The sequence below is a fragment of the Neoarius graeffei genome, chromosome 2 (assembly GCF_027579695.1).
Source record: "Neoarius graeffei isolate fNeoGra1 chromosome 2, fNeoGra1.pri, whole genome shotgun sequence".
In the NCBI taxonomy this organism is placed as follows: domain Eukaryota; kingdom Metazoa; phylum Chordata; class Actinopteri; order Siluriformes; family Ariidae; genus Neoarius; species Neoarius graeffei.
Genome location: NC_083570.1, coordinates 8783782 through 8854298, shown reverse-complemented (window position 1 = coordinate 8854298; position 70517 = coordinate 8783782). Strand labels below are relative to the sequence as shown.

At 44.2% G+C, this 70517-nt stretch overlaps 5 protein-coding genes across 5 annotated transcripts in view; 3 read left to right on the top strand and 2 right to left on the bottom strand.

Annotated features, from left to right (window-relative positions):
* The window catches only part of LOC132868716 (E3 ubiquitin/ISG15 ligase TRIM25-like), a 5982-nt gene extending 1342 nt beyond the window's left edge, over positions 1-4640 (top strand). Inside the window, exons 2-4 of the mRNA XM_060901828.1 lie at positions 1482-1653; positions 1852-1911; positions 4043-4640. Of these exons, the coding sequence (XP_060757811.1) occupies positions 1482-1653; positions 1852-1911; positions 4043-4596 (786 nt within the window). The 3' untranslated portion in view covers positions 4597-4640. The remainder of the gene's footprint in view (positions 1-1481; positions 1654-1851; positions 1912-4042) is intronic.
* An 11945-nt stretch (positions 4641-16585) lies between these two features.
* Positions 16586-29551, bottom strand: LOC132871814 (cilia- and flagella-associated protein 206-like). The gene is made up of 12 exons (XM_060906340.1): positions 29444-29551; positions 27671-27754; positions 27064-27154; positions 25995-26183; positions 21732-21890; positions 20105-20310; positions 19814-19933; positions 19537-19735; positions 19182-19322; positions 17370-17563; positions 16914-17057; positions 16586-16807 (listed from the first exon to the last, which is right to left on the bottom strand). Exons 1-12 carry the CDS (start codon positions 29549-29551, stop codon positions 16586-16588), a joined length of 1857 nt encoding a protein of 618 aa, XP_060762323.1.
* A 1805-nt stretch (positions 29552-31356) lies between these two features.
* LOC132868710 (uncharacterized) lies at positions 31357-46112 on the bottom strand. Its single transcript, XM_060901814.1, has 4 exons — positions 46098-46112; positions 45587-45731; positions 44766-44905; positions 31357-33467 (listed from the first exon to the last, which is right to left on the bottom strand). Exons 1-4 carry the CDS (start codon positions 46110-46112, stop codon positions 32811-32813), a joined length of 957 nt encoding a protein of 318 aa, XP_060757797.1. The 3' UTR covers positions 31357-32810.
* A 3905-nt stretch (positions 46113-50017) lies between these two features.
* LOC132871806 (protein NYNRIN-like) lies at positions 50018-53463 on the top strand. Its single transcript, XM_060906328.1, has 2 exons — positions 50018-51311; positions 52755-53463. Exons 1-2 carry the CDS (start codon positions 50354-50356, stop codon positions 52841-52843), a joined length of 1047 nt encoding a protein of 348 aa, XP_060762311.1. The 5' UTR covers positions 50018-50353; the 3' UTR covers positions 52844-53463.
* Positions 53464-56778: 3315 nt separating this feature from the next.
* LOC132868702 (E3 ubiquitin-protein ligase TRIM16-like) lies at positions 56779-61772 on the top strand. The gene is made up of 3 exons (XM_060901802.1): positions 56779-57408; positions 59988-60081; positions 60699-61772. The coding sequence occupies exons 1-3, from the start codon at positions 56815-56817 to the stop codon at positions 61250-61252; spliced, it is 1242 nt and encodes a 413-aa protein (XP_060757785.1). The 5' UTR covers positions 56779-56814; the 3' UTR covers positions 61253-61772.
* The last annotated feature ends 8745 nt before the right edge of the window (positions 61773-70517 follow it).

The following is a 70517-nucleotide window of genomic DNA, read 5'->3' as shown; positions in this document are numbered from 1 at the left end:
ATCATGGGTTCTAGCTATAGAACCGTGGGTGTGTGCATTCCCCAGAAGAACCGCCTCCTTCCATTCTGCCATCAACTGATCGTGTTAAATAATGCTGCGGAGAAATCATTGATCTTGATTTTATCCAGTCTATGGACGTGACGTGACCCTAGTGATTACTGATAGACTGTCTCAGTGTCACCTGCGGAAAAACCAATCACGTTTTAGAAAAGAAAAGAAAAAAACATCCACTTTCAAAGCTGCTTCATAGTAACGAGTAACGAGGACCTTGATAGAAATGTAGTGGAGTAAAAAGGACGATATTTGTCTTTCAAATGAAGTGAAGTTAAAGTCATAAGTTTGCAAAAAAAAATACTCAAGTAAAGTACAGATACTCAAAAAGTGTACTTCAGTACAGAACTCAAGTAAATGTACTTCGTTACTGTCCACCTCTGATAATTAACTCGATGTATTTGCAATGTAGAAGAAAACTAATTGAACACCACCAGCAGATTCAACCCCAGTTTCCCCCGCTGACTGTGAGAGTCCCTCAGAGCCGCATGCGCATTCTGTGGATTCGGCAGCGAGCGAGTCGCTCTTTGTTTTGAACGAGTGCTCCGGGTCTCTCGTAAATTCCGAGCAAACTAAAGGACGACTTGTGCTACGATGTTGTTCGGGAAAACCACATAAGCTTGATGATGGATCTTAAGAGGTCATTTAAAACTTTCTTGGCCTTAAGAGGCTTTCGGGAAACCCAGCCCAGATCAGTTAGTGAACATTTCTCTCTCACACACACACACACAGAGTACATAACCTTCAGAGCCAAACATGAATGTACTTTGAACTGACATTAATTTGGAACCAGTTCGCTCGTACTGTATAAAAAGCTGAATGTATTTTATTTGTCCTCAGAGTGAGTTAAAGGAGGAGCAGATGAAATCCCAGCAGAGAATCCAGGAGAAGCAGAAGAAGGTGCAGGAGCTGAAACAGGCTGTGAACACTATAAAGGTGAGCAGTGAGCAGAGACAGAGCTGCTCCTAGAAAAACACACAACATGGACAACGAGTCATTTACAGTCCCAGTAAGAGAGGGAATGATAGATGAGCTTTAAATCTCGTGTGTGTGTCCCCTAACAGCTCAGTGCACAGACAGCAGTGGAGGACAGTGAGAGGATCTTTACTGAGCTGATCAGCTCCATGGAGAAAAAGCGCTGGGAGGTGACGGAGCTGATCAGAGATCAGGAGAAGGCTGAACTGAGTCGAGCTGAACGACTCCTGGAGCAACTGGAGCAGGAGATTGCTGATCTTCAGAGGAGAGTCACTGAGCTGGAGCAGCTTTCACACACACACGATCACATCCATTTCCTCCAGGTAACACTCACTGTCTGATCTACAGAGCCAGCTGTTCCTCACACACTCTCTAAAATACCTCTCATTAAGGGAACAATAAATGTCCCTATCTGACATCACAAGTGGGTTTTACATTTCATTTGCTTTCTGTAGGTTTTAGCTTCTGGACGTCGCTCTCCTCTCTTCCCAAGACCAGATTTTTGCACATCCAGCGTCACTGTCCATCAACATCTCTCATTTGATGGAGTGAGGAATTCTCTCTCAGATCTGAAAAAGAGACTCGAGGAATTCTGTGAGGAGGAATTCAACAAAATCCCTCCACATGGTAAGAGGAGCTGTTCCTGCTGGAGAAACACAGTGATGTGTTATTTCTTAGCGACGCTCCTGCTTTCTTTTCTGCAGACACTTTATTCACCCGACACTTTGAACTAAAACACTGATTTAAAATGAATAAACTGACTGGATCACTTTAAACTCTTTCCATCTTTTACACAAACTCATGTTTCCATTTTTCTCTCCACAGCTGCAGCAGTTCAGATCATTTCAGGACCAGAACCACAGAGCAGAGGAGAGTTTCTGAAATGTAAATCTAAAACACACACACACACACACACTGCTAGGCTTGTCATGATACATTTTGTTGGATGATATATTGTCTCAGAAATTATTGTGATAAACGATATTATTCTTGACGTCTTTTCAAGACAATTTTATGCCACTAGTAAAATAATAATGATCATGCAAATACACCCTTTCATAGAACAGTCAACTTTTTAATTAAGTCAACTTGTTCAGTTCCATGAGGCTGGCAGGGGGAGTCGCTCTCTTCTGTGGGATCTTTAACTAGGTTTAGAATGCTAGTTTAAGCTGATATGTGATTGATCTAACGCAGTGGTTCTCAACCGGGGGGGCGCGCCCCCCTGGTGGGGCGCGGAGGTACTCCAGGGGGGTCGTGAGTAGGCTTCATGTATGGAGGGAAAAAAAAATCTGGGGCTAACAGGCTATAGTAGCTAAGCAGATGCAACACATTTACCCATGTCAAAATGCAGGACATTGGACTATTACATACAAATCAATACTATTATAAAATCTATCAACAATCTATCATAAAATCTTGTGTGTGTGGCCGCATCAGTCGGGGGAACTGTGATATGTTCCCAAGCCTTGCAGACTTTATCAGTAATGCAGGCACTTCCCACGATTTCTCATCTGTCTTTCAAGCAGCGTCAGAGCACCTGTCGGTAATGAGAAAACAGTTTGCGGCATACTTCACAGAGGATTATCGCTCTTTTGCGTGGGTTCGAGATCCATTTGTGTGTACTGCTGACGAACTTCCAGTTGACATGCAGGAACAGCTTATTGAGCTGAAGAGTGACAGTAGACTTAAGGCAGTCTTCACCTCATGCCCTCTTTCGACATTCTGGGCAGCATTGATGCAGGAGTACCCGCAACTGTGTGACGTAGCCTTGAAACTGCTCATCCCATTCGCATCGACCTACTTGTGTGAGGCAGGATTTTCAAAAACGACTGCGCTCAAAACGAAATATCGCAATCGTGCGCAAATTGAGGATGACTTGAGACTGTGCTTGTCAAACATTTCGCCAAGAATCGAGGATCTTTGTAAGGCAAAGCAGGCTCAGGTCTCACATTAACGCAAATGCAGATCACAAAGGCACAGTAAAAAGTAAAACCTAAATTCACGCCTGGTCCCAATTCCCAATGATATCAATAGCCAGCTAATGATAAGCCTAAAAAAATACCTAATAAAAACACTCATAATAATAATAATAATAATAATAATAATGATGCCTATTAATAATAATAGCATAATAATAATAATAATAATAATATCAACAACCAACAACAGCAATAATAATAATAATAATAAATAATAATAATAATAATAATAATAATAGGCCTAATAATAATAATAATGCCTGAAAGAACATAAGTCTTGTACTACTGCCAACAGCTTAGTAATGATAATAGGCAATAATAATAATAATAATAATAATAATAATAATAATAATGCCCGAAAGCAGATTAGAAATGTGGTGCTACTGCCAATTATAACAATAGCCTAATAATGATAATAGGCCTATGTATTTCTATGGAATGGATAATGCTACTACTGCTGCTACTACTACTACTAATAATAATAATAATAATAAAAAAATAATAATAATAATAATAATCTAGCCCAGGGCTATCTATCTATCTATCTATCTATCTATCTATCTATCTATCTATCTATCTATCTATCTATCTGTCAATATAAGGTGCTGTAGGTCGGGTGGCGTCACTGCGGGTGAGTGTGTTGGGGGGGGATGGGGGCGGGGCGAGAAGAGGGGCCCCCAACTGCAATGAACCAGCTTTGGTGGGGCCCAGGTTGCAAAAGGTTGAGAACCCCTGATCTAACGGTAAAACAGCACGAGGGCTCGAGAACTTTGACAGGTTACAATTTTACTTGGCAACTGAATGTATCTGAATTCTGATTGGTTGTTGTATCTGAATTCTGATTGGTTGTCGTATCTGGATTCTGATTGGCTGTTATATTATTGCCCTTTTGTTGTGTTCTTGAGCCCAGAGGGGGGAGTGACAGGGTTCTACAGAGAAAAGTTTTCACTGCAACCGAACTGCTGTTTTCGTGACCACGCCCCCAGCGCGGATATTCATGTTCACATTGTTCAGTTTGTTTTTCTCTTTTATTTTAGATTTCTGTTATCTGACTCTGGATCCCAACACGGCACATCGTCACCTCATTCTGTCTGAGAAGAACAGAGCGGTGAGATGGAGTGAGAGAGAGCAGCGTTACTCTGATCATCCAGAGAGATTTGATTACTGGGGGCAGGTGTTGTGTAAGGAGAGTGTGTGTGGACGCTGTTACTGGGAGGTGGAGCGGAGCGGTGATGATAGTGTGTTCATATCAGTCTCATATAAAGACATCAGCAGGAAAGGACGGGGTAATGAGTGTGGGTTTGGATTCAACAATCAGTCCTGGAGTCTGTGGTGTTCTTCTTCTTCTCTCTCTTTCTGGTACAACAACATTGAGACTGATCTCAGAGTTCCATCAGCCTCCAGAATAGGAGTGTATGTGGATCACAGTGCAGGAACTCTGTCCTTCTACAGCGTCTCTGACACGATGAAGCTCCTCCACAGAGTCCACACCACATTCACTCAGACTCTATACGCTGGGTTTGGGTTCGGGCTCAGGTTCGCGCTCCTTTGGTTTCCTGGTTCTACAGTGAGATTGTGTGATCCAGAATAAAAGTGTGTAGTGTTTTCTGTAAAATTCCTGCACGTTGCCACGTTGTTGCTCAGTCGTCTGTTTCACTAGAACACAATCCAGCTGCACAAAAACACTCATTTTAATATTTAAATTATAAAATATGCCGATGTCGTGTTCATCCCATATTCAGCCTGGATGATGATTGGCCCGCAGATAGAAGCTTATAAATCCAGGTTTATCTGTGAGTTTGGGATTTTTATTCAAATATTACAATCAGAGCTTTGCAGACTAAAAGATAAGAGCACAGGAGAATAAAGTTTCCCCCAGTGATGGAGTTTCTGTGCTGAACTCATTTTCAGACAGAAGCTTTTAATACTGAGGTCAGGATGTCAGCAAGCCGCTGTATTGATACGCAACGGGGTTTTTCTCCACTTTGGATGGATATTTTTAGATAATTTAATCTGTGGGAAATAACTACAGTGTCTTAAATATGTGTTTGTGAAAATCACTGTAAACCTACAACTGACTTTCCTCCAAAAAACATCTCTTTTAATGTTGTCATATATTGTGTGTGTGAATAATGATGATAAATCTGTCTCTGTGAACTGGATCTGTCTGTGGTCTGACTCCTGATTTAGATTCTGAACGATTGTTGGAAAAAAAATTTTAATCCTTTTCATTTTCAATCAAATAAAGCAAAAAAAAAAAAATCTGTTCCAGTTGTCTATTCTGATTGGTCAGAAGGTCTTGACTAATTTTCTATAAAAGCAGCTCTGACAGTAGTGCAGGTTTATATTAATGGGCTTGCACGAATACGTTCTTGTTTCTATAGTAACAGCTCATTGACGTGAAATTATTTTCGACCTGTGTGTTCACAAATAAAAATAAAAGAAACGTGGATGAACACTAATATTTAACCTGGACATTTCTCCTCCAGACCACCAGAGGGCGCCTTTACACATTTTGAATAACTTCACTTCCTCCACTCATTTCCTGTCTGTTGTTATAAAATGCACAATGATCCTACAGTAACTGTGAACCCTTCCAGTGTGTTAGTAAATCTCCTCAGTTGTGAGCCATGTTTATTCTGGATAGATCTCCTGTTGATGATTTCGCCTCGTCTCTGCCTTTCCCTTTGATTTTAATGATATTTCTAGTGGATGGGGTTTGAACCCTGCACTGACTGGGATTAGATAAAGTCTTGTGTAAACACTACTCGCAGATTTCTTTCTTCTGCCTTTCAGGAGATTCATTTCAGTCTGTTAACAATGTTAAAATGACCCAAAGGTAAAATGACCCGTGTCAGTGTGGGTTTCCTCCTGGTTCTCCAGTGTTCTCCTACTTCTCAAAGACACATCTAATGACTGACTGAGGCGACTCAGGATCTCTGATCTCAAACATATTCATCTACCAACTTCATTTCCATCTCAACAATCTGTACATGAGAAAGTGGGACTTCTATTAGCAATAAACAATGCAAAATAAATCAAATCAGGTTTTGACTCCCCTTGTGGGAATAAAGAGTCATTTATTTCGATTCATTTTCACTCCTCACTAAATTCCAAACTGACAGAATGAGGAAAATATTTCAGCAGAACAAATGACACTGAAGTGCAGATGACAGTGAAATATTTCTGCTTTATTTCCATCCTTAATGAACACAATGTGGTAGTTTTTAGTGCTTGTAGTAAGACACGGTCCTGCTGTAAATCCTCTTGTGTGTCTTTTAGTGAAGATACAGAATTGATGTTGAAAGGCTGCTGGGTTTTTTTTGTTTTGTTGTTTTTCAGTGATGTGGTGCTACTCTGTAAAACTGAGCCTCCAAATAACAACTCGATTGTATTCGCATATTATAGAATTCTATCTGGAGTTCTGATTTTAAAATGTGATTTCACCATGGACAGAAAGAAAGGACAAAATGGGAAAAGAACAAATTACATACATGATACTTTCTATTGAAGTACAGAAATCGATCTCTGGCCACATTTACCATTTAACATTCATGTGTAGGCGACAATAAAATCAAATTCACTTTAAAGAATTCCTTTATCTCACTTTAGCCATTTATTTCTTTATAAATTTTCAGAAAATGAAAAATTGAGTGATTTATTCATTAAATTTAAATGACTGCAATTTAAACTTGTCTTATCATTTCTGACCACTAGAGGATGCTCATGGACACGTGACCCTGCAACAAAATGAACCATTTTCAATATTTTTGCTGAACTCACATCAGAACAGACTGAAAACTTGTCTTATCATAAATATAATCAACAATATTGATTCATGATGAGATGAATGGCTTATTCGGTCCCTGCTGTGTGTCATACTGTAACTGGGTTTAATGGAACAGCAGCTTTTTAGTCTCGTTAAAAAAAAAGACAATAAGTCCAATAAATTTCTCAGCTTCATGATGCTGGAGTTCTACGTTATTCAGTATTTCTTAGTATCTCTTGCTCTCAGTGAATAGAGAGGTTCTTTGGAGAATTCCTTGTGCCCAGATAAACTGATCACAATGATTCGTCTTCTCCATGATGGGATGACTGTTTCTGTTCTCTGTGAAGATGAAGAACTGGAACCTTTTCCTGTGAAAGTTAGTGTAATACAAAGCTGTGTAGCCACTGCATTGTTTGCTCTCTTCACAGGTGCTATCCTGCATGTAGCCAAGCCGAATCTGCATTATCTGGGCAGCACGGTGGTGTAGTGGTTAGCACTGTTACTGGACTTGTACCTGGAAGACGCTCTGGACTCTTACAGTAATGCTTTTATGGCTGAGGACTAAAGTTGACTTGCTAACTTTAGGACTGCAGTTATCATGAACAGTTTTGCACTCAAGTTTCCATCAATGAAGAATTATAACATCAACGAAACTGTCCTCATGTTAAAACTATTAATATTATAGTCATGCTGTCTGTTGTTGCCCAAATGAGGATGGGTTCCCTTTTGAGTCTGGTTCCTCTCGAGGTTTCTTCCTCATGTAGTCTGAGGGAGTTTTTCCTTGCCACCGTCGCCACAGGCGTGCTCATTGGGGATAGATTAGGGATACAATTAGCTCATGTTTTAAGTCGTTCAAATTCTGTAAAGCTGCTTTGCGACAATGTTTGTTAAAAGCGCTATACAAATAAACTTGGCTTGACTGTCGCCTCACAGCAAGAAGGTTCTGGGTTTGAGCCCAGCGGCTGACGGGGGCCTTTCTGTGTGGAGTCTGTGTGGGTTTCCTCCAGGTGCTCTGGTTTCCACCAGAGCCCAAAGGCATGTCGTTAGGTTAACATGGGGTGCCCTTAGGCTGAGGTGCTCTTGAGCGAGGCACCTAACCCCTAACTGCTCCCTGGCTGCTGTAGCACGGCTGCCCACTGCTCTGAGTACGTGTTTGTGCTCATTGCTCACGTGTGCGTAAATGCAGAGAGGATTTTCACGAGTGTACATGTGATGAATAAAGTTGTTGTTCTTCTTCTTCTTATCATGGAATACAGATAGTTTATCAATACAATGGTACAACCTACATCATTTGCAAGCTAAAAGTAAGGTGTCTACAGCCTCAGTTGTGGAACTTCAGTATGCTGATGATGCTGCGCTCTGTTCATACTCAGAAGCTGGCTTGCAGAGAATCACAGATGCCTTTGCAGAAGCCTACAAAAGACTCAGGCTATCACTGAACTGCACTAAAACAGAGGTTGTGTGTCGACCTGCCTCTGACACCTCCATCCCAATCACCACCCAACCTGAAATTTCTGTGGATGGAACTGTTCTTAAGGTAGTCCCACACTTTAAATATCTCATCAGCTATGTGTCAGGTGATATTTCCCTTGACCATGAAATTAATAACAACATCAGTGCTGGAGCAACAGCTTTTGGCAAGCTACGTAAGCATGATTTTGATCATCACGAACTTGAATTGAAAACTAAAATAAGAGTCTATAATGCCACTATAATACCAGCGCTCCTGTATGGGTCAAAAACATGGACTACGTACCAATATCAAGTAAAACAACTTGAGAAATTTCACTGAAGATGCCTACGGTACGATCCATCATGAACGCCCAATGGTATGATCGTGTTACCAATGCTGCAATTCTTGATAGAGCCTCCTTAACAAGCATCGAGGCTATGCTTCAGCAAAATAGGCTGAGGTGGTATGGACATGTTGTTAAAATGGATGCAAAACAACTTCCAAAACAGCTTTTCTACAGTCAGCGACCCACAGGAATAAGAAGCATTGGTGCTCCTAAGAAGAGATACAAGGATGCCCTAAAAAGAACTTTTAAAGAGTGTGGGATTATTGATTGGGCTACAGCATCAACTGATAGACTGCTCTGGAGGCGTGTGGTCTGCAATGGAGTTGAGACCTTTGAATCCAATCGACGGAAATCAAAGGATGAGAGACACAAGAGACGAAAAACTGCTCAAGCCTTAAAACTGGCACAACCTCCTGGGCAGATGCCTGTATAGTCTTTCAGAGACCACCATGTTCATGTCGAGTGGCAGTAAGAGAGAGTATTTTAGGTGAAATGCTTGTGAGAAACACACACGAGCTGTTACTATAGAAACACTAATGATTTGCAGCTGCACTACTGTCAGAGCTGCTGTTATAGGGAATTAATCAACACCTTCAGATCAGAACTCCGCAGCACTCAGTACAGGATACTATACATTAATGATCCATTATTGTGGATCAGAAAACCTGACAACTGATTCAGGAGCCCACAGAGTAAACCCAGCGTATAGAGGCTGAGTGAATGTGGTGTGGACTCTGTGGAGGAGCTTCATCCTGTCAGACACGCTGTAGAAGGACAGAGTTCCTGCACTGTGATCCACATACACTCCTATTCTGGAAGGTGACGGAACTCCGAACTCGGTCTTAATGTTGTTGTGATAGAAATGAAGAGGAGTCCGAGAACACACCAGACTCCATGACTGATCGTTGTACCCAAATATGGTCTGTCTGGGCTGCTCTTTTTTATTGGTCCCTTTATATGAGACTGAGATGTACACACATCCCTCACTGCTCCTTTCCACCTCCCAGTAACTGCGTCCACACACACTCTCCTTACACAACACCTGAGCGATGGAGGTAAACCTCTCAGGGTGATAAGGGAACAGCTTCTCTTTATAACTGCGTCTCACCGCTCTGTCCTTCTCACACAGACGGAGGGAACCATGTGCCGTGTTGGGATCCAGAGTCAGATAACAGAAATCTGAAAGAAAAGAGATGTTGCGCAATAAAGTTTATCGTGTATTAAACACTGGGGTACAATGAGTCATAATTAAACCAGTAATTCATTAGTGCCTCATATTGACACTCTCTCACACCCTCAGTTTCTTACAAATTATATCAGAGAGAGAGAGAGCAGGAGATTACACAATTAGATGATATTCCTTGTAGAATTGGTCGTATTCAAATTAGCATGGAAGGAGAGCTTCCTGAAGTATAGAAAAGCTCTGAGTGCTGCAAGATCAATGTATCTCTCCACCCTAATCAAAGATAACAAAAATAATCCTAGATTCCTTTTGAATACTGTCGCAAAATTAACTAAGAAAAAGACCACTACAGACACACCTGCACCTGCAATATGCAGCAGCAACAACTTCATAATTTTTTTCAATCACAAAATTGAAAATATCCAACAAAAAAATTCAAACTACTCATTTAAGCCCAGACAACTTAAATAACACAGTCATTAACAATATAACTGTATAAGCTCAGCAATTAGAATGTTTTACTCCTCTTCGAGAAATCAAATTAATTTCATTAATTTCCACATCAAAATTTTCTTCTTGTGTACTAATCCCTTACCTACATGTCTCTTCAAACAGATAATACCAGAAGCAATTTAAGCTCTTCTAGAAATAATCATTTCTTCCCTTAGAATTGGCTACATACGCAAATCCTTTAAACTTGCAGTTATCAAACCCCTGATTAAAAAACCTGACCTCGACCCCTGTCAGCCCAATGAAAGGCCATTATCAAACCTCCGCTTTATCTCCAAGATCCTAGAAAAAGCTGTGGCACAGCAGTTATGCTCATATTTACATTGGAATAACAACCATGAAATGTATCAGTCAGGATTTAGACCTCATCATAGCACAGAGACAGCACTGGTTAAAGTAGTAAATGACCTGTTGTTGGCATCTGATCTGGACTGTGTCTCGCTGCTTGTGTTGCTTGACCTTAGTGCAGACTCTGACACGATTGATCATTCCATTTTCCTGGATAGACTAGAAAATGTTGTGGGAGTTAAGAGAACGGCCCTCTCCTGACTCAGCTCTTATTTAACTGGTCACTATCAGTTTCTTGATGTATATGGTGATTTTTCTATGCATGCTGAGGTAAAGTTTGGTGTTCCACAAGGTTCTGTCTTAGGTCCACTGCTTTTTTCTTCATGTGCAGCAGTAAAAGACCTCAGTGTGATCATCGACTCCAGTCTTTCATTTGAAACTCATAATGATAACATTACCCAGATAGCTTTCTTTCATCTCAGAAATATTGCCAAGATAAGAAATTTAATGTCACTAAGATGCAGAAAAACTAGTTCATGCTTTTCTTACCTCCAGGTTGGATGACTGTAATGCCTTACTGTCTGGATGTTCCAATAAGTGCATAAACAAGCTCCAGTTAGTTCAAAATGCAACAACAACGGTCCTTACTAGAACTAGAAGATATGACCACATAACCCCTGTCTTATCCACACTGCGCTGGCTCCCAATCAAATTTCGTATTGATTATACAATCCTACTATTGACCTTTAAAGCACTGAATGGTCTTGCGCCACAGTACCTGAACGAACTTCTGGTCCTTTATGACCCGCCATGCCTACTTACATCAAAAGGTGCAGGTTATTTGTTGGTACCTCATATAGTGAAGGCAACATCAGGGGGCAGAGCCTTTTCTTACAAAGCCCCACAGTTATAGAACAACCTTCCAAGTAGTGTTCAGGACTCAGACACAGTCTCAGTGTTTAAGTCCAGGCTGAAAATATATCTTTTCAGTCAAGATAGTTTTTTATTCGGTAAAGGAGTAACTCTGGTGAGTCCTCAGGCATAGAGTGTTTTGGTAAACTGGGATATATGGATGTTGTCAGTCCCCTACTCTCACTCACTCACTCACTCACTCACTCAGGTTTGTTGATGGTGGAGTAGCTGCTGCTTTATGTCCCGGGGCTCCCTCATGCCTGTGTTACCTTCTGGCTCTCCCTTTTAAATATGCTGTCATAGTTAGTGTTGCCAGAGTCCCTGCTTGCACTCAGCGCAAAATATATACAGTACTGTTCTTATTCATAAGGTGACACTGGGCATACCTCACAACCTTTGTTCTCTCTCTCTCTCTCTCTCATATCTTCCTTCTGTCTGTCTCTGTTGAGTTACATGTCAATCCTGAGAAACCAGTGATGCTGACCTCTTCTGCTCCTCGGACCTGCCTGATCCATCCTGATGCCCTACTTCTGGCTGGAGTCTCATCACATCACTCCTGTGGAGGATGGTCCCATATGGACAGTCGAAAGTCATACTTAGAAGACGCTCTGGACACTTACAGTAATATATTTATGTCTGAGAACTACAGTTGACTTGCTAACTTTAGGACTGCAGTTGTCTTGAACAGTTTTGCACTCAAGTTTCCATCAATGAACAGTTTATCACTTCAACAAAACAGACCGTGTTAAAACTATAATGAAGTTCCTGGTTACACAGTTATAATTTGTGGCTCTGTAGGACACAGTTATGGAAGAGAGTTATTTATAATCATGCTATCAGTTATCACCCAAATAAGGATGGGTTCCCTTTTGAGTCTGGTTCCTCAAAAGGTTTCTTCCTCGTGTCGCCTGAGGGAGTTTTTCCTTGCAAACGTCGCCATAGGCTTGCTCATTGGGGATAAATTAGGGATAAAATTAGCTCATGTGGTGGCACAGTGGTACAGCACTGTCGCCTCACAGTAAGAAGGTTCTGGGTTCAAGCCCAGTGGCTGATGGGGGCCTTTATGTGTGGAGCTTGCATGTTCTCTTGGTGTTCCTGCAGGTTAGGCTAATTGGTGGCTCTAAATTGACCATAGGTGTGAGTGTGAATGGTTGTTTGTCTCTATGTGTTAGCCCTGCAATAATCTGGCGAATTGTCCAGGGTGTACCCAACCTTTCACCCAGCCAGGCCCCAGCTTGCCCACGACCCTGCACAGGATAAGCGGCTACAGATAATGGATGGATGGATTAGCTCATGGTCAAAGTCTTTAATTTTCTGTAAAGCTGCTTTGTGGCAATGTCTGTTGTTAAAAGTGCGATACAAATAAACTTGACTTGCTTCTTGTATAAACTTCAGGAAAGAAAATGACTAGAATGTTATTAACCTTCATATACATTCATGGATCAAACATGTCGAACTTCACCAGCGCTGTGCTGTCAGCGACACTCAACATGACACCTCCATTCTTCATTTCTCTTTATTGTGGAAGGAAACGTCTCCAAAAACAACATACGTTTTTAATGATCTGGCAGCACTGTGTGTGTGTGTGTGTGTGTGTGTGTGTGTGTGTGTGTGTGTGTGTGTGTGTGTGAGAGAGAGAGAGAGAGAGAGAGAGAGATGCATACATACATTGTAGAAAATCTTCTCGAGTCTTCAGCTCTGAAGGTAAATTCATCCAAATTGCTGTGATGGAGAGAAAATGGAGGTGGAATAATATACAATGATCAGAGTGTGATTTTAGGAGACACGATGTTTGAATTTATGAATATTGGCAAAATAAATGATCTTAATATGACTGATGAACTGTATAAGTACAATATCTTTCAGATGGTAGCTGCGACAATGTTAAGTTCAGATAAGTACAATAAATCTTTTTTTATGTATATGCGTGGATTTATAACATTTTACTTCCTCTCACCATATGAAGGGATTTTGTTGAATTGCTTTTTCATCTCTGAGAGATAATTCCTCACTCCATCAAATGAAACATGTTGATGGACAGTAATGATGGATGAGTCACCACGTCCAGAAGAGACACTGAGAGACTGGAAACGGAGCGGTGTACGAGATGGACGAATATTCTCAGACCACAGTGCAAGTGATATCAGACAATGAGTGTTACCTGGAGGAAATGGATGTGATCGTGTGTGTGTGAAAGCTGCTCCAGCTCAGTGACTCTCCTCTGAAGATCAGCAATCTCCTGCTCCAGTTGCTCCAGGAGTCGTTCAGCTCGACTCAGTTCAGCCTTCTCCTGATCTCTGATCAGCTCCGTCACTTCCCAGCGCTTTTTCTCCATGGAGCTGATCAGCTCAGTAAAGATCCTCTCACTGTCCTCCACTGCTGTCTGTGCACTGAGCTGTTAGGGCACACACACACACACACACACACACACACACACACACACACACACACACACACACACACACAAGATTTAAAGCTCATCTATCACTCCCTCTCTTACTGGGACTGTAAATGACTCGTTGTCCATGTTGTGTGTGTTTCTCGGAGCAGCTCTGTCTCTGCTCACTGCTCACCTTTATAGTGTTCACAGCCTGTTTCAGCTCCTGCACCTTCTTCTGCTTCTCCTGGATTCTCTGCTGGGATTTCATCTGCTCCTCCTTCAACTTTAACTCACTCTGACAAGAATGAATGAAATGATGTTACATCCTGAGTTAATTACTAACTTTACTAACTGTAAAGTGTTCACTCAAAGACAGGTCGAAGGTGGGAGATTATTAACTGCAATTCAAGTTAAAGATCATCCATATCCTGGCTCTCTCTGAGTGAGGTCAAAGGTACTCAGTATGTGCTTGTAAAACTGTTCACATCTACAGGATACATGGAACATATTTATTGTTTATAATCAATAGAAGTCATGACATTTTTACACCATATAGCCTGAGTAAAGCAGGATTAGAAACAAAATGTCGAAGGATTCAGTCTGAAACCATTTCTCCTTCTCACCTGTTCTTTGTCTGATGCACCTGACTCGGTGTTGTGTTCACAAAAACAGGATGAGACTTCAGTCTTCTTCAGTTTCTCCACCACTTCATCCAGCATGTTGTTTCTGCGTAGAACAGGCCTTGTAGTGAAAGTGTCTCTGCACTGAGGACAGCTGTAGGTGCCCTTCTGATCCTCCTGATCCCAGCAGCCATTAATACACGCCTTACAGAAACTGTGACCACAGGAGATAGTCACCGGATCCTTCAGGAGATCCAGACACACTGGACACATGAACTGGTCCTGAGCTACTGAAATACTGGCCTCAGCCATTTTTCCAGAGAGCGACACATACAGTAGAGATCGGAATTGTGTGCTTTGAAATGAGCGTCCTGCTGCACTGTGAGATACGATATCACAGAGCCAGAGTGGGTGGAGCTTTAAAAAGAGTAGGAGTGCAGACTGTCAAAGGGGTGTGGCTGTGTGACAGTGTGTGTGTGTGTGTGTGTGTGCAGAAGCTTCTCATCTCATCTCATTATCTCTAGCCGCTTTATCCTTCTACAGGGTCGCAGGCAAGCTGGAGCCTATCCCAGCTGACTACGGGCGAAAGGCGGGGTACACCCTGGACAAGTCGCCAGGTCATCACAGGGCTGACACATAGACACAGACAACCGTTCACACTCACATTCACACCTACGGTCAATTTAGAGTCACCAGTTAACCTAACCTGCATGTCTTTGGACTGTGGGGGAAACCGGAGCACCCGGAGGAAACCCACGCGGACACGGGGAGAACATGCAAACTCCGCACAGAAAGGCCCTCGCCGGCCCCGGGGCTCGAACCCAGGACCTTCTTGCTGTGAGGCGACAGCGCTAACCACTACACCACCGTGCCGCCTGCAGAAGCTTCAATCTCATTTTATACACCTGCTACTTTTTAATAAATCAAAGATGGTAAAGTGGTAAATCCATGCTGGTGTGGATTATTTTTGTGTAACCTCACAGTCTGCTGTGTTATTCCTCAGGATAATTAAATAATATTGTCTGGCGTTGAGTGGTATATCAGATATATTCCATTCAGCTAGCATGATAATGAATGAGTCAAAGACGAGTAGCTGAATGGAATATATCTGATAGACCACAAAAAAAGCCAGTCAATATTGTTATTATTGTTATTATTATTATTATTATACATTCCTTCCGGGTGTTCAACGCGTCTTTCTCTTTCAAAATTCTCTCAAAATCTTCTGTATTTAACAAAGCAATCGTAGAAGCTATGTTTGTTCACAAATTGTCACAGTTGCTCGCTCGCTCACGTGGAAGTTTTACGTCTCCGACGTGTGACATCATGTTGCCTTGACAACCATGCAATATCGTAAATCATATTCAACGCTCATTCTCCAGTGGGTAGAGTGATGTAATACACGTAGGATAAGCGATACGCTAACAATATTGCATGCTACCAAACCGAATGAATGAAACCCACTAGAAGGGAATAGAACACATATTTTTATTCCATTGAAAAAGTCTCCTGTATGTATAATAATACTTAATATTATTAGAGCCAATAAGATCATTTTCATAATTGTGTGCGCGCTGCTTTGACTGACATTTGGTACCAAAGTATCATCTCCCACAATTCCTCTTTTACCACAGCAATTTGCCAACAATTACAAATTTCACATCATAGTTTTTTTTATCCATTTATAGTTACATTAACAGTCGTTCCCTCACCAGCCTGCCTATTATCCTTCTCTTAAAGTTAATAAGACAAAAAAAAATCATGTTGTAACCAAGAAACTGCGAAGCATAAACTCCTCTGTCCTGAAGGTGTCACAAAACTTTACCTCTGACTGTTACACTGGAGACTCCTTCCAGAAATGCTAAATGAACATCTCCCTTCAGTTACGAAAACATCACCATTTAAATGATTTTTAAAATCGGTTTATGTCTAGCGTCCATCGTAGAAATCCCTGGGAACGACCTGGTACGATGAAAACCATAAATTCGAATGAGTGCATTAATATACGCCTGCAAAACTTTCAGAGAAAATTAATCAGTATTTTCTGGCCAATCAGAAACCAGAATGCAACAATTCAATACAAACATTCAATACTAGGTCTAACTAACAAACAAATTAACTATTCATGCACATCTGGAGTTAAATCGAGTTTGGTCATGGGAGTGGTTGGTCCTCCTCTCAGCCCAGCCAGGTAGACTTGAGGTCTCGGTACGTTACTCTGTCCGTCTCTCTTCGTCAGGCAGGCGGCTTCTTTTGGAAGGAACGTCTGCGTGGTGTTGTGTCTCCTCATGTGGCTCAGGTCAGTCTGCGTCGAGTGGGTTACCTTATGGCGCAGGTTCGCCTTGGAGTGCATTCAACAAAATAACGTGTTAAACTTATTTCAGGGCTTTTCGGACAGCTTGAGCGTAATCTAATCATGCCAGTGTATTTCAGGTGGAGCTGCTTACCAGTTTGATGGCTTTCCGTCTCAGCTCCCACTCGTTCCACTCGTAAGATCTGACGATGCTGCTCTCCAGCAGGTGTGTGTCCGTCTGTGTGCTGCTTTCACTTTTGCTGATGGGTTTCACCAACAATTTCTCACCTGACTGCATCTGTGAAGACAAACTTTCTAAGAAACGCTGCTTTGCACTGGCTCACCGCATTGTTGTTGATTATGTTCCTGTCACTCAGGCTCACAGATGAGATGGACAAGGATGGGATTGCAGTTGAGCAGTTTTAATGTGCAGAGTGTGTGTGGAGTCTTCATACGCCGCAACTGATTGTGTTGGATCAGTATGTAGGTGCTGGATCAGCCATATTTGTAGGCTAAGAGTGTTCATGGGGAATGGAGTTTGTGGTGGAGATCAGCGAGTAGGTCAAGTATGTGAAGGAGAAGATGCAAGTAAGTCACACGTCCATGATACCTGAGAGTACGGAGTGACGCTGGCAAACTGCTGATGAAGCTCGAGCAGCTGGATCAGTTCCGGAGATCTCTTCGCTCTTTCCGCGATCAGTTCGATGTACTTGTCTGCGTTTGGGGCGAACTGATACGCAGCCTGCTTGGAGCTGAAGCTGTAATATTTCTCCCTGTGCTTCAGGATGCCGATGTTCGGATTGCCTTTGGAAAGGAACAGCAGCAGACTGAGCTTCAGAAATATGGACGTCTTGCCTTAAAGGAACAGTCCACCGTATTTCCATAATGAAATATGCTCTTATCTGAATTGAGACGAGCTGCTCCGTACCTATCCGAGCTTTGCGCGACCTCCCAGTCAGTCAGATGCAGTCAGACGCGCTGTCACTCCTGTTAGCAATGTAGCTAGGCTCAGCATGGCCAATGGTATTTTTTGGGGCTGTAGTTAGATGCGACCAAACTCTTCCGCGTTTTTCCTGTTTACATAGGTTTATATGACCAGTGATATGAAACAAGTTCAGTTACACAAATTGAAACGTAGCGATTTTCTATGCTATGGAAAGTCCGCACTATAATGACAGGCGTACTAACACCTTCTGCGCGCTTCGGCAGCGCATTGATACGGAGCTCAGATATCAATGCGCTGCCAAAGCGCGCAGAAGGTGTTAGTACGCCTGTCATTATAGTGCGGACTTTCCATAGCATAGAAAATCGCTACGTTTCAATTTGTGTAACTGAACTTGTTTCATATCACTGGTCATATAAACCTATGTAAACAGGAAAAACGCGGAAGAGTTTGGTCGCATCTAACTACAGCCCCAAAAAATACCGTTGGCCATACTGAGCCTAGCTACATTGCTAACAGGAGTGACAGCGTGTCTGACTGCCTGGGAGGTCGCGCAAAGCTCGGATAGGTACGGAGCAACTCGTCTCAATTCAGATAAGAGCATATTTCATTATGGAAATACGGTGGACTGTTCCTTTAAAGCGTGTCCTTTATTAATTATATTTAAAAGTCAGTTTAATTACAACCCTAATTCCAAAAAAGTTGGGACACTGTGTAAAACATAAATAAAAACAAAATATGACGATTTGGAAATCATGGAAACCGTGTATTTCATTGAAAATAGTACAAAGACAACATATCAAATGCTGAAACTGAGAAATTTTATTGTTTTTTGAAAAATCTATGCTCATTTCGAATTTGATGTCAGCAACACATTTAAAAAAAAGTTGGGGCAAGGGCGTGTTTACCACTGTGTATCACCTCTACTTTTAACGAAACTCTATCAACGTTTGGGAACTGAGGAGACCAACTGCTGTAGTTTTGAAAGAGAAACGTTGTCCCATTCTTGCCTGATGTACAATTTCAGTTGCTCAAGAGTTCGGGGTCTCCTTTGTCGTATTTTGCGCTTCATAATGCGCCAACTGTTTTACATGGGAGACAGATCTGGACTGCAGCAGGCCAGTTTAGCACCTGGACTCTTTTCCTACACAGCCATGCAGTTTTAATATGTGCAGAAAGCGGTCTTGCTGAAATAAGGAAGGCCTTCCCTGAAAAAGATTTCGTCGAACACCAAAAGCAAATATGGAAACAAACAAAGTAGGTCGAATTAATGACTGAAGAACGAGGAGCTTCAGCCAGAGATGTTTCACTTTCAATGTTTTAATGCTGTAGTGTCACTTTACATCACAAATTTGTTTCTTTTGGGGAGCTGAATACGTCTTGGTCTAAACACTGTCTAGTCGTACGAACGCTCTTTAATATTCGGACTCTAAAAAAAGCAGAGTGTAAAACTGGAGAAAGAAAAGCTTCACTATGAACCTGGGAGCAAGAGGCCGTTCTTCTCGACAAGAGTGTATCCACACACACCCCTGTACTGCAGGAAGAGCTGCTCAAAGTTCGCCGTGGTCTCGGGCAGAATCCACTCGGACGATTTCATCTCCTCTGGATCAAGCCGCTCCTCTGAAAAAGAGAAAATGAGTGCTACACTACACATGATGAGTGATAATGTAGAAATGAAATGCGCTCACTCAAAGACGTAAAGCTGTAATGCTCAAGTTTTTTCCGATGTCTTCAGGCCAGAGGAGTTTATGCTACACTTCTTGGACATAACAAGCTGCCCACTAACAAGATGCTGTTCTGTAATGAATAAAAAGCTCGTGATGTCAGAACGTACCTGAGCTCTCAGCAGCTCTCTCTGCGTCAGATTTGACGGTTTCACTGCGGAGCATCTGATCCAACTGAACGTTCTCGAGAAGTTGCGACTGAGCCGAGAGGAACGGCCTCAGGCTGAGCGCCATGCTCCGGAGCATGTTCAACAAGACCATCTCATCCTGAAGCCCCGCCCACAGCCTGGCCAACGCTGTGAAATGAGGCTAATGGGAGGGATTTAAAATGATCAGACTGAAAATGATGCTAGCAAAGAGCTTTTGACAGAGCAAAGGAACACTTACGAACACTTGGGAGGTTGGTACTGCAGTTTTGGCATGAACTGTGGCCTTCAGCACCTTCATCCTCGACATGAGGTCAGTGTGAAGAGCCTCCACTTGCTTTGCACATGTGATCACATCTGCCTGGCGGAGACAAACGAACTACGTTTTATTATGTTACGTGACTTTTACTCTTAATGATTATTAGCGAAAGTTAGCCATAATAAGAATAAAATAGTAACAGAAATTTAAATGTTTTCCAATAACTTTTATTCTAATCATTGGCTTGAACATTTAGATGTCTCTGTAACGCACCAGTATGATTTTGAGGAAGGCTTCATGTTGGCGTACGTTGTACAGGGCCTGTGTGAGCAGGTCCCTGTTTAGCTCGGCGTCAGTGTCGGATTCAGAGCATCTCTCCAGCAGAGTGGTGTAGCGCCAAGCCAAACGTTGCGTCCCTTCCAGTTCACGCTCTATATCTGTGCTGGCAGCAGGAAGAGCCTCGTTCAGGACGGCCAGCACTTCACGAGAGAGCCACGATGACCAGGATTGCACATCAACAATGTAACACAGAAGATATTACCACGATTACTTCAAAAAAACCTTGCTCTATAAACATGTACAGTTTCTTACAAGCCTGTATTCTGTCAATATGTGTGGTTTTCTGAACATTTGTTACAATAATTAAGTTAAATCCTAATTATAAATGTACAGTGTGTCACAAAAATGCATAAACCTGACCGGGTTCCTCTTAGACCAGCAGCGAACTATTACTATTAGACATGGGACTTGAGCTCAGCCAAAACTTAACCAAAACACACCAAAAAAGCAACAGGGCAAAGGATTTGTAAGGGATTAGCGGCAGGCTGCCAGGTCGCTCCGTTGTGTGTAGCTGTCGATGTTGATTTTAAAAGTAACAAAGTAAATTACACTTAAGTCTGAGTGAAAAATACTGTAGCAAGCGTGCAGCGTGGAAGAAGAGTCTGGAGACAGAAATCTTAGTTTCTCGGTTGTTAGCCTGTAGCTCTCGATAGATAGCACCGACTTGACTGCTTTATTAGCATTCGCTAACACTACTGATGAACGCTACACTGGCTGGAAGGTGACTTCACTGCTGCGCCGACTCACAGTTAAGCTTGCGTTGGCCTTTGAGAAGGCTGAGGGTGATACATTTTTAGTCCCTCCAGCTATAAATCAAAATCTGATTGGTTAATTAATTCATCTGTCACTTCCTACATAAACATACACTGCCATGGCCTTCTGTCCCGGCAATGAAGTCCTAACCAATGAGTGAGCAGCTCTGAACTGTTCTCAGCCTAGACACAACAAGCAAAACAATCTCATTGGAGAACTCGATTTTAATGTTTTCAGGACAGTAACCCTTTCACTTCTGAAGCAAATGTGATAGAAAATGAGGCCAAATTAGAATTAAGAGAGAATAATATAATGAAATTATGAAAGAAATTAAACATAACATTTGAAATGCTGATACGTTTGGGCTTCTCTGAACGCAGAGAAGGCCCTGACGGTTCCCTTCTGTCTTACACCACAGCAATTTATTGACGATTACATCAATAAATGTCTTACAGAGCAATTCGCCATACTTTCTATCCATTTCTATTTACATTTTTGAACTTATGGGAAACAAGTGAGTTCCTGTTCTCACTCACATTCCTGCCTTTGCGGTTAATGAACGTCAAAAAACATCATCGTAAACTCTTCTGTCCTGAAGATGAGTGAAAGCTGAATAAACGTCTCCTTACCTTCGAGAACCGTTCAGTGATTTTCAATTCGGTTTACGTAGAGCATCCCGTCATTTAACAGAATGTTAACGTACCAAAACGAGCATGTTAATGTAAATCTGCATGACTGTCAGAGCTGCTGTTATAAAATGAATCACGATGGCGAGCGTTAATTAGAACGCGAGGTGAGATGCACTCACGGTCCTCGATGCTCTCTCCTCCTTTCCCGCTGTCCTTGTTGAAGAGGCGAATCCCGGTGACGATCATGGTGAGCTCGTTCAGCTGTTGTTCTTTATCACGCCTGAGCAGAGACATGAAGGCGGCCAGCTCTGATGGAGGGAACACACTCTGCAGTGCGGCTAGAACACACACACAGACGTACCGTAAGAAGAAGAAGGTCTTGTGCTATGGTGAATGGTGGTCCGAGAAACCAATTTGGCTGCCGTTCTGCAAAAAAGATAGTAAAACTGTCTCCGACTATTTTCACAGTTTAGAGGCCAACGCATGGTCAAGACACCTTCAGAGAGTTGATCTTTGCGATGGGATTAGATCCTTTAATGCTAGCAAAGAAGGATTTTCCGTATGAGTTGGAAAATTATCCATCTGTTGAGTTCCCTGACATCTCAAACTACCTGGTGCTACAGACATCATTCAAGACAGACAAATAAATGAAAACCTGGAAGATCATGGAGGCGTACAACTTTTTATATGCGGCTGGGTTAAAGATCTGGGTTCAGTTGTTCAAAACAGTTATTTCCGTTAAAATTTTAACTTACCGTTAGTTAAAAAATCGTTTCTTGAAGCTAATTGAACCATACCATGAGCAAACCAATTGGTTTAGCCCTAACCAACATCACACCGTGTCAAAATCAATCCCACAATGCCATGCCCACCAAGTCTCCTGGCTTGGAAAAAAAACTGCTGCTTGCATAAAATCTAAGGGCAATGAGCACCTCAACAGACAATGCACGGCTTCTTCACGTTGGGCGTTCCAAATCTTCTTGAAACAAATCAAATATATAACGGAGAGATTCTCTATCAAATCGGTACCGATGTCGAAGTTCTGCCTCACTGTATAAAAGTAGCTCGTTTGGTCCTTGTCTGAATCGTTTTGGACGGCGCGCATTAACAATCGGGAACATGCGTGTTTGCCTTTTGAGCTGTACGTAACCACCTGGTTAAAAGATAACGGAGGCTGGGAGGTGTGTTAACTTGAATGGAGTTTTGAACAACAGTTTAACAGCAGGTTATATTTAACATCATGTTAAATAGTGATTGAACCATTGGTTAAAAGATAACCATGTTTTGAACAACCGGACCCAGGGGATCAGGACACTACAAGATAAATCCTGTATCATTTTTTCCTGGGTAAGGAGGCAGTTTCAGGCTTTTTGTACGCGTCTTTGCAATGATCGCTAGGACGCTACACGGTTTAGTATCGGCCGAAAGCAAACCACAGCCACTCGATTCGCAATCTTCCCTGCTCTTCTCTTCCAGATAAATCAATCACAAAGATCCACAGAAACCCCTTTAAAGGAGAACTGAAATCATTTTTAAACTTGCTTTATTTCTTAATTAACGTGTTATTCAATGACGTTTTCGGTTTTAGTAACTTTATATCGTGACTCGTATTGACAGCTAATCGCAATTAAATATGATACTTATCAGCCTATTCGGTTTTTAGCCATGTTGAATGTAATTCGTTTTGTTCCACGGCAGGCGTCGCTTATCCGCGCGATCTTCACGAGACTTGTGCGAGACTTGAAGCTTCAACCAGGTGTCAGTGCCGCCATTTTGAAAACTGTTTTCCAAACGAGTTGAAATGACGATTACTGCCTACTTTTTTCAAACTTTCCTGATTGCTATCAAAACAAACAAAACTTCCGGCTTGATTACATCAGCATTCGAAAGAGGGCGCGCGCGTCTTTTGACAACCCCTGTGTCTGAAATCGCTCCCTACTCACTATACAGGGCACTATATAGTGAGGACGCCATTTTGTAGTGCTGTCCGAAACCTTAGTGAGGATTATTCACACCCTATACAGTGCACTCAAAGTATCCCACAATGCATCACGAAAAGTAGCGTACAACGATGGGGACTAACCAAAGCAATATATCCCATCATGCATTGCAGTCGCGCTGAAAGAAATCAAATTAAAAGTCTCAAATTTGATTTAATAAAAGGCAGTGGCGAAGAAGAAACAAAAGTATTCAGCCTTGATTTAAAAGAACTGAAAGCTGCAGGGACTTTGTATTGATTAATGTGTGAAATGCGCTCAGTATAATATGGATTTATCACAAAAACACAAGCGTGTGTTTATTATTTTGAAACCCAGCAGCCGACTGATCTGGCACGTTTTAATTGTGCAACAGTAATGACGTAAATACCAGCGTGACGGAGTAGTGTCCGAAAGTGTTTTTTCATTTTACGCATGAGCTCACGATATAGTCCTCTATACAGCAATTCCCTACAGTAGGAGAATGTCAGGACATCTGTCCATGAACTGAATCTCAAGAGAAGGTGGGTCAGCAAGACAACGACCCTAAGCACACCAGTCGTTCTACCAAAGAATGGTTAAAGAAGAATAATGTTAATGTTTTGGAATGGCCAAGTCAAAGTCCTGACCTTAATCCAATTGAAATGTTGTGGAAGGACCTGAAGCGAGCAGTTCATGTGAGGAAACCCACCAACATCCTAGAGTTGAAGCTGTTCTGTACGTTGGAATGGGCTAAAATTCCTCCAAGCCGGTGTGCAGGACTGATCAACAATTACCAGAAACGTTTAGTTGCAGTTATTGCTGCACAAGGGGGTCACACCAGATACTGAAAGCAAAGGTTCACATACTTTTGCCACCCATAGATAAGTAATATTGGATCATTTTCCTCAATGAATAAATGACCAAATATAATATTTTTGTTTCATTTGTTTAACTGGGTTCTCTTTATCTACTTTTAGGGCTTGTGTGAAAATCTGATGATGTTTTAGGTCATATTTTTGCAGAAATATAGAAAATTCTGAAGGGTTCACAAACTTTCAAGTACCACTGTATGTAGAGAGTAGTGACCGAGTCAGCGATTTCGGACACAGGGAACATTGGCAGATGTTGGTCACTTTGATTTCCACTGTACGTTTTACTTCCATCCTACGATGTCTCACACAGGTCTCAACGAATCTCATTGCTTTGACATATGGACTGATATATTACATAGCATATTTCAAACACTCATAACTTGCTATAGCAGTGACAAAATAGCAATCAAAAATGCATTCCTATATTTAATAAAATGAGAAATAGAATTTTGATAATAAAAAATTTGCCTTCAGTTCTTCTTTAAAGTCCTGGGTAGTGGCGAAACAGGACGGAGAAGTTATCACGACTCGCTGTAATTGCCACGCTCACTCTTAACTCGTGAGCTCTGCTTTTGTGTTTCCGTGGATCGTTTCAATTATCTTATCTCTCTAGTTCAGTGTAGGAGCCCAATCCACATCATCCTTTACGTCCTTGTAAAGATTGCTGGGACATCGTGATAAATAAAGTGAAAATATACGCGTTAGTTTACAATATGGTGACCACGATCAACCAGTAAACAAAAACACATCTGAAGACTGAAGCGTCTCCTGAACTTCAAAACGTCACGAAATAACGCGAGAAAAGTTGGTGAGTTGCGAATCCAAACCAAACAAATCAGAGGAATTTACAAAGATTTCACAAAGTGATGACTGCAAACTCGCACGTTCTTCAACTCAGCTCCCTTCCGCACCTTTCTTGTCATCTTTTGGTAAAATCCTTTGCCGTTTCACACTTTATCACTTCGCAAGGAACCCGGAAGAAACTTTTATGAGTTTCACGCTTTGTTTGATTCAAGCAGCCCAAAAGAACACAAGCGTAGGGCATTTTAACGACTAGCAAAGCGCCCCAGCGATAGTAACGCTTTGTGGACAGTGAGCTCAGCTGACCACCACTTCATGTCTTACAGTACATACACTATCTAATGAGGCGGCTGTGACGTCGGATGCAACCCACCTACAGGAATCCTATGGGTGCTAATAATTTTGCTATAATATCTAAATACTATCCCACAACATCACCTTCAGCGAATTCTCAAAATGAAACTTTTTTACGCCAAGTAATTAGCAAGGAGTATGACTTGGGACGTTCTGTATTATCTATCGTGGGCTTGAGCTAAAACGTCGCACGTTATGAGTTGAGGTCGAAGGCCTTAGAAAGGGTTTGGTTAAAATCACAGAGTGAGCACTGCTACGACGCTCGTCTCAAATCCACCAGTAGGAGGACAGCAAACTTGCATCGCAGATACAAATACGGTATAAATAAACGCTACGTTGATGACCTGAAGCGATAAACATGAACAAGTGTGAACAAGCAGCACACAGGCTCCTCTAGTTAGCAGACAATGGTGACAACAGATGTTTCAGGTGTTTTCCGTCTCTCTTGCTTTCTCACCTGTGGCTTCTTGTACGTTGGTGACGTCGGAGTCTGAGCCGAGGCCGGAGCGTAAAATCACATAGGTGACCATCCTGTAGTAAAGAGCGTCCAGCTCATCTCGGCTCTTGGCCCTGCTGTCCGTGATTTCCCGGCACGTGGGCAGGAGACGCATCTGCGCCACCTTCTGGTGCTCCTCCACAAACTCACCTGCTCGAAGGTGAACACGATTTACACTGTACACAATCATAGGACGTCCACCAAAACACAGTCCTGATTTCCTAAAATCTCAGATAAAGACGTGAAATCAAGTAAACGTAGACTTAAGCTAGTATCTCACTGGGCTGCGACAGCTTGCGACAAATTGCGTACGTCATTCGCGAGAGAGTTTCAAAAGTGTCTTGAAACATTCGCGGGGCTTCTCAATTTCCTCGCATGAGTCGCAAAGTGTCGCTCCTTCGTCACTGAAATTTTGAACATGTTCAAAAAATTCGTGCGACAAAATTTCTCTCAAAATAGCCGCGAATGCGTCGCTGGTGTCGCAAAGCCGTCGCGAACCCTTCTCAAGTCAGTTTCCATGAGGCTTCCTCTACTTCCCTGCCTGCCGAGGGAAAGCTGGGCTGCGACAGCCTGTGACTAGTTGGAGACACAACAATTGCGGTAAAACATGTGAATATCAATTCAGTGTGATTCCAAGTGAAAATTGTCGCTAATTTGCATATTTTATCGCAATTGTTGTGTCCCCAACTAGTCGCGGGCTGTCGCAGCCCAGTGAGATACTACCCTTAGTGGGACATGTTTCAAGTGATTTGCGAGGAATAACTTCATTTGGAGATTTAGTTCTTGAGATACTGAGACATCATTTGAAAAACTTAAAGAAAATAATAGGACAGAGCTCAGATAGAGCTCAGATTTACGCATGGACAAAAAAACAAAACAAAACACAGAACAGGTGAACACAGTAGGATAACAAATCAGTGACCGAATCAGAAACTCAGAAGAGTGTGAGAATTCATGCTCATACACATCACACACTTGAACACACACACGTTACTACACTACTGATAGCAGGAATAGAAATGGCACTTACGTCGAGACGTGTAATTCATATCGAAGTGAAGCTGCATTTTAATGGTGTCCAAAGCAGGACTCTTCTGCTCCATCAATCTGTTTACACACAGCTGAACAGCAAAACACACACCATACACCATTTTACACTCAACGCTCACGTGTAACATCATGCACCGTGTCTAAGTAAAGAATAACACACTCCATGACATGCTGTTCAGGGAAACTAATCTACAACATGCTGGTGTAAGGAAGCAGCGTTTCTGCGACCATCTTGTTTTCCTCACAGCACTTTCTTGACCTGTGATGGTTCCATTTGTTACAGAGAAACTGCAAAGCGTAAGATATCAGAAACCTCACAGCTTTACTTCTGACTGTTAAAAAAGCACTGACGCCGGAGACTCCGTCCGTAAACGTGACACGGTGATTACGTACGTTTTTTATTCCGTCTGTTGTTATCGACTCGTCTGCCGGAGGAGTCCCTGTGAATGATCTGTTACTATAGAAACCGTGACATATTACAACAAGTGCATTGATATAAACCTGTGATTTAAGAAAATGAATCAGTGCCTTCTGACCAATCAGAATCCAGAAAATTGAAAGTGCTGATTACATTATAGAATAAATACCTCGATTAGTTTTTCCACATCCTGCTTAGTCAGTGTCCGGTCAACGTTAAAGAGGTTCCTGGGGTCTAAAACGACAGCTTTTACCTGAGAGAGAGAGACAGACAGACAGACAGACAGACAGACAGACAGACAGACAGACGCACAGAGAAAAAGAGCAAGACAAAGAGACAGATTGATAAGGAGAGACAGACAGATGGAGAGACAGACAGATGGAGAGACAGACAGAGAGAGAGAGACAGAGAGAAGGAGACAAACAGAGAGAGAGACAGAGAGAAGGAGACAAAAACAGAGAGAAACAGAGACACACAGACAGAGAGAAAGACAGAAAGAGAGAGACAGAGAGAGGCAGACACAGAGAGACAGACAGGAAGAGAGACAAACAGAGGGACAGAGACACAGATAGAGAGAGAGAGAGAGAGAGAGAGAGAGAGAGAAATGAGTATTAAACTATTTCCTGATTTATTATTAACTCAGCATTGCTGTATAAGATCTGTCCTGTGATTAAAGCTTTCGAAAGGTAAAATGGGATGAAAGTGGAGGGATGAAGATGGAGGGATGAAAGTGAAGGAAAGAAGATGGAGGGATGAAAGTGGAGGGCTGAAGATGGAGGGATGAAAGTGGAGAGGTGAAAGTGGAGGGATGAAGGTGGAGGGATGAAAGTGGAGGAATGAAGATGGAGGGATGAAAGTGGAGGGATGAAGGTGGAGAGATGAAAGTGGAGGGATGAAAGTGGAGGGATGAAAGTGGAGGGATGAAGGTGGAGGGATGAAAGTGGAGGGATGAAGATGGAGGGATAAAAGTGGAGGGATGAAGATGGAGGGATGAAAGTGGAGGGATGAAAGTGGAGGGATGAAGATGGAGGGATGAAAGTGGAGGGCTGAAGATGGAGGGATGAAAGTGGAGAGATGAAAGTGGAGGGATGAAGATGGAGGGATAAAAGTGGAGGGATGAAGGTGGAGGGATGAAGATGGAGGGATGAAACTGGAGGGCTGAAGATGGAGGGATGAAAGTGGAGAGATGAAAGTGGAGGGATGAAAGTGGAGGGATGAAGATGGAGGGATAAAAGTGGAGGGATGAAAGTGGAGGGATGAAGATGGAGGGATGAAAGTGGAGGAATGAAGATGGAGGGATGAAAGTGGAGGGATGAAGGTGGAGAGATGAAAGTGGAGGGATGAAGATGGAGGGATAAAAGTGGAGGGATGAAGGTGGAGGGATGAAAGTGGAGGAATGAAGATGGAGGGATGAAAGTGGAGGGATGAAGGTGGAGAGATGAAAGTGGAGGGATAAAAATGGAGGGATGAAGGTGGAGGGATGAAAGTGGAGGGATGAAGGTGGAGGGATAAAAGTGGAGGGATGAAAGTGGAGGGATGAAGATGGAGGGATGAAGATGCAGGGATGAAGGTGGAGGGATGAAAGTGGAGGGATGAAGATGGAGGGATGAAATTGGAGGGATGAAGGTGGAGGGATGAAGATGGAGGGATGAAGGTGGAGGGATGAAGCAGGTGGAGGGATGAAGCAGGTGGAGAGATGAAGATGGAGGGATGAAGCAGGTGGAGGGATGAAGCAGGTGGAGAGATGAAGGTGGAGGGATGAAGCAGGTGGAGGGATGAAAGTGGAGGGATGAAGGTGGAGGGATGAAGGTGAAGGGATGAAAGTGGAGGGATGAAGATGGAGGGATGAAAGTGGAGGGATGAAGGTGGAGGCATGAAGATGGAGGGATGAAGGTGGAGGGATGAAAGTGGAGGGATGAAGGTGGAGGGATGTGCGACTCACCATGAAGGCAGTGAGGGTCTCAGACACAGCTGGGCCCCGCCTGCAGCACCGCTCTGTTATTTCCCGGATTATATTCTTAATCACACTCTCAGCCTGAGCTCGGGACATGCTGCAGATTATTACACCTCACATACTCACTTATACTAAAACTTATTAAATATTATTTTTGCTCTAATAAACGATAAATTATCAAACGCCTGCACTGTGGACTGTTTACTCTCAGACAGTAGCAACGCCACGCTGGTTTCCATGGAGACGGAAATACAAGCGTGCTGTAGTTCCATAAACCACCACAGGGGGCGACAAATCCCGTTCTGTGCATCAGTTTACTGTAGAACAGCTATATTTTTGTAATGTCTGTTTACACGTCTGTAAGTTTCTATATGTATGTGTAATTGTAGTTTATAGTTGTACTTTCATTTTTTTATTCTGTGTTGCGTACAGCCCATCCACAAAATTGTAAACTAACGTATAAGCACTGAATAATGTTATAGAAAGTATTTGAATATCAATTTCATATATTTTATCTAAAATAGCTAAACTCTTTTTAAGCAGCTAACTTTTACTAGCAAGTCCATGTTAGCATAACTTAACTCGTGAGAACATGACCAAAATAGTTATGCTTATGAACCTTGCTATTTGTTTTAAACATATACACATTTTGTTTTATTTGTTTGACTGCTTGCAGGCTTCTACTTTCCCCTTAAAAGCTTTTATTTTTCCCCGGGCATTCCAGAAACTTCACATTTGACCTAATTTACATAAAATCTGCATTCTGTAAACAAAGAAAGAACAGGAAAAACAAAAGAAAGAAGGAAGGAAGGCAAATAAAGGAACATAAAGAAGCTACAGCTTTTCCCTTTTACTGTAATACACTTCCGTAAAGTAAAATAAATCTAGAATCTAAAGAAAATCTTTTAAAATTCTATTCAGAATTATACAAATAGAATGTAAAGGGGGCGGCACGGTGGTGTAGTGGTTAGCGCTGTTAGTGAATGGTTGTCTGTGTCTATGTGTCAGCCCTGTGATGACCTGGCGACTTGTCCAGGGTGTACCCCGCCTTTCGCCCGTAGTCAGCTGGGATAGGCTCCAGCTTGCCTGCGACCCTGTAGAACAGGATAAAGCAGAAGAGATAAGGAGATGAGATGAGAATGTAAAGGTTGAAGCACAACTCTGTTAGGCAGCTGGGCCATAGAAGGTTCACGCTGCATGTTCACGTGAAGAACCGGACCCTGGGCCATTAAACTTCATGCTTGGATGTTCACGTGTTGCGTCTGTTCTACTTTGACCGAGTAACCAACAATATGGACTCTTCGGATGACGACGATTGCCTCATTCTGCTTTTACTGAGACAGAGGAAGAGAAAAAGGAACAGGATTTGGAGCCGAGAACACTTCCTTCTGAGAGAAACCCGTGGTGAATTTCACCGAACATTCTATAATCTGCTTGACAATCCCGATGAAGAACTATTTTTCAATTATACCATTCAATTATATTTTTTCTGAAGTTTTCCCCTGAAAGCATAGAGTTATCTCCCTAGACCCGTTCTGATTGGCTGGCGCGGCGGTGACCGCATGTATTGACTGGAATTTCCATCTTCACGCCTAGAAAAAAGTGTGCATGTTCATTTCACGCTTCACGCGTGAAGTGTGCAGCGTGCAACGTGAACGCCGTTCTATGGCCCAGAGCAAGTCATGCTACGTTTGTCCACTTTTCTTTACACGCGTGTAGTATGCAGCGTGCAGCGTGAACCTTCTATGGCCCAGCAGCCTTAGGAAGCACAGAGCCATGAACTTATCTTTTCCATAGCCACTAGGTGGCGACAAAGAAAGTTTAAAAAGTCACCATTTTAAATCATCAGACCCCGTGAGACATGAACACCTTTCACACACCACACACTTTTCCATCCAGTCTTTATTTCCATCATGTATTGTGTTTATTTTGTGATCATTATGATTAAAATACACATTACTTACAGTGAGGTAAAAGTTAGCAATCTGTCAGCTTATTTCAAAGTGAAAAACACCAAAACATTTAACTTTATATTTAAAAATCCTTCACGTGGTGAAAATCTCTTTTTCACTAAAGCGGTTTCCTTCATACAAACATTTCACATTCAGGGAGAAGTTGAGAATAAAGTAATGATAAATATACTGAAAATGCCTTTCACACAATAACACAGAACTGGGGGAGGGGAGGAAAAAAAGAAAAAACAAAAACACAAATGTAACATTTCATGGATTGTTTTTTTTAACCTGACAGCAACAAAGGATAACAATAACATCATTTGTTCATATAATAATGTGATCTAGTGCTTTTTACTGTTTGTTTCGCAAAGATGGTTATAATGAACCTGAACAGTAATAAACGGTTATAATTCTGACACTGTTGTTTATTTAGTTTAGACTTTAGAGGAATGTTCTGAAAGTCGAGATTGGCAGGTCGATCTCACGTCAATGAAGCTCTAAAGATACTCTGATCCCTGAGGGTGTAACATACTGGACATTTATTGTTGTGAGTTTGTCATCCATCCTGCAATTCATACTATTCAGTGATCATACTGTAACACTCCAGCTGTATACAGCAAGGACAATAAAATCTGCCCTTGTCTCCCTCGCCGTCTGTCTGTCCATCCCCCTCTCTCGCTCTGTGCATCTGTCCTCGTCTCCCTCTCTCACCCCATCTGTCTGTCCATCCGTCCTTCCCTCCCTCTCTCTCCCCCTGTCTGTCTCCCTCTCTGTCTCTGTCTGCCTGTCTCTCCATCTGTATGTCCATCTCTCTCTCCCCCTCCCCATTGGTCTCTGTCTGTCTTTCTCCATCTGTCTCTCTCCCGCTCCCCATTGGTGTCTCTCTCTCCCCCCTCTTTCTTCATGTCTGTCTGTCTCTCCCCCCATCTTTCTTTATGTCTCTGTCTGTCTCTCCGTCCGTCTTTCTCTCGCCTCCCTTCCCATTGGTCTCTTTCTCATCTTTCTTTGTCTGTGTCTATCTCTCAGTCTCTCTCTCGCTCACAAACTCAAACACACTCTCCCCCCTCCCCCTCAGTCTTTATCTGTCTGTCTCTCCCCCATCCTTCTCCAACGGTCCGTCTCTCTCTGTGTTTTTCTGTCCTAAAAGTGGAACTTGGCTGAATTTCTGTAAACAACCCAAAGCCTGAACTTTCTGAACACTGCATTTCCATCACCCACCCAGACCAGCTTTATCCAGTAAAAAAAAGCTGATCTCCATCTCAAACCAAAAACCAGACGGCCATCAGGAGGATCTTTACTCATAAGAGCAGCATTTGGTGTCCAACAACATAAGGAACGCTGGGTGTTTGTTTAATAAAATCCCAGACTGATGACTTTGATCAAACAGATGTCTGAGGAATCTAGGAGGTGGTGCTCTGGATCAGCAGGTTCCAGTCTTTCTCCATCTTCAGGAGCAGGCAATCATCTTCACTCTCCTCTGAACCCTGCTTGACCATGACACTCGTGAGGGCAGGATGGTGTGGGAGCAGCGTCATGTCCCCAAGCGTCGGGGTCTCTGTGGTTTCTGAGCCGAACCTGCTGAGCAGAGGGAAGTCCAGCTGGAGCTGACCAGGATCTTCGTCCCAGTTACAAAACCTCTGCATCTCTCCATCTTCATTTTCTTCATATCTGTCCTGTGCGGGTTCTGTCGTTCCAGTCTGTGCTGTGTATGGGTTGACTTCACCCACACACTGCTGGGATTTATACGGGCAGCTGGCCACCTGAATCCTGTCTTCCTGACAGACCAGTCCGTAATCCTCACCCAAAGAGCCGCGGTGGCTGTGGAGACCTGCTGATGCTCTTGATGTATTCTGGGCGTCCTGGGGCGCGTAACTGACCTCGCCGTCCTCCACGATGGTGAGCGGTGAGGACTCTGGAACGTCAACACCATGATGAAACGGGCTGAGGAAGCTGTGTTTGGATTCCCCCGTGCTCAGGTTGGTGATGTTGAAGATGATTACATTTATTCGGGGCGGATCCGGCTGGAACGTCTGGAGTTTACGCTTCATGTCCACGTCCTGTTGAATGTGGGCGGGGGTAAAAAAAAAAAAAAGTCATATTAATTAGCTGAATAATAATAAATCAGTATGGATAAGTCGAGTCAAAAACTAGCGGATAATAAAACGGATCTCGAGATGTAGTTAGTTGGTCACTTATACCGGTTACAGATCTGGGTTTTTCTTCAGCATCAGCACAAAAACGCCTGCGTGTGAAAGTAATGTAATTATCATCATGAGCGAGAAGCAGCTGTGAAGGTGTCGATGTAATGATTCCGCCCTCCCCCAAGCCGCCAAGTGTGTGTCTGATAAAGGCGTACAGTGGTGCTTGAAAGTTTGTGAACCCTTTAGAATTTTCTATATTTCTGCATAAATATGACCTAAAACATCATCAGATTTTCACACAAGTCCTAAAAGTAGATAAAGAGAACCCAGTTAAACAAATGAGACAAAAAAAATTATACTTGGTAATTTATTTATTGAGGAAAATGAACCAATATTACATCTCTGTGAGTGGCAAAAGTATGTGAACCTCTAGGATTAGCAGTTAATTTGAAGGTGAAATTAGAGTCAGGTGTTTTCAATCATTGGGATGACAATCAGGTGTGAGTGGGCACCCTGTTTTATTTAAAGAACAGGGATCTATCAAAGTCTGATCTTCACAACACATGTTTGTGGAAGTGTATCATGGCACGAACAAAGGAGATTTCTGAGGACCTCAAAAAAAGCGTTGTTGATGCTCATCAGGCTGGAAAAGGTTACAAAACCATCTCTAAAAAAGAGTTTGGACTCCACCAATCCACAGTCAGACAGATTGTATACAAATGGAGGAAATTCAAGACCATTGTTACCCTCCCCAGGAGTGGTCGACCAACAAAGATCACTCCAAGAGCAAGGCGTGTAATAGTCGGTGAGGTCACAAAGGACCCCAGGGTAACTTCTAAGCAACTGAAGGCCTCTCTCACATTGGCTAATGTTAAATGTTCATGAGTCCACCATCAGGAGAACACTAAACAACAAATGGTGTGCATGGCAAGGTTGCAAGGAGAAAGCCACTGCTCTCCAAAAAGAACATTGCGGCTCATCTGCAGTTTGTTAAAGATCACGTGGACAAGCCAGAAGGCTACTGGAAAAACGTTTTGTGGATGGATGAGACCAAAATAGAACTTTTTGGTTTAAATGAGAAGCGCTATGTTTGGAGAAAGGAAGCCACTGCATTCCAGCATAAGAACCTTATCCCATCTGTGAAACATGGTGGTGGTAGTATCATGGTTTGGGCCTGTTTTGCTGCATCTGGGCCAGGACGGCTTGCCATCATTGATGGAACAATGAATTCTGAATTATGCCAGCAAATTCTAAAGGAGAATGTCAGGACATCTGTCCATGAACTGAATCTCAAGAGAAAGTGGGTCATGCAGCAAGACAACGACCCTAAGCACACAAGTTGTTCTACCAAAGAATGGTTAAAGAAGAATAACGTTAATGTTTTGGAATGGCCAAGTTAAAGTCCTGACCTTAATCCAATCGAAATGTTGTGGAAGGACCTGAAGCGAGCAGTTCATGTGAGGAAACCCACCAACATCCCAGAGTTGAAGCTGTTCTGTATGGAGGAATGGGCTAAAATTCCTCCAAGCTGGTGTGCAGGACTGATCAACAGTTACCGCAAACGTTTAGTTGCAGTTATTGCTGCACAAGGGGATCACACCAGATACTGAAAGCAAAAGGTTCACATACTTTTGCCACCCATAGATAAGTGTGGCAGCGGGGGCGTGGTCAAGCGCCGGTCTGTGACAGGAGGGCGGAGTCAGGGAAGGTAAGTGGCAGAATCACTTCACCTGAGATCAATTAACCTGTGTTTGTGTGTCTTCCCAGCAACCACGCCCTATATAAGGAGAGAGAGAACAGAGGAAGGGAGCTCTCTCCTGCACCAGATGCCTTGTGTGTGTGTGTGTCTGGGTGTATGTGTGCTTAACCTGAAAAGGGAACACAATAAATAGTTTTTTTTGAACTCAGTTCTGTCCTGCCGTACTTCTGTGCTCCACCCACCTGCTCTGACCTCTACAGTGGTGCTGAAACCTGGGACTGGAGCACAGCAGCCCCATGGAGTCCTCCCCGTTTGCTGAACTGGTCCACGCCCTTGCCACGGCCCAGCAAAGCCAGCACCAGGCGCTACTCACCCTCCGAAAGGAGCAAGAAGAGCGGTTCGAGGCCCTGGTGTTGGCCCAACAAGAAGATCGACAGGCGTTCCGGCACCTCCTCGCGTCGGCGGGGTCCACCAGCGCTCCTGCCGCGGGCCCGTCTCCCCTCACTGTCACCAAGATGGGCCCGCAGGATGACCCCGAGGCGTTCATCACGCTCTTTGAGCAAGTCGCCGAAGCCTCGGGGTGGCCGATGGAGCAGCGCGCGGCGCGCCTCCTCCCCCTGCTCACGGGAGAAGCACAGCTGGCCGCGCTACAGCTCCCCGCCGACTGCCAGCTGGCCTACGCGGACCTCCGCCGGGCCGTCCTCCAGCGCGTGGGGCGCACTCCAGAACAGCAGCGCCAGCGCTTCCGCGCGCTGCGCTTGGAGGAAGTCGGCCGGCCGTTCGCGTTTGGCCAGCAGCTCCGGGACGCCTGCTGGCGGTGGCTGAGGGCCAACAACCGCGACGCCGAAGGAATCCTCGACCAGGTGGCGCTGGAACAGTTCGTCGCTCGCTTACCAGCAGGAACGGCGGAGTGGGTCCGGTGCCACCGCCCGGCGTCGTTGGATCAAGCAGTCGAGCTGGCGGAGGACCATTTGGCGGCTGTCCCGGCGGCAGGACAGCAGATGACATCATCTCCTCTCTCCTCTTCTCTCTCTCTCTCTCTCCCTCCTCCTGTGTCTCGTCCTCGCCCCATTCCCCCACCGCGGAGGCGGGGGCCGGTTCCTCCCCAGCCGGCCCGGCGCACCCGCGGTGCCCTCCCGTTTCTCCCTTCTGTGTCTGTCTCTCCCCCACCTCAGGTGAGTGAGCCCCAGATCACCGGTGCAGAGGGAAAGCCCGGGCCGGTTTGCTGGCGCTGCGGGGAGCCGGATCACCTTCAACAGCAGTGCACAGCAATGGAAGTGGGCGCGGTGGTTCGGATCCCCGACGCGCCAGAGGCCGCCCTCGATCGGGCCGGAGCGTATCGCATACCGGTGAGTATCCAAGGGGCTACATATCAGGCGTTGGTGGATTCTGGTTGTAATCAGACCTCAATTCGCCAAAGCCTGGTTCAAAACGAGGCATTGGGGGGAGCACAAGAGGTGAAGGTTTTGTGTGTGCACGGGGATGTTCACCGCTACCCTTTGGTGTCGGTCCACATTATTTTCAGAGGGGAAAAATTTATAGTGAAGGCGGCGGTTAATCCCCGCCTTACCCACTCTTTAATTTTGGGGACGGATTGGCCGGGATTTCGGGGTTTAATGACGCGCCTAGTAGAGAGTGGGTCCTGCCAGTTGACAGGGGGAGGTCCCGGTGTCGCTTTGGCGGGAGCAGCTGTCACAGAGCCGTCTACGTCATCTCCGCGTCAGAGCGAGGAGCCGCCGGCTCCTCCTCTCTCTATTGGGGAATCCCTCGCGGATTTCCCATTAGAGCAATCGCGAGACGAGACTCTGCGGCATGCGTTTGACCAAGTGAGAGTAATCGATGGTCAAACGCTCCCGCCGAACGCCACCCTGTCCTTCCCTTACTTCGCGATTTTGAAGGATAGATTATACAGAGTGACGCAGGACACTCAAACTAAAGAGCGAGTCACGCAGCTTTTGATTCCAAAGAGCCGCCGGGAATTGGTATTCCAGGCGGCTCACTTTAATCCCATGGCTGGACACTTGGGGCAGGATAAAACACTAGCCCGAATAATGGCCCGATTCTATTGGCCGGGGATTCGCGGCGATGTCCGTAGGTGGTGTACGGCATGCCGCGAATGCCAGTTAGTAAATCCAGCGGCCATTCCAAAAGCGCCTTTGCGCCCTCTACCGTTAATCGAGACCCCGTTTGAGAGAATTGGGATGGATCTCGTCGGGCCATTAGATCGGTCAGCACGAGGGTACTGCTTTATATTAGTTCTAGTGGACTATGCAACGCGATACCCGGAAGCAGTGCCTCTGCGCAATATCTCAGCACGCAGTATTGCAGAGGCACTCTTCCGCGTCATCTCCCGAGTTGGAATCCCGAAAGAGATTCTGACTGACCAAGGCACTACGTTTATGTCACGAACACTGCGCGAACTGTATGGGTTATTGGGGATAAAGCCGATCCGCACCAGCGTGTATCACCCACAAACGGACGGTTTAGTGGAACGGTTCAACCGCACCCTCAAAAATATTATTAAGAAATTCGTAAGTGAGGACGCACGTAATTGGGACAAGTGGCTCGAACCCTTGCTGTTCTCAGTGCGAGAGGTCCCCCAAGCCTCCACGGGGTTCTCCCCGTTCGAATTATTATATGGGCGTAAGCCGCGTGGCATCTTGGACGTGCTGCGGGAAAATTGGGAGGAGGGACCTTCACAAAGTAAGAACGAAATTCAGTACGTTATGGACCTGCGCGCAAAACTCCACACGCTCACCCACCTAACTCAGGAGAATTTGCGGCAGGCCCAGGAACGGCAAGCCCGCCTGTACAACAAGGGTACGCGCCTTAGAGAGTTCACACCGGGAGATAAAGTACTCGTACTGTTGCCCACGTCGAGCTCCAAATTGATCGCCAAGTGGCAAGGGCCCTTTGAGGTCACACGGCGAGTCGGGGACGTCGACTATGAGGTGAGGCGAACAGACAGGGGTGGGGCGCTACAGATCTACCACCTCAATCTGCTAAAACTCTGGAACGAGGAGGTCCCCGTGGCGTTGGTGTCGGCAGTTCCGGAGAAGGCGGAGCTGGGGCCGGAGGTTCAAAAAGGGACATTGGCATCACATACCCCTCCGGTCCCCTGTGGAGACCACCTCTCCCCGACCCAACTCACGGAGGTCGCCCAGTTGCAGGCCGAGTTTTCGGATGTGTTCTCGCCCCTGCCCGGTCGCACTAACCTCATAGAACACCACATAGAGACGCCCCCGGGGGTGGTAGTGCGTAGCCGCCCTTACAGGCTACCCGAACACAAAAAAAAGGTGGTTCGGGAGGAACTTCAGGCCATGCTCGAAATGGGCATCGTCGAGGAGTCCCACAGCGACTGGAGCAGCCCGGTGGTCTTGGTTCCCAAGGCGGACGGCTCGGTCCGGTTCTGTGTGGACTATAGAAAAGTCAACGCGGTGTCTAAATTCGACGCGTACCCAATGCCTCGTATTGATGAGCTGCTCGATCGACTAGGCACAGCTCGTTTTTACTCGACACTGGATTTGACGAAGGGATATTGGCAGATCCCCTTGACTCCATTATCCCGGGAGAAAACGGCCTTTTCCACACCGTTCGGCTTACACCAGTTCGTCACACTTCCGTTTGGGCTGTTTGGGGCGCCTGCTACGTTTCAGCGGCTGATGGACAGGGTCCTCCGGCCCCACGCCACCTATGCGGCCGCGTACTTGGACGATATTATCATTTATAGTAATGACTGGCAGCGGCACCTGCAACACCTGAGGGCCGTCCTTAGGTCGCTGAGGCGGGCGGGACTCACTGCCAACCCAAAGAAGTGTGCAATTGGGCGGGTGGAAGTACGGTATCTGGGCTTCCACTTGGGCAACGGGCAGGTGCGTCCCCAAATTAATAAGACAGCAGCGATTGCGGCCTGCCCGAGGCCCAAGACCAAAAAGGGGGTGAGACAGTTCCTGGGGCTGGCTGGCTATTATCGTAGGTTTATACCTAAGTATTCGGACGTCACCAGCCCGCTGACTGACCTCACTAAAAAGGGGGCGCCAGATCCGGTCCAGTGGACGGAGCAGTGTCAGCGGGCTTTCTCTGAAGTAAAGGCTGCACTGTGTGGGGGGCCACTTTTACACTCCCCTGACTTCTCTCTCCCTTTTACGTTACAGACGGATGCGTCGGACAGAGGGCTGGGGGCCGTTTTGTCCCAGCAGGTGGAGGGGGAGGACCGCCCGGTCCTGTACATCAGTCGGAAGCTGTCAGTGCGTGAGGGGCGCTACAGCACGATTGAGAAGGAGTGCCTGGCGATCAAGTGGGCGGTCCTCGCCCTCCGTTACTACCTGCTGGGGCGCCCTTTCACCCTCTGTTCGGACCACGCGCCCCTCCAGTGGCTCCACCGCATGAAGGATGCCAACGCGCGGATCACCCGTTGGTATCTGGCACTCCAACCCTTCAACTTCAAGGTGGTCCACAGGCCGGGGGCGCAGATGGTCGTGGCGGACTTCCTCTCCCGTCAAGGGGGGGGGGAGTCGGCTGCAGGCCGGACGGGTGCCCGGCCTGAGTCGGGCGGTGGGGGTATGTGGCAGCGGGGGCGTGGTCAAGCGCCGGTCTGTGACAGGAGGGCGGAGTCAGGGAAGGTAAGTGGCAGAATCACTTCACCTGAGATCAATTAACCTGTGTTTGTGTGTCTTCCCAGCAACCACGCCCTATATAAGGAGAGAGAGAACAGAGGAAGGGAGCTCTCTCCTGCACCAGATGCCTTGTGTGTGTGTGTGTCTGGGTGTATGTGTGCTTAACCTGAAAAGGGAACACAATAAATAGTTTTTTTTGAACTCAGTTCTGTCCTGCCGTACTTCTGTGCTCCACCCACCTGCTCTGACCTCTACAATAAGTAATATTGGATCATTTTCCTCAATAAATAAATGACCAAGTATAATATTTTGTTTCATTTGTTTAACTGGGTTCTCTTTATCTACTTTTAGGACTTGTGTGAAAATTTGATGATGTTTTCGGTCATATTTATGCAGAAATATAGAAAATTCTGAAGGGTTCACAAACTGTCAAGCACCACTGTAGGTCCTCCACCTAGCATACCGCTTGATTAGTCGATCAAGAAGCGTCTGAATTCCAGAGCGACAGCTGGAATGAAATTATGCAGGAGAGCAACATTTCAGCAGCCAAAGACACACCCACGATCATTACAGCTCATCATTATCCAAAAATCCGGAGGAGCGAGGTGGTCCTTATCTCTATAGGTCACATTGTTTAGAAATTAAACCAAGACAGAGACAAAACGCTCCAGTAATCTCAGGTATGTCTCAGCGTCGTCACATACTGTTCTCAGGACCGAAACATTCATCAAAGTCGTCACGACCAGGTTTACGAGTTTGTCAGCATTTCTGATAGACGAGTGCAAACATACAGGTGCTGGTCATATAATTAGAAGATCATGAAAAAGTTTATTTAATTCAGTAATTCCATTCAAAAAGTGAAACTTGTATATGATATTCATTCATTACACACAGACTGATAAATTTCAAGTGTTTATTTCTTTTAATTTTGATGATTATAACTGACGACTAATGAAAACCCCAAATTCAGTATCTCTGAACCTTTTCACGATATTCTAATTTTCTATGTTGAAGACGCCTGGTGCCACACTCTAATCAGCTAATTACCTCAAAACACCTGCAAAGGCCTTTAAATGGTCTCTCAGTCGAGTTCTGTAGGCGACACAATCATGGGGAAGACTGCTGATTTGAAAGTTGTCCAAAAGACGACCATTGACACCTTGCACAAGGAGGGCAAGACACAAAAGGTCATTGCTAAAGAGGCTGGCTGTTCACAGAGATCTATGTCCAAGCACATTAATAGAGAGGTGAAGGGAAGGAAAAGATGTGGTAGAAAAAAAAAGTGAACAAGCAATAGGGATAACCGCACCCTGGAGAGGATTGTGGAACAAAACCCATTCAAAAATGTGGGGGAGATTCACAAAGAGTGGACTGCAGCTGGAGTCAGTGCTTCAAGAACCACCACGCACAGACGTACAAGACATGGGTTTCAGCTGTCGCATTCCTTGTGTCAAGCCACTCTTGAACAAGAGACAGCGTCGGAAGCATCTCGCCTGGGCTAAAGACAAAAAGGACTGGACTGCTGCTGAGTGGTCCAAAGTTGTTCTCTGATGAAAGTAAATTTTGCATTTCCTTTGGAAATCAAGGTCCCAGAGTCTGGAGGAAGAGAGGAGAGGCACAGAATCCACGTTGCTTGAGGTCCAGTGTAAAGTTTCCACAGTCAGTGATGGTTTGGCGTGCCATGTCATCTGCTGGTGTTGGTCCACTGAGGTCCAAGGTCAACGCAACCGTCTACCAAGAAGTTTTAGAGCACTTCATGCTTCCTGCTGCTGACCAGCTTTATGGAGATGCAGATTTCATTTTCCAACAGGACTTGGCACCTGGACACAGTGCCAAAGCTACCAGTACCTGGTTTAAGGACCATGGTATCCCTGTTCTTAATTGGCCAGCAAACCCGCCTGACCTTAACCCCATAGAAAATCTATGGGGTCTCGTGAAGAGGAAGACGCGATACGCCAGACCCAACAATGCAGAAGAGCTGAAGGCCACTATCACAGCAACCTGGGCTCTCATAACACCTGAGCAGTGCCACAGACTGATCGACTCCATGCCACGCCGCATTGCTGCAGTAATTCAGGCAAAAGGAGCCCCAACTAAGTATTGAGTGCTGTACATGCTCATACTTTTCAGCTGGCCAACATTTCTAAAAATCCTTTTTTTGTATTGGTCTTAAGTAATATTCTAATTTTCTGAGATACTGAATTTGGGATCTTCATTAGTTGTCAGTTATAATCATCAACGTTAAAATAAATAAACATTTGAAATATATCAGTCTGTGTAATGAATGAATATAATTTACAAGTTTCACTTTTTGAGTGGAATTACTGAAATAAATCAACTTTTTCCACGATATTCTAATTATATGACCAGCACCTGTATTTGTACACTAGTATTTCCAAGATGATAATTTCAGTGGGTGGCACGGTGGTGTAGTGGTTAGCACTGTCGCCTCACAGCAAGAAGGTCTAGGTTCGAGCCCCGTGGCCGGCGAGGGCCTTTCTGTGCGGAGTTTGCATGTTCTCCCCGTGTCCGCGTGGGTTTCCTCCGGGTGCTCCGGTTTCCCCCACAGTCCAAAGACATGCAGGTTAGGTTAACTGGTGACTCTAAATTGACCGTAGGTGTGAATGTGAGTGTGAATGGTTGTCTGTGTCGGCCCTGTGATGACCTGGCGACTTGTCCAGGGTGTACCCCGCCTTTCGCCCGTAGTCAGCTGGGATAGGCTCCAGCTTGCCTGCGACCCTGTAGAACAGGATAAAGCGGCTAGAGATGATGAGATGAGATAATTTCAGTGCTTGCAGTACAATACTCTAATGGGTTGTTTGTTTGTTTTTCCTTTCAGATATGCTCTAGTTTAAGAACAAGGAAGCGTGTAGTAGTATTTCCAAGCATGCAGAAACCAGTGTAGTGGTGTTTTGTTTTGAATACACCAGTTTAAATACTCGGACAACAGCACACTAGTACACAGTGTCTTGCAAAAGTATTCATCCCCCTTGGTGTTTGTCCTGTTTTGTCGCATTACAAGCTGGAATTAAAATGGATTTATGGAGGGTTAGCACCATTTGATTTACACAACATGCCGACCACTTTAAAAGGTTTTTTTTTTTTTTTAATTGTGACAATAATTAAGATGTAAACAGAAATCTGAAGTATGCCTAGGTATTCACACACACCCCAAGTCAATACTTTGTTGAGCCACCTTCTGCTGCAAGTCTCTTGGGGTATGTCTCTATTAGCTTAGCACATCTAGCTCCTGGGATTTTTGCCCATTCCTCAAGGCAAAACTGCTCCAATTCCTTCAAGTTAGATGGGTTGCGTTGGTGTACAGCAATTTTCAAGTTATGCCACAGATTCTCAATTGGATTGAGGTCTGGGCTTTGATTAGTCCATTCCAAGACATTTAAATGTTTCCCTTTAAACTAATCCAGTGTAGCTTTAGCAGTATGTTTAGGATCATTGTCCTGCTGGAATATGAACCTTCATCTCAGTCTCAAACCTCTGGCTGACTCAAACAGGTTTTCCTCCAGAATTGCCCTGTATTTAGTGCCATCCTTCATGCTTTCCTGTCCCTGCAGATGAAAACTATCTCCACAGCATGATGCTGCCACCACCATGCTTCACTGTAGGAATGGTGTTCTCAGGGTGTTGGGTTTGCGCCACACATGGCGTTTGGCCATAAAGACCAATTTTAGTCTCATCTGACCAGAGAATGCTCTTCCATGTGTTTGGGGAGTCTGCCACATGCTGTTGGGCAAACTCCAAAAGGGTTTTCTTAAGCAATTAATTTTTCTGGCCACTCTTCCATAAAGCCCCGCCCACTCTGTGGAGTGTACAGCTTAAAGTGGTCCAATGGACAGATACTCCCATCTCTGCTGTGGATCTTTGCAGCTCCTTCAGTGTTATCTTTGGTGTCTTTGTTGCATCTCTGATTAATGCCCTCCCCCCCCCCCCCCCCGGTCTGTGAGCTTTGGTGGGCGGGGCCTTCTTTTGTCAGGTTTGTAGTGGTGCCATATTCTTTCCAGTTTGCTATAATGGATTTAATGGTGCTCTGTGGGATATTTTTTATAACCCAATCCTGATCTATACTTCTCCACAACTTTGACCTGTTTGGAGTGCTGCTTGGTTTTCATGTTGCAGAGTCAGGGTCCTTCCAGAACAGGTTGATTTATACAGACATCATGTGACAGATCATGTGACACTTAGATTGCACACAGGTGGATCTTAATCAACTAATTGTGACTTATGAAGTGAATTGCTTGGACCAGCTCTTATTTAGGGGGTGAATACTTACGCACAATACAGATTTCAGGGTTTTTTTTCCATCTTAATTATTGTTTGTGTCACAATAAAACAAACAATTTTCACCTTTAAAGTAGTCAGCATGTTGTGTAAATCAAATGGTGCCAACCCTCCAAAAATGCATTTTAATTCCAGCTTGTAATGCGACAAAACAGGACAAACACCAAGGGGGGGGGGGAATACTTTTGCAAGACACTGTATTTTTGAAATGTGCTACCCGTGATGTTTTTAGCATTTATCGCATTTCTAAGTGCACTTGAAAAGAAGGTAGCGAAGATATTTTATCGCCCAGCTCTCATTTCAGTGTTTGATGTGGGAGAAAACATATTTGATGATGTTAAACACTTTAAAGCAAATTATGTTTTTATCTGACTTTAGTTGTCGTCCAGTCACATTAATATAAAAATAATTTAAAAGTCCAGAATACATTTTTACACAATACATAAAGATGAAACCTTGATGGGAATCTTCATTAAAACCTCCCGCGATATTAAAGAGAAACGGTTCAGCTGTTAAACAGGTCCCGCCCACAAACTGGTCCGATACCGGGGTGTGAAAGGTGTGAGGTGTGTGTGAGATGAGATGAGAAGAGATGTGACTCACCACACTCTTGGGCAGCCGCGGTTTGTGACCACAGATGTAGTAATAAGCGAAACCTCCGACCGCGGCCAAAACAAACAAGCATATCACAGTGGGAATGACTCCGCCCAACGTCATCATCAGCATCTGAGATTTAAGCGGGTCTGGAGGAAAAAAGAACGAAAAATAATAAGGCCAGGGTGTAATAATTAACCTCACACTCATCACTCAATCACTAATATTCCTCCATTTCATTAAAATAAATTACACACATCTCCAGAGCTTTATTACACATTATGCAAATACATCACTGTACTTTTTTTTTTTATCTCTACTGTTATAAACGTCTGATACTAGTGACAATACTCCTCTCACACTCACACACAGGTCTGAGTGCAGGAGGAATCCGAAAAGAAAAGAATTCTTCACAGGCAGATTAGGCGAGGTTCATGAGGAATGTTTGCTCTCACCCAAACCTGTCCGGCCGCTCTGATCGCGTAATAACACACACAGAGATTGATCATCCAGGGCAAATATTTAATCACTGCCTTTCCTCTGATTAAACCTGTTCACGTGACTCTACCTGAACTGGATCTTCACACCCGCGAGTGAAAACATGATCAACTTCCTCTGCGTACAAAGGCCGTGCATGTGCCATGTAACTCAGTCATACAGACTTCAAAAAGATGCGCTGTATACGGTGTAGAAATGAAAAACTCACGGCCACGCCCACCAAGACAAACTACAGGCGACTGTAGGATTAATTTCTGACCCTTGTGATTTTTCTCTCCGAGTTATAAAGCGTCAGTGTGACAGTAAGATGAAGTGAATCTCGGTGGCGTTACCGTCAGGGGTGGAGACGCAGATCCATTCCGACGGCGTGCTGGTGAGATGGAGGGTGAGCGAGAGCGCCTCTGCCCTCACACAGTGCACCGAGCTGTAATCCACAGGGCCGTACTGCAGGAGCTTCTTCGGCTGCAGAATGAACTGCTGAGAAACCAAAAACACACACAAGGATGTGAATACAGAGACAAAACGCTCAGTGCAGCACACAGTCAGTCACTCTGAGGCCACAGAATACGGGGCCCTGAATACGGGGCCCTGACGCTGGTGATTTTATCATCACAGCACGTCCTGGAGTGGTTTAGTCCTCGGACACCACAGCCAACTATTACAGGGTTTGTTGTACTTCTTATCCATTTTTAATAATATTTCATTGTAGGAACGACAACAAAACATTTTCACATTATAGCAGCTATAAACAGTAGCTCCCTGGGGGGAGGTATGATGCCACTGAGCTGAGAGGTCAGACTAGCACTGAGCTCCCGCTCCCATCGACCGTAATTTAAATTTTACCCACCACACTTGCATTTTTATATCTTGCTGACCGCTCTAAGCTTCCTAACAATGTCAAGCAAGGAAAGTGGCTCAGTTCCACCCGAAAATCCAAGTAAATCTCAAAGAACAACGAGGGGCCAAGCGAACATTGAGGCGCAGTGGCTACTCCTCACAGCTAGCTCGGGAGGGTACTGAGAGTGTCGGCAAGTTATTAGAGGAGAAGCTGGCCAAATTTACGGATGCACTGGAAGTTATGACAACATGGGTGGAGGGCAACAGTAAAAGACTGGACGAAGCTGAGGGCCGAGTGTCCACACTGGAGGACCCTTAAACAGCCAAGTGTCCACACAGTGCGCCCTTAAACAGATTGCCTCATCGCTCAGAGCAAAAACCGGCACTGTCTGTTGTTGAAAACAACCAAAGCTTGCTTTATCTAACATTTCTAATAACTTGTTTAAATAGAAGTTTGCGAGTCAGTGTGCTACAGCATGCTAGCTACGTTTAGCTAAGCCACAAGCTTGTAAAAACCCACACGAACCGCGAAACTACAACAGTAAATACAGAACAACTGTTTAATAACGTAACTTAACTAGGCTAGGATGGAGTAAAACACAAACCTCCTTTTCCAGTATCTCCTTGTTCTTGATGGAATCTCATATCCTGAACAAGAAGCCAGCGCCACTCAGAGTCTGCCCCTCAGCGGTGAGAGGAGAAAATTTAAAAAATGAAGTTTGCGCTCTGTAAGATTGTGTGTGTTCTCGTGCATAGCTGTCCTGAGCTTTATGACCCTTTCACACCCTGGTAAACGTGCATAATCGCGAGAACATACTCTTTTATTTTCTCTGTACCTTCTAGTTTCGCTGAAACCACATTCCTGGTTCCTCCTGTTCTAGGGGGTGTATGGTCTGCTCTTTCATGTATAACAAAAACGACTCCTTATCTGGCGAGTTTCACCTTGTGCCCCCGAGCCCCTTACTTATCTTGTCACGCAAGCTTCTGATGTATATAAACCCTGCTCTTTCTGTGTATCACTGAGCAGTGCTTGAATAAACCAGATTGATTTAACTCGTGTGGTTTGTTTTAACCCTGCTCCAGAGCGCTCTTATGTCGACGCATCTGAACTAGGACAGACGCAGGTTCTAACAATTTGGTGACCCCGACGTGATACTCTCAATCAGGTAAGACATGTTTGATTGACTACCTGGTTGGCAGTAGTTTCGTAGTGTCCTACGGAGGACAGTTTTCCCTGGTTCGAGTCCAGGAAGAGCGCGCTATACAAATTTACGACACATTTCCGTCTGTTCCTCTTCAGATCCGTCTGTTGTCATTGTACGATGGGAAACTCGTTCCCTAAACCTGCGCCAGGGGAAACCCCGGCCGAGTGGATGACTAGGTGCGGTTTCGCTTATTATGTTTCTCCTTGGCTCGATAATTTGGCAGGTTGGACCGAGGCCAACCCTCAAATTCCTTCATATCCTCGCCAAGGTACTTTCGATCCTGGTTATCTTGCATCGGCCTATCGCATGATTTATGAGGGATTAGGGGACCCCGGATGGGATCGCCCGTATATGCGGGAAGGATATGCCAAATGGTATGATATGAAGAAGATTTGGGATAATTTTAAACAGGCTTATACTCCCCGTTCAGTCCTGAAATCCATCCCGAAGCCTCGGGCTGCACCCGTCACCAAGGAAACGGAGGAGGCGGCGCTAGGAAAATCCAAATCTCATTCTGCTCCTCCAGCCTCGTTAGATAGTAAACCTCCACCTTATAGTAAGGCTGAAAAAAATTACTGGTAAATCGCCGTCAGCTGCAAAAACGATTCCTAAAATATATCCGTCCTTGGCTGCTGTGTCCGCATATCCCCCCCCACGGTTGACAGAGGGCAGCGTCCTGGAGGGATAAAAGGTGCGCCTGCATCAGCCAAGACCGGCAAAGACGAAGAAAGCAGTGACGACACCGATGATGACACTGATGATGACGATTGGGATAATCCCGATGGTGTGGGTCCAGACGCCGGCTCGCGTCCTTATCCGCCACAAAACGCTGCTTGTGTATGGGTTGCAAAGCGCAGTGGTATTGATATAACTCCCCCGTCCCCGTCGGCTCTTAAGGACATCATCTCGCTTCTTCCGTCACCCGATAAGCCCTTGCTTTTTGTTGATCAGTTAATTAATGTTTCTCGTAATTGTCAGCTTACGGGAGCTGATTACCGGTTTATTCTGCAAAATAAATTAGGAGGCGCATATGATGAGACAGCCCTGTTAGAAAACGTTCAGGTTCTCGCCCCCGTCAATGATCAAGCTGTTAATGTTAAGGAGGAATTGCCTCCGGTAGGGGAAAACGGTCGCCCTCGCCAGCGCACCGTGACTACCTTCTTTTGGAAGGACACGCCGAACGCACTGCAGCAGCTTCGTGAGCAATTGACGCGATACCTGCTCGCCCTAAAACAGGCAAATAGAGACCTGTCACAGGTCACTAACTGTAAACAGGAGCGTTCCGAACTGACGTCGGCTTTCTGGAAGCGCTTTGGGGAAGTTTGGCAACATTTGGGAGGTCTTGAACTTGATTTGGCAAACCCGAACCCAATGTTCTTGTCCACCTTTCTGTCTAATTGTCGCCCCGAAATACAGAGCGTATTAAAACATCACTGGAGTGACCGGAATAATCTGGTCCTCCGTCAGGCCGGGGAGCGAGTACGCACGCTGGAGAGCGATGGTCTCCTAGACTGTAAGATGAATAAAGCATGTTTATCTGTTGTGCCGGGCGGACGGGTGGATGGCCGACAGGAGAGGGGTCGCCGAATGGGGCCGCGCGGTGGGGGAGGGAGGAGAAATGGAAAGTGCCACTATTGTGGAAAAGAGGGACATTGGATAAGAGAGTGCCATGCGAGACAGCGTGATGAACGGGAACGTGAAAAACCTGCCATTCACGCTGCCCCGAGCCCTTCTGGGCAGAGGGATTTTTCCCGCCCATAGGGCTGCCCTCAGAGCGATGAAACCCCGACCGTTGTTATGTTAAATCTTTCATTCAGCTCCCCCCTTAACGAAGATCTCCCTACTATTGTTTTATGCCTGGCAGGGACTGAATATCCTTTTTTACTCGACACCGGGGCTACCATGTCCTCAGTGGGGAGGGAATATGCGGGTCCTTTATCTACACGGTCTGTAAGCTCTGTGGGAATAGAAGGGGTTCCTTTCCATTCCAGTTGCACGCCCCCCCTTTCTGTTACTTGTGCCCTTGATCCTTTACTGAAGTTTTCTCACTCCTTTGTTTGCATGCCTGATTGCCCTTTTAACCTGCTTGGACGGGACCTCATGAGCCTCCTAGGGCTCTCTATTTCTTTTAGTGGTTCACACATGGTTGTTGACGCACCAGACGAAACCTCGTCGGCTGCTCTTGCCCTCACCTCTCTTTCTCTCCCCCATAACCTTCTCAATGCTGCTTGTGCCGTTACCTGCCTCACACCCTCTCTTTCTGATCTCCCAGCTTCTCTTTGGGCGGAACATAAGGACGAGGTGGGCTTTGTTAAGTGTACCCCTTACGAGGCGGTCATTAAACACTCTTCGCCAGTATATGTAAAACAGTACCCCCTTTCCCCAGCTAAACTGTCTGGCATTGATGATGTTTTATGTTCTCTCCTAGAGCAAGGTGTGGTCGTTCCCTGTGTTAGCCCTTATAACACTCCAGTGAACCCGGTGCAGAAGCCCAACGGCACGTGGCGTTTCACCCAGGACTTGCGTAAGATTAATGAGTTAATTATCCCAGTCGCCCCATTAGTTCCAGACGTTCCCTCTCTTATGGCCTCGATTCCGTGTGAACATGCGTTTTTCTCTGTGATTGACCTCTGTTCTGCCTTTTTCAGCGTCCCTGTGGGCCACGACACGCAGCCCCTGTTCGCTTTTACGCACAGGGGAAAGCAGTACACATGGACCAGGTTACCCCAAGGATATGTCGATTCTCCTGCGGTTTTTACAGCCGTAGTGAGGGACGCCTTGGCCGGTTTGTGCCTCCCCTCGGGCTCCTCCGTGCTCCAGTATGCGGATGATCTTCTGGTAACGGCGGAGGACGAGGACATTTGCGCTAAAGCCACACTCGCTCTCCTCTCTCTTCTGGCGCAAGAAGGTTTCAAGGTCTCACGAACTAAGCTTCAGTTCTGCCTCCCCACTGTCCGATACCTGGGTCACGATCTCTCCCAGGGCTCCCGCAGGCTCAGCCCCGAGCGTGTGCAGGTCATCCTAGACACTCAGGTGCCTGCCACCAAACACGCCCTCATGGCTTTTCTGGGACTTATCAATTACTGCCGCCAGTGGATTCCTGACTGTTCCACCTATGACAAGTGTCTGCGCTCTGCAATTCTGCACTCGGACCCTTTGACTCAGCCCCTGGTGTGGTCTGATGAGATGCTGACGGCCTTCAGGGCCTTGAAACAGGCTTTATGCTCGGCCCCTGCTCTCGGACTTCCGAATTACCGTTTGCCGTTTCATTTATATGTGTGCAACCAGCAGGGAACTGCGTCTGGGGTTTTGGCGCAGGAGCACGGGGGGGGTATGCGGCCTTGTGCGTTCCTCTCTAAAACTCTCGATTCTGTGGCACAGGGTCTCCCTGCTTGCCTCAGGGCGGTGGCTGCATGTGCTGTCATGGTCACGGACGCTGAACGGCTGGTTTTGTCTCACCCGCTCGTTCTCCACACCTCACATGATGTAGTGCACGTTTTAAAGAACCTCAGTACCCAGCATTTATCTGCGCAGCGTCGCTCTGGATACGAGTCTATTCTTTTGGCCACCGAAAACCTTACTGTTAAGCCCTCCTCCTCCTTTGATTCTCTCGCGCACGCACTTCAGCGCCTCCTCAATTCACAGGATGATTTTCTTCCTTCTGAAACACACGACTGCATTTCTAGCATTCTTTTCGAGACAAGTATCCGCCCCGACTTACGTTCCACCCCCTTACTTTCAGGTGATTCGCTGTTTGTGGACGGCTCGTGCTCACGCCCCTCTGACGGCGTTTTCGTGTGTGGTTATTCTGTGTGCCGCCTTCCTGATGAAACTGTTGAAGCTTTTTCTCTTCCTTTCTCCTCGGCTCAGGCTGCCGAACTATACGCTCTAACCCGTGCATGTGTTATTGCTCAGGACACAGACGTCACTATCTACACTGACTCACGTTACGCTTTCGGCGTTGCTCATGACTTTGGTCGGATTTGGGCTTCGCGTGGGTTCACCACTGCAGACGGTAAGCCCATTTCTCATTCTTCGCTTGTTACTGATCTTATTACAGCGTGTCTTCTCCCGCGCTCTTTAGCCATTGTTAAGACTCGTGCTCATTGTATTGGGGACTCTTTTGAGATCAGGGGAAACTCTCTCGCCGATCGCATTGCCAAAGCCGCGGCTGCCTCCGGTGTTTTTCCGCCCTCGCTTACTCTCTCCCTGGTCTCATCCAGCCGTATGATTAGTGCCGTTCTTCCGGACATTGACTTGATCTCCCTCCAGGCCTCCGCTTCGGCCTCAGACAACCATTTCTGGGACTCATGCGGCGCGCAGCCGTCTGACGGCGTTCGGATCGATGCTCAGGGTCGCCTCTGTTTACCTAGACATTGCACTCCATTTCTCGTCCGCGAGTTTCATGGTCCCACTCACCGCGGCCGAAGGGGGGTAGTGGAGGATTTATCCAAAATATTTTGTATTGACAAAATACACACTGATGTACATCACATTCTGGACAGGTGTTTAACGTGCGCACAGAATAATCCATCTAAACCAGGCGCGGTACATCAGCACCTTCCCATACCTGACACGCCGTTCCAGGAATGGCAGATTGACTTTACTCACATGCCAAAACAGGGCCCCTTTAAGTATCTTTTGGTCATGGTCGACAAATTTTCACGATGGGTGGAGGCTTTCCCTTGCGGGAAAGAAGACGCTCGCACGGCGGTAAACAAATTGACGCAAGAAATCATTCCGCGTTATGGTCTCCCGGTAGGGATAGACTCTGACAAAGGTACGCCGTTCACCTCTAAGGTGACCCAAGAACTATGTAAGGACCTAAAGATCCATTGGCGTTTCCACATCCCGTACCATCCGCAGTCCTCCGGCATTGTGGAGCGCGCAAATAGAACAATCAAGGGTAAGCTGCGTAAAGCCATGCAAGAAGCTGGTACTAAAAATTGGGTACAAGTTTTGCCTTTAGTTCTCGCTGACATGCGAATGACCGCTCAAGTGGCCCTCGACAACCTGTCTCCGTATGAGCTCGTGATGGGCCGGCCTTTTCCTACACCCTGGCGCAGAGGTATGCAGGCTATAGGAACGAGTGATCTTGATGTACATCTCAGTGAGTACGCCGTGGGTCTCATGCGGGTGTTGGATGAGTACTGGACGAGACTAAATTCCAAAAAGCCTCCCATTCCTGAGGCACCCACTCACCCCTTTGAGGTAGGGGATAAAGTGTTGGTAAAGAAATTCGCTAAATTAGGCACTCCTCTAGAGGAACCACCCTACAGTGAACCCACGGATGTGCTCGCTGTAACTCGAACGGCTGTACTAACTGACCTTTTTCCACAGTGGATTCATGCCAGTCGAATAAAGAAGGCTCCAATGTAATAGAAATCTATATTGTTGATGCTTAACAGGTTTTTGTGTTTCAGAAAGTTGCTGTGACAATAGCTGACGGCCTTTTCAGGGATCCCCTTTCCAGCATCCGGAGTGATCCGGTTTCGGCTGATCTACAAAGAGGGGATGGTCGGTGCGTCCCGCAGACTTCTGAACTGAGGAATCTGGAAGACACGTGAGCCTGGGCTACCTTCAACTATCTACATCCTGTGGACACAGAAAGAACAAAGTCAGTGACCAGTATGACTTTCCTTCTGGTATTGGTCTTAGCGCTTGGAGCAGGGAATCCCGCTCAAGCCAGCCACGAGGACAACGTTTTTTGGCGATTTGCCAATTGGACTGCTAAACAACATACTAATCAGTCTTGTTATGTCTGTCAATACGTTAGAGTCTAAACTGTAGTTATACTCTGTAAACAAAGTATAAAAGAGGGGATTGTAAGATTGTGTGTGTTCTCGTGCATAGCTGTCCTGAGCTTTATGACCCTTTCACACCCTGGTAAACGTGCATAATCGCGAGAACATACTCTTTTATTTTCTCTGTACCTTCTAGTTTCGCTGAAACCACATTCCTGGTTCCTCCTGTTCTAGGGGGTGTATGGTCTGCTCTTTCATGTATAACAAAAACGACTCCTTATCTGGCGAGTTTCACCTTGTGCCCCCGAGCCCCTTACTTATCTTGTCACGCAAGCTTCTGATGTATATAAACCCTGCTCTTTCTGTGTATCACTGAGCAGTGCTTGAATAAACCAGATTGATTTAACTCGTGTGGTTTGTTTTAACCCTGCTCCAGAGCGCTCTTATGTCGACGCATCTGAACTAGGACAGACGCAGGTTCTAACACGCTCATTAGCTGGTCAAAGGGGAAAGATAAAGATGCGTTGAGTATCGTCCCCGTACATTGGATCGTAGACTTCGATCCTGAAAACTCTCAAAAGGAGTATCTTGTCGAGTGCCGCAGCATGGATGGCAAGAGGCCAACTAATGAGTGGCTGGTCGAACCAGCCCACAATGTGCAGTTGGCAGGCAAGTACAGTGCTTAATGTTTTTTTTTTTTTAACTTTGTTAGTCATGTAACATTAATCATGATAGCAATTATCCTGTTGAGGTTTTTGCATTATTGGCCAAGTAACATTTGCTGTAGGCTATTAAATACAGTGACTAGCTAGCTAAAAATTCAAATTAAACGCTAGCTAGTGGTTCGCTAGCTAACGGCCATTAGTCACATGAGTCCCACTTAATTTGATTTTTTAATTAGCAGTGAAACACTAATTAAACACTTGTTTAAAAAGTCACAAATTGCAGAATGCCAGCCTAGATTTGGGTTAATAAGAATACTTTACCGTCACAGTCAACATTGTCAGCCAACACTGGACAGTAAAAATCAGTTTAGCAGCTGTACATGGCAGCAAAATTTAACATGTTAAAATGAACAGCCTAAACTTATTACAAAAAAGCAGGGGAAAAACAATACAAAAACTGTAAAAAAAAAAAAAGAGCACAAAAGTGGACAGTAAAATACAGTATTTGATGTGACGTAAGCCACATAGTTTTGTTTCTAGGCATTAAATTCTGTCTTGCTACTATTTTTTACCAGCAGAAAAGGAGTCTACACTTAAGACTGCTGAGCAGAAACTCTTGCAAGAGGACCTACCAAAAAGCAAGAAGAGAAAGAGGGTACCCAACAAACTTTTCCTTGACATGCAGGAGGAAACTGTAGAACCAGTTGCAAAAAAAGTAATAGGGTTCTTTTCATGACAGCTATTTTGAGAATATATTTTTACATTTCTGTCAGTTTTGTAGTTGGGTTGTGAGCCAGACTAACACAAACAATGGAAAATAGAAAATATTTATTGTAGTTGTTTTGGGACTAACGGCACGGTGGTGCAATGGTTAGCACTGTCGCCTCACAGAGGGTTCTGGGTTCGAACCTGCCGGCTGGCTGGGGCCTTTCTGTGTGGAGTTTGCTATTCTCTCTGGGTACCCCAGCCTCTTCCCACAGGCCAAAGACATGCAGGTTAGGTTAATTGGTGACTCTAAATTGCCCATAGGTGTGAATTGTTGTCTGTCTGTATACAGTATGTTAGCCCTGCTAGTTTGTGCAAGAAAGTTCCTGGCAACTTTAAAAAAAAAAAAAGGATCTATAGTACTAACAGCTATGAATTTAAACAGATTCTAGCCATGAAACATTAAACTTTATGATTAACTTAATTATTAATTTTAATCAATTTTTGGTTTTATTTCCCTAACTCTTGTGTGTATTGTTTAATACATAATTGATTTGATAATTTTTACCCAACAGAAAAACTACAGACTCATAGCTGCAAGACTGTCTGAATTAGAGGTTCTTTCCCAAGAAGAACCTAACCTCAGCCCAGTGGAGACTGCTTCAGAGGCACTTGAGGAGGAGATCAGGGCCCTCAGGGAAGAGAATAAAAGACTGCGAGACCTGCAGAGTGTAGGATCTTCTGCAGCCAGTAAAGATCTTGAGACCCAAGTCAAGGCTTTACATAAGGAGAACACCAGGCTGCGCAACCTGGCAGTTAAAAGCAACTATCTCTTTTAGATTAAAATAGGGATTCTTTTAGATTGAATAAATCACAGTCTCCTCATTTTTGGTGTAATTCTTAAAGATATAACTGTCTACATTTTAGGGAAAATTACAGATGTAGTATAGGGTTTCCTGTAGGAAAAAACTTTAGTTGAGGCCCTATGGCTAAACACTGGAGCGGGGTTTGCCTCAATGCCCCACTGAGGCAAAATTGGTCTGGCAGATACCCCGTAATGCCTTCAGAACCCCTCACCAACACATTTTATTACACTTTGAGACACCAAAAAAAGAGCGGAGGTGTATTTTGTTTACACTGATATTTTCTTTTACATGTTATGTATTTACAACTTGTTTGGAGTCCTGTTGTGGTTAATTCAGTGGGCCTTATTTTCCAGAAATTCCATCATTCTTAGCAGCTGTGAAGACCCTCATTTTGGATAAGGTCACAGAGAGCTCAAGCTATGAAGGTGAAGGCGAATATGAGGCCAGTGTTGCTCCACCATCACCTCCTCAACTCACATCTCCCAAACCAACATCAGTAAGTACATTTTTGTAATGATCAATTAAAAACATTTCTGTCACTGGTGATTTTCTTTGTTTTTTATTCCTGTTTTTCTTTCCTTCTTACAATTAAATTGACTTAATCTCATTATCTCTAGCCGCTTTATCCTTCTACAGGGTCGCAGGCAAGCGGGAGCCTATCCCAGCTGACTATGGGCGAAAGGCGGGGTACACCCTGGACAAGTCGCCAGGTCATCACAGGGCTGACACATAGACACAGACAACCATTCACACTCACACCTACGGTCAATTTAGAGCCACCAATTAACCTAACCTGCATGTCTTTGGACTGTGGGGGAAACCGGAGCACCCGGAGGAAACCCATGCGGACAACATGCAAACTCCGCACAGAAAGGCCCTCGGCGGCCCCGGGGCTCGAACCCAGGACCTTCTTGCTGTGAGGCGACAGCGCTAACCACTACACCACCATGCCGCCCTATACACAAAATATACAGATAAAAAAGGAAAAGTTTCCTGTAACTTGTTTAAATGAGCAATAAAACATCTTTTTATCATCTAAACCTTTATCTTTCTGGCTGCTGAGTCATTAATATCGCGATGTTCTCTTCTGCATTTCCTGGACAGAAAGTTTCTTCCTGAATTCGACAAGAAAGAGGAGGGAATGTGTGAATTAGTGAAGGTCAGAAGTGTGTGTTGTGATGGAGAAAACAAAAGAGATGGATTGTGTTTGTGTTCAAACCCTTTACAGGAAGAGAGTTGGACTTCCAGATTTTTCTGAATTTTTTTTCACTGTTTTTTTTGGACATGTTAGTCGAATCCACTGACTCAACTTTGGTAAAATGTCATGAAATTAATCCTAATCAGTGCAGCTACATGGGTTATATTTCTGCACTGAAGGGAGATGAAATGGTTAATAGAAGAGTGTTCATGACCTCTGTGTTTGTGCTCCTCCTCTTCCTATCACTCTCTCTTTCTTTCAAACACAGGACCAGGAAGTGACTCCTCATTTCAGAGAAAACAAAACTGTTCTCTCTCTCTCTCTGTGTGAGTTCAGGAAAATGGCCGAGGCCAGTATTTCAGTAGCTCAGGACCAGTTCATGTGTCCAGTGTGTCTGGATCTCCTGAAGGATGCGGTGACTATCTCCTGTGGTCACAGTTTCTGTAAGGTGTGTATTAATGGCTGCTGGGATCAGGAGGATCAGAAGGGCATCTACAGCTGTCCTCAGTGCAGAGACACTTTCACGACAAGGCCTGTTCTACGCAGAAACAACATGCTGGATGAAGTGGTGGAGAAACTGAAGAAGAAGACTGAAGTCCAAGCTGCTTCTCCTGCTCATTGTTACGCTGGACCTGGAGATGTGGAGTGTGATTTCTGCACCGGGAGAAAACACAAAGCCGTCAAGTCCTGTCTGATTTGTTTGACTTCATTTTGTGAAATTCATCTGAAACCTCATCGTGAAGTTCCTGCTTTGAAAAAACACACATTAATTGAAGCCTCAGCAAAACTCCAAGAGAAGATCTGCTCTGAACATAACAAGCTGATTGAGATCTACTGTCGTACTGATCAAACCTGCATCTGTTATTTGTGCATGTTGGAGAAACATAAAAACCATGACGCTGTTTCAGTTGCAACAGAAAGAGCTGAAAAACAGGTGAGAACTAGAAATCTTTCCAGAATTAAATCATCTTAATTATAGTTTCCCATCTAGAAACAGGTGCTTTAGTCAGTGATATGATTTGAACTTTAATTTCAATGTGTGTATCAATCAGAAGGATTCTGTAAAAGCTGATTAAAATTGTCTGTGTTCGGGTGAACAGAGTGTTAAATTTATCTTCAGTGATGGTCGTAATCTGGTTCGGGGTGGGTTTCCTGATAACGTTGCCCTTCAGACCTAAAGAGAGAGTTGAGAGACTCTCTTAAAGAATGAACGTTGTCTCTGTGTGTGGTTTTCCGGAATTCACTCGTAAGAAGGAGTCTAAGAGCAACAGGACAAAGAGCGTCTTTGCAGTTCGCGTCCCCGATATAGGCATTAGTAGCTGCTAAAGGCAATTGTATTGGACATAACTAACAGTGTCCAAGTTAACTAGCTGTGTGTAAACATTAGCCATGGACAAGACTATGGCAACTTGGCGGGCAAATCCACAGAAAATCATTTGACTAATCAGACTGCATAGTTATTTCAACATTATCACTAACTAAATGCACAGACAACTTCACTGCAAGCTAATAAAACGTTTATATCCCTCAATATGCTTCCGCAGGTGGGATGGGGAGTTTTTGTAGGCTGTGATGTGCTCCGTTTTAGGCAAACAAAGCAAACATTTAAAGCAAAATGACTCTTTATTCCTTTCAGAAAACTGAATCATGGGCTCTAGCTATAGAACCGTGGGTGTGTGCATTCCCCAGAAGAACCGCCTCCTTCCATTCTGCCATCAACTGATCGTGTTAAATAATGCTGCGGAGAAATCATTGATCTTGATTTTATCCAGTCTATGGACGTGACGTGACCCTAGTGATTACTGATAGACTGTCTCAGTGTCACCTGCAGAAAAACCAATAACGTTTTAGAAAAGAAAAAAACATCCATTTTCAAAGCTGCTTCATAGTAATGAGTAATGAGGACCTTGATAGAAATGTAGTGGAGTAAAAAGGACGATATTTGTCTTTCAAATGTAGTGAAGTTAAAGTCGTAAGTTTCCAAAAAAAATACTCAAGTAAAGTACAGATACTCAAAAAGTGTACTTCAGTACAGAACTCAAGTAAATGTACTTCGTTACTGTCCACCTCTGATAATTAACTTGATGTATTTGCAATGTAGAAGAAAACTAATTGAACACCACCAGCAGATTCAACACCAGTTTCCCCCGCTGACTGTGAGAGTCCCTCAGAGCCGCATGCGCATTCTGTGGATTCGGCAGCGAGCGAGTCGCTCTTTGTTCTGAACGAGTGCTCCGGGTCTCTCGTAAATTCCGAGCAAACTAAAGGATGACTTGTGCTACGATGTTGTTCTGGAAAACCACGTTAGCTTGATGATGGATCTTAAGAGGTCATTTAAAACTTTCTTGGCCTTAAGAGGCTTTCGGGAAACCCAGCCCAGATCAGTTAGTGAACATTTCTCTCTCTCTCACACACACACACACACACACACACACACACACACACACACACACAGAGTACATAACCTTCAGAGCCAAACATGAATGTACTTTGAACTGACATTTATATGGAACCAGTTTGCTCGTACTGTATAAAAAGCTGAATGTATTTTATTTGTCCTCAGAGTGAGTTAAAGGAGGAGCAGATGAAATCCCAGCAGAGAATCCAGGAGAAGCAGAAGAAGGTGCAGGAGCTGAAACAGGCTGTGAACACTATAAAGGTGAGCAGTGAGCAGAGACAGAGCTGCTCCTAGAAACACACACAACATGGACAACGAGTCATTTACAGTCCCAGTAAGAGAGGGAATGATAGATGAGCTTTAAATCTTGTGTGTGTGTGTGTGTGTGTGTGTGTGTGTGTGTGTCCTAACAGCTCAGTGCACAGACAGCAGTGGAGGACAGTGAGAGGATCTTTACTGAGCTGATCAGCTCCATGGAGAAAAAGCGCTGGGAGGTGACGGAGCTGATCAGAGATCAGGAGAAGGCTGAACTGAGTCGAGCTGAACGACTCCTGGAGCAACTGGAGCAGGAGATTGCTGATCTTCAGAGGAGAGTCACTGAGCTGGAGCAGCTTTCACACACACATGATCACATCCATTTCCTCCAGGTAACACTCACTGTCTGATCTACAGAGCCAGCTGTTCCTCACACACTCTCTAAAACACCTCTCATTAAGGGAACAATAAATGTCCCTGTCTGACATCACAAGTGGGTTTTACATTTCATTTGCTTTCTGTAGGTTTTAGCTTCTGGACGTCGCTCTCCTCCATTTCACAGACCAGATTTTCACACATCCAGCGCCACTGTCCATCAACATCTCTCATTTGATGGAGTGAGGAATTCTCTCTCAGATCTGAAAAAGAGACTCGAGGAATTCTGTGAGGAGGAATTCAACAAAATCCCTCCACATGGTAAGAGGAGCTGTTCCTGCTGGAGAAACACAGTGATGTGTTATTTCTTAGTGATGCTCCTGCTTTCTTTTCTGCAGACACTTTATTCACCCGACACTTTGAACTAAAACACTGATTTAAAATGAATAAACTGACTGGATCACTTTCAACTCTTTCCATCTTTTACACAAACTCATGTTTCTATTTTTCTCTCCACAGCTGCAGCAGTTCAGATCATTTCAGAACCAGAACCACAGAGCAGAGGAGAGTTTCTGAAATGTACATCTAAAGCACACACACACACACACACGCTTCTGGGCCTGTCACAATAACAAATTTTGTTGGACGATATATTGTCTCAGAAATTATTGTGATAAACGATATTATTGTTGATGTCTTTTCAAGACAATTTTATGCCACTAGTAAAATAATAATGAAAATGCAAATACACCCTTTCATAGAACAGTAAACTTTTTAATTAAGTCAACTTATTCAGTTCCATGAGGCTGGCAGGGGGAGTCGCTCTCTTCTGTGGGATCTTTAACTAGTTTTAGAATGCTAGTTTAAGCTGATATGTGATTGATCTAACGGTAAAACAGCACGAGGGCTCGAGAACTTTGACAGGTTACAATTTTACTTGGCAACAGAATGTATCTGAATTCTGATTGGCTGTTGTATCTGAATTCTGATTGGTTGTCGTATCTGAATTCTGATTGGCTGTTGTTATATTATTGCCTTTTTGTTGTGTTCTTGAGCCCAGAGTGGGGGGAGGGGGGAGTGTCAGGGTTCTACAGAGAAAAGTTTTCACTGCAACCGAACTGCTGTTTTCGTGACCACGCCCCCAGCGCGGATATTCGTGTTCACATTGTTCAGTTTGTTTTTCTCTTTTATTTTAGATTTCTGTTATCTGACTCTGGATCCCAACACGGCACATCGTCGCCTCATTCTGTCTGAGAAGAACAGAGCGGTGAGATGGAGTGAGAGAGAGCAGCGTTACTCTGATCATCCAGAGAGATTTGATTCCTACAGGCAGGTGTTGTGTAAGGAGAGTGTGTGTGGACGCTGTTACTGGGAGGTGGAGCGGAGCGGTGCTGCTGGTGTGTTCATATCAGTCTCATATAAAGACATCAGAAGGAAAGGAGAGGGTAATGAGTGTGGGTTTGGATACAACAATCAGTCCTGGAGTCTGTGCTGTTCTTCTTCTTCTTCTTCTCTCTCTTTCTGTCACAACAGCATTGAGACTGATCTCATAGTTCCATCAGCCTCCAGAATAGGAGTGTATGTGGATCACAGTGCAGGAACTCTGTCCTTCTACAGCGTCTCTGACACGATGAAGCTCCTCCACAGAGTCCACACCACATTCACTCAGACTCTATACGCTGGGTTTGGGTTCAGGTTCGGGCTCCTTTGGTTTTCTGGTTCTACAGTGAGATTGTGTGATCCAGAATAAGTGTGTAGTGTTTTCTGTAAAATTCCTGCACGTTGCCACGTTGTTGCTCAGTCGTCTGTTTCACTAGAACACAATCCAGCTGCACAAAAACACTCATTTTAATATTTAGATTATAAAATATGCCGATGTCGTGTTCATCCCATATTCAGCCTGGATGATGATTGGCCCGCAGATAGAACCTTATAAATCCAGGTTTATATGTGAGTTCGGGTTTTTTATTCAAATATGACAGTCAAAGCTTTGCAGAATAAAAGATAAGAGCACAGGAGAATAAAGTTTCCCCCAGTGATGGAGTTTCTGTGCTGAACTCATTTTCAGACAGAAGCTTTTAATACTGAGGTCAGGATGTCAGCAAGCTGCTGTATTGATACGCAACGGGGGTTTTCTCCACTTTGGATGGATATTTTTAGATTATTTAATCTGTGGAAAATAACCACAGTGTCTTAAATATGTGTTTGTGAAAATCACTGTAAACCTACAACTGACTTTCCTCCAAAAAACATTTCTTTTAATGTCATATATTGTCTGTGTGAATAATGATGATAAATCTGTCTCTGTGAACTGGATCTGTCTGTGGTCTGACTCCTGATTTAGATTCTCAACATGATTGTTGGAAAAACATTTTTTTAAAAATCCTTTTAATTTTCAATCAAATAAAACAAAAAAAATAATTCTGTTCCAGTTGACTATTCTGATTGGTCAGAAGTTGTTGATTATTTTTCTATAACAGCAGCTCTGACAGTAATGCAGGTTTATATTAATGGACTTGCACTAATACGTCCTTGTTTCTATAGTAACAGCTCATTGAAGTGAAATTATTTTAGACCTGTTGGTTCACAAATAAAAATAAAAGAAACGTGGATGAACTCTGCAATATTTAACCTGGACATTTCTCCTCCAGACCACCAGAGGGCGCCTTTACACATTTTGAATAACTTCACTTCCTCCACTCATTTCCTGTCTGTTGTTATAAAATGCACAATGATCCTACAGTAACTGTGAACCCTTCCACTGTGTTAGTAAATCTCCTCAGTTGTGAGCCGTGTTTATTCTGGATAGATCTCCTGTTGATGATCTCGCCTCGTTTCTGCCTTTCCCTTTGATTTTAATGATGTTTCTGGTGGATGGGGTTTGAACCCTGCACTGACTGGGATTAGATCAAGTCTTGTGTTAACACTACTCGCAGATTTCTGTCTTCTGCCTTTCAGGAGATTCATTTCAGTCTGTTAACAATGTTAAAATGACCCAAAGGTAAAATGACCCGTGTCAGTGTGGGTTTCCTCCTGGTTCTCCAGTGTTCTCCTACTTCTCAAAGACACGTCTAATGACTGATTGAGGCGACTCAGGATCTCTGATCTCAAACATATTCACCTAACAACTTCATTTCCATCTCAACAATCTGTTCATGAGAAAGTGGGACTTCTATTAGCAATAAACAATGCAAAATAAATCAAATCAGGTTTTGACTCCCCTTGTGGTAATAAAGTCATTTATTTCGATTCATTTTCACTCCTCACTAAATTCCAAACTGACAAAATGAGGAAAATATTTCAGCAGAACAAATGACACTGAAGTGCAGATGACAGTGAAATATTTCTGCTTTATTTCCATCCTTAATGAACACAATGTGGTAGTTTTTAGTGCTTGTAGTAAGACACGGTCCTGCTGTAAATCCTCTTGTGTGTCTTTAAGTGAAGATACAGAATTGATGTTTCAAGGCTGTGTGTGTGTTTCAGTGATGTGGTGCTACTCTGTAAAACTGAGCCTCCAAATAACAACTCGATTGTATTTGCATATTATAGAATTCTATCTGGAGTTCTGATTTTAAAATGTGATTTCACCGCATACACTTCATGGACAGAAAGAAAGGACAAAATGGGAAAAGAACATAAATGACATACATGATACTTTCTATTGAAGTACAGAAATCGATCTCTGGCCACATTTACCATTTAACATTCATGTGTAGGCGACAATAAAATCAAATTCACTTTAAAGAATTCCTTTATCTCACTTTAGCCATTTATTTCTTTATAAATTTTCAGAAAATGAAAAATTGAGTGATTTATTCATTAAATTTAAATGACTGCAATTTAAACTTGTCTTATCATTTCTGACCACTAGAGGACGCTCATAGACACGTGACGCAGAAAGAAATGAACCATTTTCAATATTTTTGCTGAACTCACATCAGAACAGACTGAAAACTTGTCTTATCATAAATATAATCAACAATATTGATTCATGATGAGATGAATGGTTTATTCGGTCCCTGCTGTGCGTCATACTGTAACTGGGTTTAATGGAACAGCAGCTTTTTAGTCTCGTAAAAAAAAAAAAAGACAGTAAGTCCAGTAAATTTCTCAGCTTCATGATGCTGGAGTTCTACGTTCTTCAGTATTTCTTAGTATCTCTTGCTCTCAGTCAATAGAGAGGTTCTTTGGAGAATTCCTGGTGCCCAGTAAACTGATCACAATGATTCGTCTTCTCCATGATGGGATGACTGTTTCTGTTCTCTGTGAAGATGAAGAACTGGAACCTTTTCCTGTGAAAGTTAGTGTAATACAAAGCTGTGTAGCCACTACATTGTTTGCTCTCTTCACAGGTGCTGTCCTGCATGTAGCCAAGCCGAATCTGCATAATCTGTGCAGCACGGTGGTATAGTGGTTAGCACTGTTACTGGACTTGTACCTGGAGGATGCTCTGGACTCTTACAGTAATGCTTTTATGGCTGAGGACTAAAGTTGACTTGCTAACTTTAGGACTGCAGTTATCATGAACAGTTTTGCACTCAAGTTTCCATCAATGAAGAATTATAACATCAACGAAACTGTCCTCATGTTAAAACTGTTAATATTATAGTCATGCTGTCTGTTGTTGCCCAAATGAGGATGGGTTCCCTTTTGAGTCTGGTTCCTCTCGAGGTTTCTTCCTCATGTAGTCTGAGGGAGTTTTTCCTTGCCACCGTCGCCACAGGCTTGCTCATTGGGGATAGATTAGGGATACAATTAGCTCATGTTTTAAGTCTTTCAAATTCTGTAAAGGTGCTTTGCGACAATGTTTGTTAAAAGCGCTATACAAATGAACTTGACTTGACTGTCGCCTCACAGCAAGAAGGTTCTGGGTTTGAGCCCAGCGGCTGATGGGGGCCTTTCTGTGTGGAGTCTGCGTGGGTTTCCTCCAGGTGCTCTGGTTTCCACCAGAGCCCAAAGGCATGTTGTTAGGTTAACATGGGGTGCCCTTAGCCTGAGGTGCTCTTGAGCGAGGCACCTAACCCCTAACTGCTCCCTGGCTGCTGTAGCACGGCTGCCCACTGCTCTGAGTACGTGTTTGTGCTCATTGCTCACGTGTGCGTTCACTACTTCAGATGGGTTAAATGCAGAGAGGAATTTCACAAGTGTACATGTGATGAATAAAGTTGTTCTTCTTCTTCTTATCATGGAATACAGATAGTTTATCAATACAATGGTACAACCTACATCATTTGCAAGCTAAAAGTAAGGTGTCTACAGCCTCAGTTGTGGAACTTCAGTATGCTGATGATGCTGCGCTCTGTTCATACTCAGAAGCTGGCTTGCAGAGAATCACAGATGCCTTTGCAGAAGCCTACAAAAGACTCAGGCTATCACTGAACTGCACTAAAACAGAGGTTGTGTGTCGACCTGCCTCTGACACCTCAATCCCAATCACCACCCAACCTGAAATTTCTGTGGATGGAACTGTTCTTAAGGTAGTCCCACACTTTAAATATCTCATCAGCTATGTGTCAGGTGATATTTCCCTTGACCATGAAATTAATAACAACATCAGTGCTGGAGCAACAGCTTTTGGCAAGCTACGTAAGCATGATTTTGATCATCACGAACTTGACTTGAAAACTAAAATAAGAGTCTATAATGCCACTATAATACCAATGCTCCTGTATGGGTCAAAAACATGGACTACGTACCAATATCAAGTAAAACAACTTGAGAAATTTCACTGAAGATGCCCACGGTACGATCCATCATGAACGCCCAATGGTATGATCGTGTTACCAATGCTGCAATTCTTGATAGAACCTCCTTAACAAGCATCGAGGCTATGCTTCAGCAAAATAGGCTGAGGTGGTATGGACATGTTGTTAAAATGGATGCAAAACAACTTCCAAAACAGCTTTTCTTCAGTCAGCGATCCACAGGAATGAGAAGCATTGGTGCTCCTAAGAAGAGATACAAGGATGCCCTAAAGAGAACTTTTAAAGAGTGTGGGATTATTGATTGGCTACAGCACCAACTGATAGACTGCTCTGGAGGCGTGTGGTCTGCAATGGAGTTGAGACCTTTGAATCCGATCGACGGAAATCAAAGGATGAGAGACACAAGAGACGAAAAACTGCTCAAGCCCTAAAACTGGCACAGCCTCCTGGGCAGATGCCTGTATAGTCTTTCAGAGACCACCATGTTCATGTCGAGTGGCGGTAAGAGAGTATTTTAGGTGAAATGCTTGTGAGAAACACACACGAGCTGTTACTATAGAAACACTAATGATTTGCAGCTGCACTACTGTCAGAGCTGCTGTTATAGGGAATTAATCAACACCTTCAGACCAGAACTCCGCAGCACTCAGTACAGGATACTATACATTAATGATCCATTATTGTGGATCAGAAAACCTGACAACTGATTCAGGAGCCCACAGAGTAAACCCAGCGTATAGAGGCTGAGTGAATGTGGTGTGGACTCTGTGGAGGAGCTTCATCCTGTCACAGACGCTGTAGAAGGACAGAGTTCCTGCACTGTGATCCACATACACTCCTATTCTGGAAGGTGACGGAACTCCGAACTCGGTCTTAATGTTGTTGTGATAGAAATGAAGAGGAGTCCGAGAACACACCAGACTCCACGACTGATCGTTGTATCCAAATATGGTCCGTCTGGGCTGCTCTTTTTTTATTGGTCCCTTTATATGAGACTGAGATGTACACACATCCCTCACTGCTCCTTTCCACCTCCCAGTAACTGCGTCCACACACACTCTCCTTACACAACACCTGAGCGATGGAGGTAAACCTCTCAGGGTGATAAGGGAACAGCTTCTCTTTATAACTGCGTCTCACCGCTCTGTCCTTCTCACACAGACGGAGGGAACCATGTGCCGTGTTGGGATCCAGAGTCAGATAACAGAAATCTGAAAGAAAAGAGATGTTGCGCAATAAAGTTTATCGTGTATTAAACACTGGGGTACAATGAGTCATAATTAAACCAGTAATTCATTAGTGCCTCATATTGACACTCTCTCACACCCTCAGTTTCTTACACATTATATCAGAGAGAGAGAGAGAGCAGGAGATTACACAATTAGATGATATTCCTTGTAGAATTGGTCGTATTCAAATTAGCATGGAAGGAGAGCTTCCTGAAGTATAGAAAAGCTCCGAGTGCTGCAAGATCAATGTATCTCTCCACCCTAATCAAAGATAACAAAAATAATCCTAGATTCCTTTTTAATACTGTAGCAAAATTAACTAAGAAAAAGACCACTACAGACACACATGCACCTGCAATATGCAGCAGCAACAACTTCATAATTTTTTTCAATCACAAAATTGAAAATATCCAACAAAAAAATTCAAACTACTCATTTAAGCCCAGACAATTTAAATAACCCAGTCGTTAACAATATAACTGTATAAGCTCAGCAATTAGAATGTTTTACTCCTCTTCGAGAAATCAAATTAATTTCATTAATTTCCACATCAAAATTTTCTTCTTGTGTACTAATCCCTTACCTACATGTCTCTTCAAACAGATAATACCAGAAGCAATTTAAGCTCTTCTAGAAATAATCATTTCTTCCCTTAGAATTGGCTACATACGCAAATCCTTTAAACTTGCAGTTATCAAACCCCTGATTAAAAAACCTGACCTTGACCCCTGTCAGCCCAATGAAAGGCCATTATCAAACCTCCCCTTTATCTCCAAGATTCTAGAAAAAGCTGTGGCACAGCAGTTATGCTCATATTTACATTGGAATAACAACCATGAAATGTATCAGTCAGGATTTAGACCTCATCATAGCACAGAGACAGCACTGGTTAAAGTAGTAAATGACCTGTTGTTGGCATCTGATCTGGACTGTGTCTCGCTGCTTGTGTTGCTTGACCTTAGTGCAGACTCTGACACTATTGATCATTCCATTTTCCTGGATAGACTAGAAAATGTTGTGAGAGTCAAGAGAACGGCCCTCTCCTGACTCAGCTCTTATTTAACTGGTCACTATCAGTTTCTTGATGTATATGGTGATTTTTCTATGCATGCTGAGGTAAAGTTTGGTGTTCCACAAGGTTCTGTCTTAGGTCCACTGCTTTTTTCTTCATGTGCAGCAGTAAAAGACCTCAGTGTGATCATCGACTCCAGTCTTTCATTTGAAACTCATAATGATAACATTACCCAGATAGGTTTCTTTCATCTCAGAAATATTGCCAAGATAAGAAATTTAATGTCACTAAGATGCAGAAAAACTAGTTCATGCTTTTCTTACCTCCAGGTTGGATTACTGTAATGCCTTACTGTCTGGATGTTCCAATAAGTGCATAAACAAGCTCCAGTTAGTTCAAAATGCAACAACAACGGTCCTTACTAGAACTAGAAGATATGACCACATAACCCCTGTCTTATCCACACTGCACTGGCTCCCAATCAAATTTCGTATTGATTATACAATCCTACTATTGACCTTTAAAGCACTGAATGGTCTTGCGCCACAGTACCTGAACGAACTTCTGGTCCTTTATGACCCGCCATGCCTACTTAGATCAAAAGGTGCAGGTTATTTGTTGGTACCTCATATAGTGAAGGCAACATCAGGGGGCAGAGCCTTTTCTTACAAAGCCCCACAGTTATAGAACAACCTTCCAAGTAGTGTTCAGGACTCAGACACAGTCTCAGTGTTTAAGTCTAGGCTGAAAATATATCTTTCAGTCAAGATAGTTTTTTATTCGGTAAAGGAGTAACTCTGGTGAGTCCTCAGGCATAGAGTGTTTTGGTAAACTGGGATATATGGATGTTGTCAGTCCCCCACTCTCACTCACTCACTCACTCAGGTTTGTTGATGGTGGAGTGGCTGCTGCTTTATGTCCCGGGGCTCCCTCATGCCTGTGTTACCTTCTGGCTCTCCCTTTTAAATATGCTGTCATAGTTAGTGTTGCCAGAGTCCCTGCTTGCACTCAGCGCAAAATATATACTGTTCTTATTCATAAGGTGACACTGGGCATACCTCACAACCTTTGTTCTCTCTCTCTCTCTCATATCTTCCTTCTGTCTGTCTCTGTTGAGTTACATGTCAATCCTGAGAAACCAGTGATGCTGACCTCTTCTGCTCCTCAGACCTGCCTGATCCATCCTGATGCCCTACTTCTGGCTGGAGTCTCATCACATCACTCCTGTGGAGGATGGTCCCATATGGACAGTCGAAAGTCATACTTAGAAGACGCTCTGGACACTTACAGTAATATATTTATGTCTGAGAACTACAGATGACTTGCTAACTTTAGGACTGCAGTTGTCTTGAACAGTTTTGCACTCAAGTTTCCATCAATGAACAGTTTATAACTTCAACAAAACAGACCGTGTTAAAACTATAATGAAGTTCCTGGTTACACAGTTATAATTTGTGGCTCTGTAGGACACAGTTATGGAAGAGAGTTATTTATAAATCATGCTATCAGTTATCACCCAAATAAGGATGGGTTCCCTTTTGAGTCTGGTTCCTCAAAAGGTTTCTTCCTCGTGTCGCCTGAGGGAGTTTTTCCTTGCAAACGTCGCCATAGGCTTGCTCATTGGGGATAAATTAGGGATAAAATTAGCTCATGTGGTGGCACAGTGGTACAGCACTGTCGCCTCACAGTAAGAAGGTTCTGGGTTCAAGCCCAGTGGCCGATGGGGGCCTTTATGTGTGGAGCTTGCATGTTCTCTTGGTGCTCCATGCAGGTTAGGCTAATTGGTGGCTCTAAATTGACCATAGGTGTGAGTGTGAATGGTTGTTTGTCTCTATGTGTTAGCCCTGCAATGATCTGGCGAATTGTCCAGGGTGTACCCAGCCAGGCCCCAGCTTGCCCACGACCCTGCACAGGATAAGCGGCTACAGATAATGGATGGATGGATTAGCTCATGGTCAAAGTCTTTAATTTTCTGTAAAGCTGCTTTGTGGCAATGTCTGTTGTTAAAAGTGCAATACAAATAAACTTGACTTGATTCTTGTATAAACTTCAGGAAAGAAAATGACTAGAATGTTATTAACCTTCATATACATTCATGGATCAAACATATCGAACTTCACCAGTGCTGTGCTGTCAGCGACACTCAACATGACACCTCCATTCTTCACTTCTCTTTATTGTGGAAGGAAACGTCTCCAAAAACAACATATGTTCTTAATGCTCTGGCAGCACTGTGTGTGTGTGTGTGTGTGTGTGTGTGTGAGAGAGAGAGAGAGAGAGAGAGAGAGATGCATACATACATTGTAGAAAATCTTCTCGAGTCTTCAGCTGTGAAGGTAAATTCATCCAAACTGCTGTGACGGAGAGAAAATGGAGGTGGAATAATATACAATGATCAGAGTGTGATTTTAGGAAACACGATGTTTGAATTTATGAATATTGGCAAAATAAATGATCTTAATATGACTGATGAACTGTATAAGTACAATATCTTTCAGATGGTAGCTGCGACAATGTTAAGTTCAGATAAGTACAATAAATCTTTTTTTATGTATATGCGTGGATTTATAACATTTTACTTCCTCTCACCATATGAAGGGATTTTGTTGAATTGCTTTTTCATCTCTGAGAGATAATTCCTCACTCCATCAAATGAAACATGTTGATGGACAGTAATGATGAATGAGTCACCACGTCCAGAAGAGACACTGAGAGACTGGAAACGGAGCGGTGTACGAGATGGACGAATATTCTCAGACCACAGTGCAAGTGATATCAGACAATGAGTGTTACCTGGAGGAAATGGATGTGATCGTGTGTGTGTGAAAGCTGCTCCAGCTCAGTGACTCTCCTCTGAAGATCAGCAATCTCCTGCTCCAGTTGCTCCAGGAGTCGTTCAGCTCGACTCAGTTCAGCCTTCTCCTGATCTCTGATCAGCTCCGTCACCTCCCAGCACTTTTTCTCCATGGAGCTGATCAGCTCAGTAAAGATCCTCTCACTGTCCTCCACTGCTGTCTGTGCACTGAGCTGTTCAGACACACACACACACACACACACACACACACA

What these genes read in the sequence shown, in the direction of transcription:
- LOC132871814 (XM_060906340.1), bottom strand. Translation starts at nt 29,551, where the DNA reads ATGTCCCGAGCTCAGGCTGAGAGTGTGATTAAGAATATAATCCGGGAA. An exon ending in CAACGTACAAGAAGCCACAG is followed by an intron (nt 21,891 to 25,994) that starts GTGAGAAAGCAA and finishes TGTGTGTTCTAG; the next exon opens with CCGCACTGCAGAGTGTGTTC. An exon ending in GAACGGCCTCTTGCTCCCAG is followed by an intron (nt 17,564 to 19,181) that starts GTTCATAGTGAA and finishes TCCTTTCCAAAG; the next exon opens with GCAATCCGAACATCGGCATC.
- LOC132868710 (XM_060901814.1), bottom strand. An exon ending in CTGCGTCTCCACCCCTGACG is followed by an intron (nt 44,906 to 45,586) that starts GTAACGCCACCG and finishes TTTTTCCTCCAG; the next exon opens with ACCCGCTTAAATCTCAGATG. An exon ending in CGCGGCTGCCCAAGAGTGTG is followed by an intron (nt 33,468 to 44,765) that starts GTGAGTCACATC and finishes CACATTCAACAG; the next exon opens with GACGTGGACATGAAGCGTAA.
- LOC132871806 (XM_060906328.1), top strand. Translation starts at nt 50,354, where the DNA reads ATGGCTTTTCTGGGACTTATCAATTACTGCCGCCAGTGGATTCCTGAC. An exon ending in TGGGTTCACCACTGCAGACG is followed by an intron (nt 51,312 to 52,754) that starts GTAAGCCCATTT and finishes CGGCCTTTTCAG; the next exon opens with GGATCCCCTTTCCAGCATCC.
- LOC132868702 (XM_060901802.1), top strand. Translation starts at nt 56,815, where the DNA reads ATGGCCGAGGCCAGTATTTCAGTAGCTCAGGACCAGTTCATGTGTCCA. An exon ending in CAGAAAGAGCTGAAAAACAG is followed by an intron (nt 57,409 to 59,987) that starts GTGAGAACTAGA and finishes TTTCCATCTTTT; the next exon opens with ACACAAACTCATGTTTCTAT. An exon ending in CAGAGGAGAGTTTCTGAAAT is followed by an intron (nt 60,082 to 60,698) that starts GTACATCTAAAG and finishes CTTTTATTTTAG; the next exon opens with ATTTCTGTTATCTGACTCTG.